Source organism: Schistosoma haematobium, chromosome 6, assembly GCF_000699445.3.
Source record: "Schistosoma haematobium chromosome 6, whole genome shotgun sequence".
NCBI classification, from domain to species: domain Eukaryota; kingdom Metazoa; phylum Platyhelminthes; class Trematoda; order Strigeidida; family Schistosomatidae; genus Schistosoma; species Schistosoma haematobium.
Window position 1 is genome coordinate 24372192 of NC_067201.1, and position 65775 is coordinate 24437966.

At 35.0% G+C, this 65775-nt stretch overlaps 1 protein-coding gene across 3 annotated transcripts; it reads right to left on the minus strand.

Annotated features, from left to right (window-relative positions):
• Positions 1-5247: 5247 nt before the first annotated feature.
• MS3_00008865 (uncharacterized protein) lies at positions 5248-60012 on the minus strand. Of its 3 annotated transcripts, none has more exons than XM_051217208.1 (23): positions 59698-60012; positions 59434-59653; positions 59327-59396; positions 59252-59295; positions 59130-59217; positions 59009-59093; positions 57152-57230; positions 56764-57108; positions 54914-54989; positions 50805-50849; positions 48978-49067; positions 47804-47921; positions 45977-46349; positions 43722-43856; positions 38721-38827; positions 33230-33899; positions 29993-30140; positions 25116-25256; positions 15457-15927; positions 12701-13445; positions 10350-10377; positions 7953-8017; positions 5248-6146 (listed from the first exon to the last, which is right to left on the minus strand). In XM_051217208.1, the coding sequence occupies exons 2-23, from the start codon at positions 59514-59516 to the stop codon at positions 5866-5868; spliced, it is 4287 nt and encodes a 1428-aa protein (XP_051065855.1). In that variant the 5' UTR covers positions 59517-59653; positions 59698-60012; the 3' UTR covers positions 5248-5865. The 3 variants fall into 3 exon arrangements, with proteins under 3 accessions (XP_051065855.1, XP_051065856.1, XP_051065857.1); XM_051217206.1 differs by having other exon boundaries at positions 5327-6146; positions 59434-59523; positions 59551-60012; XM_051217207.1 differs by lacking the exon at positions 5248-6146 and having other exon boundaries at positions 6197-8017; positions 38721-38830; positions 59434-59523; positions 59551-59697; positions 59740-60012.
• Between the last annotated feature and the right edge of the window lie 5763 nt (positions 60013-65775).

Here is a 65775-nt window from a genome sequence, read left to right on the forward strand (position 1 = left end):
GAACGTAATGCAATATAGTTGATTTCTACCAATCATCAGAACTAGAACAAGCGATCCTAATGCAAAATTACTTGTTAATAACAAGTTTTAACGACTGATGCAAAAAGCACTGCTTCGTAAAAATATCAATTACAGTTGTTCAAATATCAGTTGTAACAAAAAATGTCATTCATATTTTAGCTGGCTATTCTCACTAGATCGTAGTTTTATCCAAGAATTGTAAGAACGCAAAACACGATTATATCTACAAACGGAACCAAGAATAAAGAGATTTTGAAGTGATACAATAAGAAGCCATTAAGACCTTGTAGCTCACCAGCCTTACCATCTATGAAATACAGTCAGTTGACCCTTACTATGAAAAAGGATTTATGACATACTAATCATGCCATATAGTTGATATTAGGTGGTCCATCTGTAAATATAACATATCACATGTAACTTTTGAGATGTCCATCATGATAAGTCTTGTTAATTTGAACGCTTTATTCGGTTCCTAGGCTATTCTGGTAATCCGCAAGCTAAAACTACGCAGCGACCTGAACTCGAGAGAAAAGGAGAAAAATAAGCGAAAAACACTTTACTACAAAGGTTCATTTTTGTACAGAAAAACACGGGTATTTATAGATGTTAACATTTGTTAAACCAACATATTTTGGCCAATCCGCTAAAAGACACGTCTTGCTACTGACCAATAGTAGCACGCCACGTTGATATTCTAGAAGCTCCATCATGCTCTGATTGGCTAGGACTCTCCGACTCCTTTAGGGACTCTGAAGGTTCCGTTGCAGTTCTCGGAAAGTCGACTCAACACATCATGCAACAGATTCAGTGTGTCAATATCGGAACTACGTGGTCAATAGCCAATGGAAGACATGAAAAAGTGAAGTTTATTTAAATTCCTTTGTTGAAACTTTATCCGACTTTGCTATTTGAAAAGAACTTCATCGAACGAACTGGTGCCTTTCTTCCTTTATTTGCTGATATGATTCCAAGCATTTAGGAAGTTATAAAAATACTAGAAGAGCTTTTCAACTCAACCGATAATACAGTTGAAGAGTATTTGAATGACATTATAGCAGAAGTAAAGCCATAAAAAGTGTAGAGGAAATTCTGGAAGCAAACTCTTGTTCACTTCCTTAAAATACAAAGTGAACTTTTGCAGAAATAAGTCGGAGATTCTGAATTTGATGTTGGCTGAGAGTTATTTTTGAGTTTGATGTGTTCTTTAATTGCATCACCAGGCTAGTATTAACTTGCAAACTTGAAGGGAAATGGAAAAGAGGAAGATTAAGTGAAGCATTGTGTCAGTAATTAAAGCCTATATCTAAAGAATGGAAGGGATAACCCAGGACAGAGTTAGTTGGAGAATACTGGTGTGCAGCCTATACTCCTCCACGAAGGGTAACAAGTAACATAATGAGTGTGAAGTTAATCATAAAAATGCAATATCTAAAATGTTTCAACCCATTTAATGAGTGCTTTGTGTAAAACTATGATTTTTACCGGATATTTTTATTTCATTTATCAAAAGCTTTTCATATACGCTTTCTATAAAAAAGACAATAGAGAATACCCTAAATTACAGAACTGAAGAATATACTTAAAATGAAATCCTCAGTTTAAAATTATCCCTTAACATGTAGCCTTCATTCATTAAATTAATGGAAAGATATCTGAATTCGCATGATATCGCATGTATATATAATGAACATGGGAAAAATATATGATCTATAAACTGATTCCTAAGCAGAAACCCACTAACAGACATTTTCTCAATTCTGATTATCTCACTCATCCACTAGACTTTTACTAATACTTCAAACATATTATGTAGTACTATTTTACTCCGTTCACATAGCAGGAAAGATTTTTATTAAAACACTGTAGTAAGTAATTCATCAAATATAATGTGCCCCCAAATGCCCTAGTATATTCGACGGTGAATTGAGCTCTCTCTCCCTCTTGAAATGGTCTCACATATACAGCCACTGACTGGGAAGTCCTACTCAATGCCTTCTCTCCGCGGGGGTGTTCTTTACAAAATTGAGGGAACGAAAGACGAATGTCCGGCGCTTTAACTGAGTTGATGGATACGGACAAGCCATCTAGGCGAGTCGGAAACTCTCATCCCAAACCAATGGTGCATATGGGTCCCAGGATCATGAGGGAACAAAGGCGTATGAACCAATTACTGGTGACCAGCTACTATAAGGCTTTAGATCCTTACGTTGGTCCACTGTTTTAAGGATTAGACATCTAGGTCGAAGGCTTCGGGTGTGGCCCCCTAAGAAAACCATATGATTCGGTCTGGGCACCCTGACAGTATCACAGACACAAAAATGACAATAATTACTGGAAATACTGGTCTTGCTCTAACTGAAATTCAGACAACTCATATTGATACGTCTTGTCGATGAAACGCTATATACGATTCCTAAGCTATTCTGGTAACCCGCAGTCTAGAACTACACAGCAACTTGAACACCAGAGAAAAGATACAAATATGAGAGAAAATTACTTTATCCCATGGTTCATTCTTGTACAGAAAATCATAGGTATTTATAGATGTTGGCGTCTGTTAAATCAACACCATATTTCAGCCAATCCGTTAACGAAATATTATGCTACCGACCAATAGTAGCACGCCACGTTGGAATTCTCGAATGTCCCATCATACTCTGATTGGCTAGGACCCTTCGGCTCCTTCTGGGCCTCTGGAGGCTCTGTTGAAGTTCTCCGGAAGCCGACTCAACACATATCCACCTGATAGGATTCGTTTTTTTATCTACTACGTCACTAATCTCTCTCTCATTGGTGTCGCACTAAGCACTAGAGCTGAGGTAGCACTAATCGATTGGATCCCCATTAACAGTCGGTTATGTGCTAATAGATTATAAAGTTCCATCAAAATAAGAAATCGGTGTGAGAAACGATGTCTCTTCGGCATCTCCGCCTATGACCTTACAAGATTGCAGCCCGGATGCAATCAAGAATGAATTTTACCACCAGTCAACTGTTCTTCAGATATTGTAGTGCTAGCCGGAAACTCGAATGCTCAGGTCGGGCGCCTAGGCACAGAAGAGTCATTTAGGTGACCGATAGGGAGTTGTTGGTCGCAGGCTAGATAACTGGGACCGTCTACTGCAACTGTGCGCAGACAACCTGTTTCTCACTAGCATTAACTACGGGCAGTCATCGCCAATGTGTCATCTGGGGTCCTCCCTCTGCATCTCAAGTCTGGACTCAGATTGATCACACAGCGATTAGCTACCACTGGAGTGGTTGTGTACAAGACTACGGCTCCTTTCGGATAACCTATCTGGATTCTAATCATGCCCTTGTTTGCGCTAATCTCACCTTACTTTTCGGTGGCCAACAAATTCATCGTCCTAAACGAGGCGATGTCAGTAAATTGGTTGCAGCTTCTGTTGCAACTAAATATCAAACCGAGCTAGGTTCAGGGCTAGCTACCATTCCACCGAAAAGTATAGATGAGCATTGGTTGCAACTTCATGACGCCATAAAAATGGCGAGTAAAGCCGCTTGAGGCTTCGCGAAACATTCCGTTTAAAAGCACGAGGTTTCTACAAGCTCCTTACAAATCATTGATACCAGTCGGTCTACTCCAAGTGACTATGAGTTTGACCACAAACGACGACTGTTAAGTAATGAAATTGGGCAAGGCTTGCATAAGGACAGAGAAGCCTGGTGGTTAGAGAGTGCCAATAAGTTGAAAGCAGCAACTGTATCTAGTAACTACCAAAAGCTCTTGCAACTCGCCCGAGTCACTGGCAGAAGTCTGATATGGTTTTGAGTGATGAAATCAATTCACATATGGTGAAAGCCAGAGCGGCTTATGCCAATTTGGACCATTGTGGCTGTAAAGGTCGGACCTAAGAAGTGTCGGTGAGATCATTTATGCTCTATGCTTGTGAAAACGGGCCTCTCCGAGTTGAGCATGTTAGACGACTCTCTGTGTTTGATCTCTATTGCCTCCGAAGGATTGATGACATCCAGTGGCAACACCATATTAGTAATGTGGAGGTTCAGCATTATGTGTTCAGGCACGACGATAATAATTCACTATCTTGAAACATTAACTTCGAGGACTTAGACATGTTCTATGAATGTTGTCTCAGAGAATTCAACGTTGTGTATTATTTGCCGACTCTGGGACTGGTAAAAAAATAATCGGAAAGGTGATCAATTTATGACATAGGGTCGTGGTATATAAGAAAATTGTACAGAACTGACTTCTGTCGGTTCTTCACAACTTCCTGATTGGGGTCTTAGCGATGTTGCCCAACACAATAGCTAGAGACGTCATTGGAAATAGATCAGAATGAAAGAAAATGGTGATTCCACCGTAAATTTCTTTCTCTTTCTTCATTAAAAGCGGACGAAACTTCCTTAGCTGGAAGAATTCTTCCTGGTTATACTTTTGCTTATTGAACTGTTTCGCCAATTATTATTATTTCACTAACATACACTAATTTCTGTTCGTTGTTGTTCCCTTTTTTTTTAAAAAAAAATACTCATCTAACATTCTTAATCTCTTTACAGCCTCATTGTTATTGTGTGTGGGTGTATATCTATTTGGTACCCCTATGTATATTTAATTTCATAATCTAAATATAAATAAACAAACAATTAAAAACAAAGAAAGATAAATTGTACATTAAACAACAGTAAATGTATCCATGCCTCCCTCTCTCTCTCTCTCTTTATATATATATATATGTATAAACATCAATGGGAAGATTCAAGTAAAACAATATCAAGTGAATTAAACTTCACCCCATTTCACAAGCAAGTGGCTATCAAGGACTCAGTAGCTAAGTGGATAACGCGATGGCGTTTGAAGCGAACGGTTCGAGTCCCAGAGTGAACATCAACTCTGAGATGCAGGTACATCCAGCTGACGAGTCCCAAAAGGACGAAACGCGCGTCCTGGATTCCACTGCTAGCCACTATCCATCCTTGCCAATGATAATGCTTGTAAATTAAGGCAATATTGAGGCATACGCACAGTATGCATATATGCCAATAAGAGACTGATCAATTTCAGTCCTAAAACATCAATGGGAAGATTCAAGATATATATATATATATATATATATATATATATATATATATATATATATATATATATATATATATATAGAGAGAGAGAGAGAGAGAGAGTATGTATATGTGTACACAAGTAAACAAACCATACATAACATAATGAATATAATAACAAAGTGTTATATCAATGTTTTATTACTAATTCTACATTGAGATTAATTTCAATGAAATTAGATTCATATCAATATACATATCTGTTTATCTTTATATTACATTAAACATGATCTGTAATAATAATAATAATAATAATAATATGATTATGTAAGGGTATAATTGTTTTCCTTTTCTTTCTTTCTTTCTTTCTCTTGTTCTTTTCTTTTTTTATCACAACAACAATGAATGAAACAAGCAACTGATTTATAACAACAGTAGAAGCAACAGCAACAACAACAACAACGAACAAACATTATACAGTAAAGGACAATAAAAATGTAATTCAAATGATAATATAACTATTGCATAATATGACAATTCATATACAGTTGTGTATCTGAGTATATATATATATATATATATATATATATATATATATATAGAGAGAGAGAGAGAGAGAGAGAGAGAGGTACATTGCCGTGTGTACGTGTGTGTGTGTGTGTGACAATTCACATAAAAACAATGACATAATAATAATAATAATCTCAAAGTAAACAAAATGAATTTTACACAAATATAATTTCTGTACAATAATATTTCATATGTGTGTAGTATAAGTGATAATAAACATGAGAAGCTAATTCATACTCTAAGCATCATATCACTATTATCATTAGTAGTATTAGTAGAAGTAGTAGCATTAGTGTTAGTATTATTAGTAGTATGAGTAGTATTAGTATTCATATCATCATTATTATTTGTATTATTTAAATGAAGTTCCGGAAATAATTCTAAAAGGAATTGATCTAATAGAATATAAGTTAATTGTTTATTCCATTTAGAATATTGAAAACAATCAAATATTCGATTTAGTTGATCATGTATAATTTCTAAATCAGTGAAATATGAAAGACCAGTTATATCTAAAATAATAATGGAAGAATAGAAATATAGATAGAGAAGAATTAAACTCATCACATATAATAATAGGGGTTGTTTATTTGAACATTGAATATAATAGTACAACAGAAATCATTTGATGATTTGTGTGAGGGATGGAATGCTGCTCGGGTGCGCAACAGAGGATTCTTTTAAGGGGGTCAAACTCCGAGTTTTCCACCTAGAGGTTTGATCCACAAGGCAGTGGAGCAACGTTAAGAGATGCAGTCCCATGGTAACCACTGACCAATATCAGGCTCATACGCCATTTGCTTCCTTAGGATTCTGGGACCCATGGGTTTTCCAACCACCCTAGGTTGATCCTCTACATCCATCAACCTGGTTTATGCGCCGGACATTTGCTTCTCGTCCTCTCAATAGTAATTAAGACTTACCTAACAGCGGATGTATATGTATAGCCATGTGAAAGTATTTCGAGAAGAACAGCAGATTGTCGGCCGAGATAGGATGTTTGGCGGCAATAATGGCAGTTATAATGGAGGGGATTGTGAGAATTACTGAATTTTCTAATTTCACATTACAAACCGAATTTACTTACAGGAACAATGGAAACCAGGAACAACTAGACAGTTATACAGCTGTAGTATGGAATTCATCAGTCGTGTGTACGTACTACTCAATGACGGACTGAACCCAGTAGCTATTAGGCTTCACAAGGAGCGAGTAATCTTTCAGTATATTGAGCTAGGATCCAACGGTTTACATTTCTAACTTCAATTAATTCCCAAGCCTGAATTAACTACTTCTAGGTTACGGGTACATTCGATAATTGTTTCAACAAATAAACTAGAAAGGCACCATGTTACACTAAGTTGAGAAATGTCATAGAATTTTAATAGTCAATCGGTTATTTAGTTTTAACCAACGGTAAAACATAGGAAGGATAAGTGATATAGCATGTTATATGAGTATAACGAGAATATCACAATAGGAAACGATCAAATCGAAACAACAATAATAGCGGTATGTATAACTAAGAGATAGATAAAATAGTGATTGTACTTAAAAATACGAACGATTTCAATTGATGTGTATTGATAATCTATAGAGTTGAATAGCTTATGGGTTATGACTTACAGAGAATACGACTTCTGGTAGACACATGTTCCCATACTACAAGAAACATCATTTATCTTAAGGTTGTAAATAATGACACCTTGATAATAAGTGTGAAAAAAGCATGAGAACTACATAGGGTCCATATATATCCTAGTCTAACATTTTCAACTATTTAGCATTAAATTAAAATATACAAATTTGTTATTCACTAATCGGTTTGATGCTGTTTTAGTAGCGTGCATGATATCAAGATGGAACATTAGGAGGGAGAGAAAGAGATAAGTAGTAACTTAAAACACAACACATCGCTAATCTTTAATGTCAGTTGATTCAGTCAGCCACATCTAATAACCCTAAACTGAATCTATACGTCAATTTGAACATCAGAGAATGTTTGATCTAATACAATGTCTTAACTCCACCTGCAGCTCTTCTAGAGTTATTGCCGGTCCCAAGCCCGGGTAAAGGAGGAGGGTTGGGCATGGGGTTAGCGACCCCATCCCGTAGAAAACTAACTCGCTAAAAAAAACACTAACCAGAACACAATGTCTTAATAAATCTTTACTTGTGTTGTTATTTCGCGCAACACAGGAATTGTACTGGTTTCTCAATTAAAATGAAAGTAATAAGCCACATGGTCATTACAATTTTCTTAACAAAATTACACAAAGAAAAAAACATGCAATACTCAATATAATGTAAATACTTACTTAGAATAGCTTTTTCAATTGCAATACGTGCTTTTTCTTTACGTTCTGACTTATCCATATCAGTTCTATGAAGATGTAAAGTATTCATAATTAATTAATTTTATAAAAGTAGTGGATTGATGATGATGATGATGGTTAAGAAAAAATCACTAAAAACTAGGAATCATTGGCTAGTTGTTTCGTTCGGTAGTGAGCTTTCGAAACCTTATTGGGAATCAAAGCCAGGATCTTCAGGTCTTTCAATGAGCACTTGATCTATAGAGTCAGTATCTAATCATTTACATATTCGAGATATAATTCGTGGGTTACTGTGTTAAATTTGTCATTGGTGGACTCTAATGATCACGGTTTCTCACTAGAACTACGGGAACTAACTTTCGAAATTAGTAACAAGTGAGTAAATTATTATTATAGGCTTCGTGGAATTCTACAGGGTTAACTTCACAGACTGATCTTAGTTAACAATTTCAAAGAACCTTGTTCAGCTATAAATCTACTTAATACTCTTCATAGCTGTAGAAATTCTTTACAGGATACTTTTCGCTATGGTTGCAGTTGTGAAATGTATAATTCAGAGTAAATAAAACAATTTAATAAAGCTGTAAAACGTGTTTCTATCAGTTTATTTCAATCAATATGTACGTAAAATGTTTTTGTATCAGTGTGTGCGACCCTGTCAGGGGTCGAACCCAGGATCTTTAAACCAAATCTCAAATAGAAATTTCACGAGTTTTAATGAAAAGTCATGATCAGCGGAAACGATTGTCCAAATCATATTAATCGATGAAGATAAACAATCTTATCAACCGATTGACCATCTTTGTCCAATACTATGCGTTTAAATGTCAGTATTATTAGTGTGAGCTACTTATATCCACATAAGTAGTATATAACGACAGTCAGGAATAAAATGTATCTCAGTAGATCGAGAAGGAAAGAATGGGAACGGGAAGTAATTGTTATGAAAATGCAGAAACAATGAAATTCAAGACAATGGACTGATATTTGCAGAAGAAACAGTCAAGTTTAAGATAAGGGATTGATATTTGGTAAATTCCTGGAGAACAACGAAAGCCATCATGCAGAGGATACAAGTGTTTATTAACAGTTGTCTACGCAAAATATTTCGAATTTCTTGGCAAGACACCATCAGCAACAACCAACTGTGGGAGAGAACAAACCAGATCCCAACGGAGGAAGAAATCACGGAGAGGCGCCAGAAGTGGATAGGACACACATTGAGGAAAGCACCGAACTGCATCACAAGGCAAGCCCTCACATGGAATTCTCAAGGCCAAAGGAAAAGAGAAAGACCAAACAACACATTGGGCCGAGAAATGGGGACAGACATGAGAAAAATGAACAAAAATTGGACAGAACTGGAAAGAAAGGCCCAGGACAGAGTGGGTTGGAGAATATTGGTAGGCGGCCAATGCTTCATTGGGAGTAACAGGTGTAAGTAAGCTAAGTAAGTAATCTTGCAGATTAAGTATTTACTATATGTTCACTTGGTATTGTTGTTTACTTGTATCTTCCCATTGTTATTTTAAAACTGAAATTGATCAATCCCTTGTTAGCATATATGCATACTGAGTGGATTGCCTCGATATTGCCTGAAGTCACAAGCTTTATGGTATTGGTTCTTAGATTTTAAAGAGATATTATGTAATTTCATATTCAAATACATTCGATTGTCCCAACTCGTGTTGTTATTCACTACAGTATTACTCATACTATAGTCTTGAAATATGTGTGCAATGTTGAAACAAAAGACGAAACTGTTATATCCCGATGAGAATAATGAATGGTTACTTTCGGAATCCATTTATGGACCAATACTATGTGTATATTTTTATCGTATAATTGTTAAGTAACTAAACCATTCATGTTCGTGTCCCTCCTATTATGAACTTTATTTTGACTTATGAACTATTATTATACCATTTACCACTCTTGAATTATGCCCAGTCTATTAGCCACTGCCTCCCACATTCACAGTCACATTTGGCCAAATCTTGTACAAATATTGTTTTGTGAATTGTCTGGTTGGTATATAAACCCAATATGTTTGAAATACATGATTCATATCTTGGAGGCTGAGATTGGTGTTCTAGACTTCACAGGCATGGCTAGACAGGAAGCAGGACCGATAAGGACTCTAAACTGCTCGTACGAGTTTTATGCATCATTGGTCCGATCGATAATTCACTGTTCTCTAATTGCCGGCATCATTACATTATACGTTACTAGGGCATTCAGACCACAAGTGATAACAGAAATTATTCAATAAAATGTATGAGATGAGGCAATCCAAGAAAAATTAAGTCAATAGGTTACATTTTATTCAAGTTATATTAACACAAATTGACGAAGATGTTATATTATAAACATACTTACTTTTTAGAAGAATGAAAGAATATACTTGCTAAATAATAAAATAGAAAAGGTAAAATGAATGAAGAAGAAAATGTAGTTAACATTTAGTCAAATGTAAAATTATCTCTTAATTAAATATAATTGAAGGCTAGAATTCTTTGATATGAATAACTAACTTAATGTGTGATATATGTGTAGATTCAGCTAGTTGAAAGTAGAGTGATAAGTCAGTGATTAAACTAGTTGACTAGCAACTGTTAGGTAAACATGGTAATGATTAGTGGTTAGTTATCAATCAACTGTAGATATCTAAGTCCTATAGGAAATCAGTCTAATGTCGAGTAGCTAAGTGGTAGCGCGCTTTATATTGTGAAAACAGATAATACTGACGAACACTACGTGATGTTAAAAATTTTTTTTATGAAAGTTTACCATAAGCAACAACGTAGAACTTCGCATGTACGCACGTACATCAGTTCGAGTTCGCACGTAGGGGCAGTCCGTGGTTGGGCAAACGTAACATACGTCCCAGTCATCTCATTAATTGACTCGCCATCCTTACCTAGTACCCGTTTTCTAACAACTGCATTAATTACTCGGTGGTCCCAGGATATACGAGCAATGCTTCAAATACTAGTAACCTACGAATATCCTCTACTCATACTGGCCATGTTTCACTGCCATATAGTGGGATGAAACAAACTGCTGAGCAGTAAACCCGTCCTTTGGTTGATAGACGGATATCTCGCCTACGCCATAAATGACGCAAGTTGGCAAAATCTAGTTGAGCCTTATGTATTCGTGCTGAGATGTCGTCACACACTAGAACACAAGGGCAGATAAGACTCCCAAGGTAAGTGAAGCAGTCGACACACTCAACTAGTTCACTCCCTATCATTAGTTCACGTGCCGATACAAACTAATCCTGAAGCAACATTTTGCATTTCGAGGGGGAGAATCGCATCCCGAACATGCTTGCATTGTTGTTTATGGTGGTCAGAAGACTCCGCATTTTATCAGCGTCTTCACCAAATAAAACTATGTCATCAGTATACTCTAAGTCAACAAGTGAATCTCCCGGTAAAAGTTCAACTCCTGGAACTTAGATGAAGAAAGTGTTATCTCTAAAAGCACGTCAACGACAAAGTTAAACAAGAATGGAGAAAGTGAACAGCCCTGACGAACACCACTTGAGGTAATCAATTCTGATGACAGTTCGCCATAAGCTATCACTCGACCGGGTGTGTTCATGTAGAGAGCCTTTACAAGGTTAATGTACTTCTTTGGTACTCCTTTCAGTGACAAACACTGTCATAGAACCTCACGATCAACATAGTCATCACGATAGGTAAGCCCAACCACCATGTCAAGGTAGCAGCTACGGTCGGGGTCAGAGAAAATAGATAAATATAGCAAGATAAACTACCCAGGATAATTACGTCAAAACCACGAACCGATCTAAGCGAAAACAACTATTAAAAGCTTTGAAGCACTGAAATACTATTTCATCCCAGTATGGAACTCCTCAGCAGTTCACATCTACAACTCTGTATCTGGGAATCAAACTCACGGCCTTCGGTCTTACGTGTGAAATTTTAGCTTTTAAACTACTGAGCTGACAACCAATGGTGTACAAGTCTAACTTCAATCAATCAACGATAAGATAAGCTGAATTCATGTACAAAATATTGAGAGCAATTTTGTATTTTGGAATCTTTAATATAATATTGGATAAACCAACTTGGCCAGTTAATAGGCGATCTTTAATATTAAAGTGGTCTAACATCAGTTGATTCATGATCTCAATCAAAAACTTAATAGTCTCTACAACCCCATACTGATAATTACCATTTGCTTACTAGTGACTATCTTCATGAGAGAATTCTTCGAATTCTAAAGAGAAGCTGTGACCAGTGGAGCTAATCCACATCAAGTAGAGACAGATATCTACTTCAATACAATGGAAGATAGTCGCGTAATTTCGTGGGTCGGCTGAGGTTAGACATGGACACTGTTGGATACCGGCTCAGTGGTCTAGAAGCTAAGTGTTCGAGTCTAAAGATCATGAGTTCAACTCCCGCATGTGCGATCGTAGATGCTTACTGCTGATAAGTCCCATACTGAGACGAAGCGGTTGTTCAGTGCTTACAGGTTTACCATGATAGTCTAACATCAATCAATTCATGATAATAATTACATGGATTGATTAAAGTAAGACATGAACACTAATCAATACGATCTTATCGGTCACACATAAGATTGATATAAATCTTGACCATAGTTACATAACAAAGAGAACAAAAGAAAAACACCACCGCCAGCAACAACAACAAAAAGAAAAAAGAAAAAAAACGGGAAGTTATTCAACTTACTTTTAATATTATTTAATATATGTGCAAAATTCTCATCAGAAAATATTTCATAAATAGATTGTATAAAATAATTCATTAACCAATAATTAATAGATGATTTAAAATAAATAAATAAAATCATAATTATTTTATAAATTAAATAATAGAAATAGAATTGACATTGTTTTATAATAAATAAATAGAATTCATAAATAGCATCATAAATATCATTGAAATTAATAGATATTATTGATATATAATGTGATTGAATAGGATCTAGTCTAGTTTCCGATGATGAGGAGGATGACGACGACGACTGATGACTTCTTGAAGGAATATGATTCGTATTAGTAGTAGTGGTAGTAGTAGTAGTAGTAGTAGTAGAAGATGGAGAAGGAGGAGGAGGAGGAGGGGAAGAAGTAGTCATTACATTTGATAAAGATGGACCATTTAAAAATGCTTCATTCCAATATGGATTAGTAATATCCCAAGGATCAATTGATGATTTTATATTATCTATATTGATTTCTTGTAATGAATTCATTCTTTGAATAGATGAAAATGATGTGGCGGCGGCGGCTGTTGTTGTTGATGATGATGATGATATCATTTCAACATGAGATGATAATTGTGAATGATTTGAATGAAGAGAGAATTTCTTATCATTTGAAAAATATGATGTTGATAATAATGTGATAATTTTGTCCAAAAAATATAAAATGATTTCAGATAAACTTGTTAAATGAACTGTTGATAAGTTAGATGACTAGAAATAAAATAATAAAAAAGGAGATTTATTTTATAATGAAGTATAAAATATTGATTAGTATAGGGTTATGGAGACTGTTGAATTGAAACCGATACACCAAATGCAATGATACGGCCAAGGATGAGAAGAGTTAGCTCTCCCTCTCCAAATACTCTCATACGGCCGCCGAGCATATACTGCCACCACCAGAGGAATCCTACTCACCGCATTCTCGTGGAGGGGTCAATTATTGAAGAAATTGAGAGGACGAAAAGTGAATGTTCAATGCTTTAACCGTATTGGTCGATATGGTGGATCCACCTAGATGAGTTGAAAAACCCTCATTGAAAACCAATGCTGTACATGGGCCGCAGTATCCTGAAGGAACAAAAATGGCATATGAACCAATCGTTGGTCACTGGTTACCATGAAACTGAGTCTCCTCATGTTGTTTTACTGCCTTGTGGATCAGACTTTAAGGTCGAAGGCTCCCGTGGTGGCCTCCTAAGAAAACTACGTGGTTCGGTCTCGGCACCTGGACAGTATCGCACCCTACACATGAATCAAGTGACTTGTGTGGTGCATATGTATTCGGTGCTCGTTTGTACCAATATTTATGTGTTCAAACAAATAAATAAATAAATAAAGATTATGAGCCGATCAATGTTAGACCACCATTGAAAATTTAGGAGCACTGAATGGCCGTTTCAACATAGTATGGGACTCCTTGGTATTCACGATCCCGCACGCAAGACTGTCGGTCTCGCGCTAGAACGCTTAACCTTGAGATTAGTGAGCCGGTATCCAAAGGTGTGAATGTCTAACTTCAACCAATCTTTCATTGTCTTCGGTTGAACTCCATTGGTCACGGACTCTCACTAGAACTCCGAGAATTGCCTCTCGAAGATAGTCACTGATAAGGGTTGTGGAGATTGTTCAGTTTCAATTGACGTCATGAAACCTATCAATGCTAGACCACCATTGAAAATCTCGAGGCACTGGATGGATGTTTCATCCAAGTATGAGACTCTTTAGCAGTGTGCATCCACGTTTTGAATGGTGGTCTAACATTGATCAGTTTCATGATATCAATTATAAAATATTTTTGAGGCACAAAAATAGAGTGGAGTTTGATAAACAAATTCGCTTTCGTAGACTGCATGTATTAGATCATCAGTGTCTTCAGGCCATTGATTGGATATAGTAATGCTGTGGTGTGTGCTACTTATATTGGCATAAGTAGGATATAATGCGAGTCAGAAATATAATATCTGGCAGCAGAAGATTGAGGAGACCAAGAAGGGAAGGACGGGAATACAAAGCAATTGGTATGGAAATGCAGAAACAATGAATTCTGAGACAATTACTGAACATTTTGCAAATTAAGTATTAGAGTATAGTTTTACTATTTTACCAAGTAACTCTGTAATTTTGTTCCAGATATAATTCGGTTGTCCTCACCTATGTTCTCCTTCACTACAATACTACTACTGAGTCAGTTATATCGTTAGAAGATATAAGATAAGTATCGGTATGAGTTTGTAAACTCTTATCGGTACATGTGGTTAAGTATGGTCACGTATTTCCGATCACAGTCACTACTCAGTTATCCCTTGAAGTACGGAAACAAATTAACAGAGATCAAATAGTTTTAATAAGATTAGTTTTCTTACCACCTAAACCACAATTAACTAATTTCACCTTTGAAAGTGAAGTTGTGACTTCAAACTAGTGACTACTCTGTACAAACACAGGTAGAGTATTGAATTATTAATGAAAGCTCCGCTACTAAACCATCTCAGCTCAGAGAACTCAAAAACCACCAAACGTACCCTATCTCCCTCATACACAAAGAACAAACTTCGCTTTCTAGATGAGGGTTCGTAGATGTGCACTGTTTAGGAATTGCATACTAGGATAAAATGTTCGTTCAGTGTTTCCAGGTTTCCAATAGTAGTCTAAGATCAATTCATGATCTGAACTACGAATATTTTTTCATTTTCAGAACAGGAAGAAATATGTGACTTACCTGATTTATTGTATCCTTTTGTTTTTCATACGTTAATCCCGCATTATTCCAATAGATACGTGAACGTAGACGATGATCTAAACTTGTACGACTTTGATGTTTATGTTGCGGTGAATTTAATACATAACGACTATAATAATCAATATGTTTCTCTACAGGATATGTATCCACTTTAAAATTATTATAATTTGATTTATGTATAAGATTTCTATCCTGTAGTACATTAGTTGATGAAGTTGTTGAAAAATGAAAAGTAGTATCATCAATAACGTTATTAGTACTACTTATATGATTATTAGTAGTATTTAATAATGGGTTAAAAGAAGTAGAATAACTACCAGTTTCAGTTGTAGAATGAATGGATGAAGATTTTAATTTAATCATTTCCAAATTATTGAGATCACTTTCTATAGGTTGTGGATGACATGATGAAAAGTAAGCCGATAGGAAATTGTCTAAGAATTGACCCTTCTATTAAAAAAATAATAATAGAAGTATAATGTAAATATTATTGAAAATTATATCCATATATGTACGACCTGATGTTAACTGCAGATCGATTCAAAGTGTCAATGTAAACGAGTCAAGTTTATTACAGTCAGAGTTACATTGTTTGTGTGAAGGCTAGTAATGTAATTCAGTTGACTCAATCCAATGTGTGATTATAACCAAAGACTTAACAGTAAAACTAATAGATACGATTAAAAATTCATTCATGAAATAAATACGTTGAAATTAAGTCAGTCAGTCAGCTACAATGTAGGATCAGGCAGATACATGCATCAGTTCAATTTGCCATACCTCATTAGCATAACAAGATGAACACCAAATTCATAGTAGTTCATTCAATGGTGGTAATCTATGAAAGAAAGATTGTATATAAGAATATAGTACAGAAAGAAATAGTTGGCTTTCTCGTCACTCAGTTCAATTCTAATGGGTCTTCTTAATGTGGTTTTTCTGCGTCCAGTGAGGCGCAAGAAAAAAATGCATGCTCGTATTAGAGCACGATGGGAATCCAAACAGGTACTCCAGAACGAGCGACGGTCTTCTATCGAGCCTCTTCAACGATGACTGATGGTAATAAGGTCTGTTTGAGTCTATCGTTGGTTTGGTGCAAGGGATCGCCAATTTAGATGATGTCTTTCCTTATGCTTAAAATTAGTGTTTGCTAAAAAGAGCAGTTGTAGCAGATGATCACAATTATCTGTTCGCTGATCGGAGATACTAAAATACCCACCTAAATGACTTTCTGTTTGGTTTAAGCTACCTACTTGGGTATTAAAGTCACCTGCTACGAGTACTATGTCTGAGTTTGAAATTAAGATTTTAGGGGGTTGATTTTCTCAAGTCTGTCAAGTTTAACCTGATATAACAATATTTGGAAATGCATTCTTGTTGAAGAAACTGGTTGTTCACTATGATGGATATGTAGTGAACGAGAATACAAGTGAAGACAATGGAATGTATTTGAATATAAAATTACAGAACATCTTAGTAAAATCTCAGAACAATACAGTAAATACTTTATTTGCAAAATGTCAATCAATTGTCTTAACTCAACTATTCCTTCTGCAAATATCAGTCAATTATCTCAGACTACATTGTTCCTGCATTTCCATACCAACTGCTTCCTGTCCCCGTTCTTTCTTACTCGTGTGTATTGAACATTTGGAAGCAAATGAACTACAAGTTTGCTAACACGTATCCTATCTCTTTCGTCGTTGACATTATGGTTTATGAAGAGAGATTTCATGTTACCACCACCACCCGGAACTATTTGATTCAAATACTCCTGGTCAACACAGTGATATGTCTAAACTCCACAAGTTTGCCAATCAATCTATGCATCTTTTAATATTTGAGATCATGAGTCAATTGAAGCTAGACCACCATGGAAAACCTGGGAGCACTGACAATAACTACACACCCGATTAGAGTTCATTCCGAATTCAACTCACTGAGGTGCAATGGTGAGCATCCACCAAGTGTCATAGCATTTCTGATCACCATGAACACAGCTTCAGGTAAGTTTATAATATTATTACCATTACTGTGATTATCATTTTGTAGGTGGTTTTAGATATCTCATAAAAACATTTCTTTATATTCTCATTCAATCTACAATGTTGATAATTTATGCTGATGTTTACATATGCATAACATATACAACAGAATATAAAAGTAAATGATAAATAGAAGAAATATAAGAATGTATAATTAGATTTTATGAATAAATAAACCCATTAAACAATAAATGATTCCGTTTTGTATTGATTATTTGATGAAACTATAATTTATGGACGATCTTTGAGCGACGCTAGACTGACCTTGAGAGTGTCCTACTTAATAACCAGGTTATAAACCTCTGTGAGGAATTAGAATTATGATTGCTAGTTGATAATTAAGGTTAGGAATTAGATTTAGTGTTTTTATCACAAACTGACATCAGCTTTAATGTCAAAACTTTATTTAGACAAATGAATGGATAGTTTATTTATTTGTTTATTTAACCACATAAACATTGGTACAAGAAGGCACCAAATACATATGCGCCACATAAATCATTCGATTTGTGTGAGGGCTGGGATACTGACCGGGTGCCCAAACCGAAGCAGGTGGTTATCCTAGGGGACCACACCCCGAGCATTTGACCTAAAGGCCTAACCCACAAGGCAGTGGAGCAACGTCAGGAGATGCAGTCCCATGGTAGCCAGTCACCAAAAATTGGTTCATACGCCATTTTGTTCCCGCAGGATACTGGAGCCCATGTGCACCATTAGTTTGGAATCCGGTTAAAGCGCCAGACATTCGCTTTTCGTCGTCTCAATTTCGTAAACAACACCCCCGCCACGAGAAGGCAGTGAGTAAGACTTCCCTGGCAGAGGCTGTATACGCGTGGCTGTGTGAGAGCATTTCAAGAGGGAGGGCGGGCCTACCCCACTCTCGGCCATACCAGGGCGTTTTGGGGCAATGGATGGATAGATTTCGCACCAAATCCCGAGAACTGTTATCTTATACACTTGATTGATTCGTTTATATATTATAGTCTCGCCGATTGTTTACATCTTCTTACTGATGTTTAGGACTTTGATTAATCAGAATTTTATTAACAAATATATGCATTCTGTAGGGATTTACTAATGTCACAAGTAACAGAATACAACACACTTATTTTGTCCTATTTGAAACTGAATAGTTACAGTCTTGAACATAAAATGGGAAGATTAAAACAATGAATATGAAAATGAATTAAAATCCAACTCATTTCATAAGCTATTGGTTAATGGAACTTAGTAGTTAAGTTCTTGCTTTAGTTAAAGTTATCGAAAACTTTTTGTTCTTTTAATTTATTTATCCTATTCCCTTTTGAATTAAATGTTCCAGGTTAAAACTTGTGATACTACCTAACTAGTCAAACCGAAATAAGTGAAGGCAAAACTTACTCATTAGAAATAGAAACACAACTGATGCATGCCACTAGTCATGCCGGTCCAAAACATATTTGTGTTCAGTTTTACCTTGTTGTTACCTAGTACGTACAGATTAGTGTAACTAGATGTGAAACACACTCTGTAGGGGAACGAGTAATACTACCCATACATCCAAATAGAAGGAAGGAAAAGTGACTCGAACTCGTGATATAGTGGCTGGTAATCAAATTCCTTAACCACAGACCTACTGATATACAACTTCATCTATGATTGCCGGGATGTATCTAAATAGCTAAAAAAAGAATTAAATCATCATAGGGAAATCTTGAGTAAAACATTTAACATTATTCACCGACTTTGCTTCACGGGCGAGACTATAATTTATGGACGAACCAATCAGATTTACGATAACAGGCCTTGAATTTTGGCGCAAAATTCACTCATCCATATGGTTAAATAGAGGTTTTGGCATTATAACTGATGTCAGTTCGTGATGGAAACCCTATATCTGATTCCTAACCCTAACCATCAACTGTAAATATTAATCTTAATTCCTCATGCTGGTTGATAACCCTTATTTAGCCGTAGAATGTAGGTGGACATTCTCAAGGTCTATTTAGCGTCACTCAGAGGTCGTTCATAAATTATAGTCTCACCGCTTTGCGTTACAACGACAACTTTAGGTAGGCATTACTTAACTACTCATATTCTGATCAGTAGTATTAATCAACGAAGACATCTTTGACATTACCAAACATAAATTATACACACATTTTACAACTAAAAACATTAAAAAAAGTACGAAAGCTTAACATTAGAGAAATGAAACTCCAAATGAATATAATATATAAATGATAAACTAACAACAAAACATAATACTTTTGTAAGCAATGATGGATAGTGGCTAGCAGTGGAATCCAGTTTGACGCGCGTTTCGTCCTATTTGGGACTCGTCAGTTGGATGTACCTGCATCTCAGAGTTGATGTTCACTCTGTGACTCGAACCCAGTACCATTCACTTCAAACGCCATCGCGTTATCCACTATCCATCATTGCTTACAAAAAGCTTGTGAATTAAGGCAATATATCAAGGCATAAGCACAGTATGCACATATGCTAATAACAGACTGATCAATTGCAGTCTTAAACCTCAATGGGAAGATACAAACCAAACAAGTGAAAACACAATATCATTAACATTACTACATACTACTGATTATATGAATCTTATAGTAATATATTCATCATATGTCATTATTGCTATGGCAGCTAAAATCAATAATCAGCAGACGTAAAGAAAGGCGAAAAACAGGGGGAGAGAGAGAGGGAACAACTAAACAAACAAACAGTCATATATAGACATCGATATCCAAATATAAACAAGTAAGTATGATTAGCAATAAGAGCTAAAATTTAGTTAAATATTTCTACACATACAATAAAACGAATAAGTATTAAAAGAAATAAGATTAAAAGGGGATAAAATAAAGGTGGGGGTGTATAAAAGATAGAGAGGAAATGAAAAACAAGTGTTGTTATGTTATTTAGCAAATAAAAATTTTAATTATTGATTTATTATTAAAGAGTATAATTCCAATACCAAAAGAATTAATTAGACAGATAATTTCCGTAGTGAATTGTTTAATTCAAAGGATAACACAATAGCACCTAGCAACTACTTCATTCTAATTCAGGAGGGAGGGGTGATGAAAAAACTGAAGGTTATGTAGTTTTACTAATAATCAATTCAAAGAATTGAAAACACGATATTGATGATACATTTGGCTTTTGCCAAATTACGTCTCCTATGGCGAAGTCGATATATCTGTCTATCAATTAGCGGATGACTATACTGCGCTGCAGTTCGTTCTATTTTACTTTACGGTTGCAAAACGTGGCCTTTAACAACAAATGATATTCATAAGCTACAAGTATTTGACCACAGATGTCTTAGAAATATTGTTCGCATCTGCTGGAATCATCAGGTAAGTAATAGTGAAGCTAGACGCAGGGTATTAGGGAATGATGATGGGAAATCAGTTGATGAACTTGTGAATCTTCATCGATTGAGATGGTTGGGCCACCTGTTACGTATGCCTCAACACCCATTACCACGACACGCAATGCTGACTAGTGTAGGGGATGGTTCGAACGAAGTTAGAGGCGGCCAAACCAAAACGTGGCATCACTCCACAAAGTCAATAACTTCTAGTGTGAGCCATGTTGATAGATGCAGACTACTTGGTTGGAGTCCGCGTGACTATCGTAACCAATGGTTAGAGACTCTGGATGACATGGCTCCAAATCGATCCAAATGGTGTGGGTGTATACACTCTCTATCTTCTATTCAATTATACGATTAAAATCACTTCATATCTTTCTTTCTACACACTAATTCTTTCTTCCTGTACTATAGCCATACATAAAATCTGTCTTTTATATATTACACCATTGAGTTAACTGCTTCTATCAATCCGGTGTTCATCTTGTTGTGCTAATAAGGTATGGCAAGTTGAGCCGCTGCACATATGTGCCTGATCCTACGTTGTACCTGACTGAGTGATATTTGTAAACCTGAGGAGAGATGAACTCGAAGAAACTCATAAATTGATCAGAAATATACTGAACAATATCAAATGTAGAAAAGGGGAAGAATCAGAAAATAAAATGACATAAAATATTCATTCAATCAATCAGTTAGTTGTTCATAAACACATATGGATGAGCAACCATAAGCACAAGCATTGTATAAAATGTGTGAAATTTATCTAATCTTCTTTTTTACAGTGTTCAATAAGAGTGTATCATATATCTAGTAGGTGTGAACAGAGAAACAAAGAAGCCATGATATACAACAGAAGCTATTTTTAAGGGAAGTTATTTCACTTAACATAAGCTTACGTCTGATGTATGATTCACTGCCATATTTTTCTTTGTACTAGAGCTATTGTAAATTAAATGTAACCTTCTGTACTCGATTTTTTTTAACCTGATGCTTAGTCTGTATGCAATTGTACTTTTTTAATTGTTGGTGAGTTGTGGTCATGTTGGTCATCTACTTATACACAAATCTGGAGTAAATCTAGTAGTGTTCCAGTTGACTAGTCTTTTCTCTCTCTTTGGCCTGTCAGTCAGTCAGCTACAACGTAGTATCAGGCATATATATGCAGTGATCCAAGTTGACATACCTCATTAGCACAGCAAGATGAATGCTGGATTCATAGTAGTTAATTCAATTGTGATCATATATAAAGTAAAGATTGCATATAAGGATATAGTGCGGTAGCTTGGCAACCAATTAGGTGATAGAATAGTTTTTATCTCTCTACCTAAGGCAACTAGTTTCAATTCGGACTCACACAGCCATGCCTCAAGGTTAAGCCAGTTAACCTCTCGTGTCAGGAGAGATAAGATAAATTATTTTCTGTATACTAGTAGTAGACAGATCAAGAACATAACACTAGTACTTTAGAGAATTCTTAGTCATTTAATTGGTCAACACTGTAAATAAGTGCATGATATTCACCGAGGAATTTGCTTTGGTTTTCTAGAATTTATGTATTTATGTCTGTAGTGGATTCAAATTTGTTGGATGAAAAAAAAAGCAAATAAACTGAAAGTTGGTGCATACCTAACTGAATTGGTTGAACCATCAAAGGCAAAAAGAAATACAAAAACATGCTAGAAGTTATGCATAACTTTTTAAGAAAATTCCTTGAAAATTTAGAAAAACATACTGTGGTGTATGTTACTTATGTTAACAGATATAAGTAATATATAACATCAGTCGGAAGTAGAACGCCTAGCAGCAGATGGAATAGAAGAGAACGGAAACAAAGAGAGTAATTGTAATAGCAATAAAGGGACGATGAAAATTGAGACAATTGATGGAGGAATTACAAATGAAGTATTTAATGTATGTTTGGGTGGGGAGAGACAGAGATGGAAAAACCTCATTCCAAACCAATGGTGCACATGGACTTCAGGATCCTAAGGAAATAAATAGCATATGAACCTGTTATTGGTCATCGGCTCCTATGGGATTGCATCTACTGACATTGCTCTGTTGCCTTGTGGATAAGACCTTTAGATCGAAGGCTCCGAGTGTAGTCCACTAAGAAAACTACGTGGTTCGATCTGCGCATTCGGGCAGTATCATAACCCACACACACACAAACCAAGTGACGTGTGTGGCACATATGTATTCGGTGCCCTTTTGCACCAATATTTATGTGTTCAAATAAATAAATAACGAAAGAATTCTGTAATTTTGTGTTAAACAATGAACTGATTGTCTCCACCTGAGTGTTTATTCACAACAATATGACATTTTACTCTTAGCGAATTGTATGTTTTTGGAAGATCTTTTGAAAATCCAGTCAATAAAAGTAAAATAATAACGACAAACTTCATGTAATCAATCTGAAATGAAGTAACGCTTGTAATATTTTGTTCAACATTCAAAAAAGTAATGACGGATAACATGTATGTTATTGAAAACCCAAATAAGGCGTGTCTATAATTTTAATTCAATTGGAAATGAATTCAATTAACTCGTTATTGATATTTTAATGAAATACTAATCAGTCTTGTTTGATATATGTGAATTCTATCCGGATTGTCTCGATATAATCGATTAGTTAACGACATCTCTAAGATAGAAATTTATCCAGTTGACAAGTCTCGTATAGAACAAAACGCGCGTCCTGAATTCCACTGTTAGCTACATACCATCTATGCTATAATAAATTGTGTAGTTAAAAATAACTTTTGTGCAACTATACAGTGAAGTAGACATAGTTAATAGATTAAATTACTAGAATTATGTGCAAATTGTATTTGAGTGTGTATGATCTGATTCAGAGCATAATCCAGTACGTCTTTGTAACAGAAAAAATTTTTTTTCCTAAATTAACACACGTAACTCTAACATTCCTAAAAGCAACCCCTAATATTAATAATCTTAACCCTTTAGAACTGATTGATCGTTGAGCAGTAATCGATGTCAACTAAAGAACTCTTAGTGTTTATAGAAAGAGCCAGAAAACATCAGATCTCTTAGAATCGCAGGCACACTTTCCTAAAGAGTGTGAAGTAAGATTTATTGTCGACTATAACCAAATACAATCCTCACCACAATTACTGACTCTAACTCCGAGACTAGCTATCCTAAACCTTGACCATTCTTCGCTTAGTCATCTTGCTGGAACTATTTACTCATTAAGATTTCATTACTTATGATTATCAGTTTTCTTTTGTAATGAGAAGCCATTTTCTAGTTGAGGGATAAACCGGTCAGGATGGTCACTAAAATATGGTTTTATTATTGATTGGTCAACTAGCCATATTATTATGAGTATTAGTTTCTTTTACACAAGAATCTAGAGTTTCAACGTCATGGTTAACCTACATATTTCCTGAATCATGAGAATAAACTACAGTTGGAAGTAAACATTATAGTCATAGATACCTCTCTATGGATTGGATTTTTACGGCCCAAATGTCAATGACTATGGAAATCTAGAAATCGCATGTGAATTGTTATCATACCCGGTTTTGTATGCACATTATTAGATTTCAAAGATGATTTTGGTTAGTGAACTTCGAACTAGCAGTATAGAAAAATCCTTAAAACAAAATGATTTGAGGCATGTTGAGTCACTTTAAAAAGTATTATTTTACCTTAAATGGACACTGACAATGTCTAGAATCATTATCGAAGTTTCTCAGTCAGTCAGTAACAACGTAGAACTTCGTACGTATGTACGTACGTACATACCATACTAGCACAGAGATACAATTGTCGATTCAAATCCCATAGTGGTACAGGTAGTACAAGTATAAGCAGTAATCGGAAAGATTAGGGTTTGAAGATGTTATTCAAAGAGTATAATACAGTGAAATAAATTTGGAAAGAGAAAAAAGAAAGGGACATAGAGAATTCAGAAGATTAGAATTCGGGTGAACACAAAGATTGAATGCACCTGTGTTATTCCATTGCAAACGATTTTGAGCCGTGTCATTCAAGGTCTCTAACCATCGGTTGCTATAGTCTGGCGGATCCCAACCAGATAGTAGGTATAGACCTACCAACATGGTTCAGTTCACCTGTCAGTGGAACTTAATCGAAGCTTCTGGAATGGAACCATCTATTTTATAAAACTCAAAATCACTTGTTGACATATACATGTATAATAAAACGAAATAACACTCCGTTCAACTTACCTCTTTGGTTAATTTTAACGGAACCGATTTCACCAAACGTCCTAAATTCAATTCAAATATATTTGTATTGAATGGCTCATTTGATGTTAAAAAGCTGTATAATAATTTGCTATTACGAAGGAATGGTTGAGCAATCAAATACTAAAAATGCGATATAGATAAAAGAAAAAAACAGTTAGATATTGTACTATGAGAAAAGTTTAATTAATTAATGCGGGGTTCGAACCTATATACAAGCACTTTTAAAATAAGAATCAACTGCGGGACTAGATAATTTTTGGTGAATGACATTAATAAATTATTGAATAACTAATGTACAACAATACAATGGGCAGAAAGGTTGAATGTTTTGTGTGAGAGATTAAAAGGTGTTTACACAATACTTATACATTGTCTTCGGTCTGCCATCGTGCAGTGTGTTCAACAATCTGAACTGTCTTCTAATATGATCTTTAAGTGTACTGCCTACGCCGTGTTTTTAGTCTACTGAAACTATTCCTCCTGTCTGACGACTGTGACAGCTTCTAGCTACGTTCCGCTACATACTATTTACAAGCAATCTTGTGAGGAGCGTCCAGCACATTATTATACAGCATCTAGTTGGATAGTTATTTACAGAATCAATTTTCAAACAGAAATATTTACGAAGGACAGGATGATTGGAATTAAAGGAGGAAATTCGATGCGAATCTTTTAGAGTGAATATTAGCTTTATATAACACTGTAATAGCCAAGAATAGAAAGAAAAATGAGTGTATCACTGTTTATGGGTAATATCAGATAGAAATGTTTAGATCGCTGAAATTCGAAGTGGCATAGTTTGAAGATTATTCCGTTCACCAATTGATATTAACCTGAGTATTCATTGACCAATCATCAAATGTATATATGTATCCTACATAACCTAACTACCTCAGAGATAACATATCAACACTGTATGGTCATGGTTGATACAAGTTGGAATAACACCCACACGCACCCACACACATTTACACAGAGCATCACTTCATTCAAGATTAAATGGAAGGCTTGTTGACCCGTGTTAATTAACATAAAACCTAAATTCAGTAGAAATACCTCTTGACTATTATTAGTCAGATTTAGGTTTTCAATAGTTATTTTTAACAATACTAATTAGTAATAATAACAAAACTATTCAAATTTCATATAGTTTTTCAAACAAATTAATACGATGCATAAAGAGATTGGTTAGGCAGAGGGTAATTTTTATTATTTATTTATTTGAACACATAAATATTGGTACAAACGGGCATCGAATACAGAAGCATCACATTAGTCACTTGATTTGTCTGTGGGTTGTGATACTACCACGGTGCCCAGACCAAACCACGTGATTTCCTTAGGGAGCCACTCGCTGAACCTTTCATCTAGAGGTTTGATCCATAAGGCAATGAAGCAACGTAAGAAGATACAGTCCCATGGTAGCCGGTCACAACGATTCGTTCATACGCCATTTGTTTCCTTAGGATCCTGAATCCATGTGCACTATTGGTTTGCAATGAGGGTTTTCCAACTCACCTAGGTGGATCTTCATTATCCACCAACCCAGTTAAAGCACCGGACATTCATTTTTCATTCGCTTAATTCCGCTAACAACACTCCTGGTACGAGAATGCAGTGCATAGGACTTCCCTGTCAGTGGTTGTATGCACGTGGTCATGTGAGAGCATTTGGAGAGGGAGAGCTGACTCACCCCACTCTCGGTTGTACAAGGGCATTTAGATCAGTGCTGCATACGTATAAGAGCATAGAATACCATTTAAGACTTTGTTTGATTATTAATAGCTATTTAGATGTCTTCTATGAACACATCGCTATAGCGCACCCTAACTTTTTGAATGAAAAAACTTCACCCGCAGCCGTACCGAGGCATTTTTGTGTGTGAGGGTTGGGGTAAGATGAAATTTGAAATACCCAAGAATAAATAATCTCAATTAAAGAGAACACTTCGAAATCCACAAAAAAATTATTATTATCATGTCAATAAACAATAAATATTTATTAAATTGAAAAAGGACAAGGACAATTTTATATCTTAAACAAAGAAGAAATGATCGAATAGAACAATGAGTAGGGAAAGGAAGAGAGAGAGAGAGAGAGAGAGAGAGAGGTAAGGGAGTAAACAATCCATAAATAAATACAGATAAATGTCAAAACAAAAGAACGAATTATCCTCTAAGGTTATACACACATATATACATATATGTGATTCAAGATTCTATTCCATTTCTTTTTTCCTTCACATAAGCTCTTCTCCTCTTAATCACCTCATTGGAAATATTTATGAATCTGTCATAATTAATTAGAACATTTACAACTCAAATAGTAGTCAAATGTAAATGCTCATAATAAGCAGGCAATAAATCCGATGATGATGATGATGATGATGAATGAAGTCTTTAATTAGAAGCTGCACGAATGACCAACGAAGTTGATCTTTTTCAATTACCTCTACAACATTTATTTTATAGGTATTTTTATTGTATATGTAACAATGTTAGTTTGTGAACTCCGTTTGTAGCTCAGTCCCAAGCCCGAATAAAGGAGGGGGGTTGAGCATGGTGTCAACAACCACACCCTTTAGAAAACGTTTCCAAAAAAAAGCGCTAACTACAACAAATAATTTAAGCCAATTAAACTCTGCCCTAGGAGTTGAGGAGATGGGACATAAATTGCAGAGATCATCAAATTGCATCAGGACGAAAGCTTTAACTTGGAATTCAGAAGGGAAACGGAGAAGAGGAATGTTGAGGAACATACTATGTCGGAGATTTGGAAGCACACATCAAAAGGATGAATAGTAACTGGAAAGGATTATCCAGTACAGAGTTGAATGTAGAATGATGGTCGGCGGCTTATGCTCCTCCATGAGAGGTAACAGGTGTAAGTAAGTATGTTAGTCTATTAAATGAACAGTTCATTCTAATAGATAGTTATCTTATCTGTTGATGATCAGTTTGATTGAAGGTTTACGCTGAAAATTCAATCTTTATTTATAAACGAAAGGGGATCCATCTGATAGGTTAAAACGAAAAAAAAGGGGTGGAATAGATTATAGGTCAGTTGCACACCACAACAATTCAAGGTTATCAGGAAAAGACGATGGAAATTGATAGGACACACATTACGCAAATCATCAAACTGCATCATGAGATAGGCGCTAGCTTGGAATCCTGAAGGGAAGTGGAAAAGAGGAAGGCCAAAGAACACATTACGTCGGAAGCAGATATGAAAAGGGTGAATAACAACTAGAAAGAGCTGGGAAGGATTGTCAGGACAGGGTTGGATGGAGAGCACTGATGGGTGGCCTATACTCCTTCACGAGGACTAACAGGCGTAAGTAAGTAACTATATTATTCCCATAACTTCGTTAAATTTCCATCGTGTCGTGCTAATCAGACACATGGTAACTTTAGCCAACGTAAATCCGTGCCAGGTTTTATTATAAAGATGTGTCCATCTGTCAATCTAACTGCATATGATCATAATTAACACGGTAGTTCGTTTTAGCATATTTATCGACGAATTTCTATAGGTATGTGTACTTCTGCGAACATTTCCTAATAACTATTATCTTATGAGGACCGTTAAGAAAGGTTCACACAATGCCGTTTTGCTAACTTGATGGGAGGAAGCTGTTGAAGTCGAGATAAACTTCACTTCATGTTATCTTCAGAAAGATATATCTTTGTCACTCCCCATATAAAGTTATTCAAATCCCAAGATCGAAAACGTAGTATTATTTGGGTTGTTACAAATAAGAAATGTATCATCAACATGTCCAAAGTAAGATTTCATTTCTTCAATCATGTGTTTTAATTTCATTTGTTAAATGTGAAGATAAAGAGTGAGTGTATCTAGGCCACTGCAATCTATCATGTGATACATCATTTAAAGACCGCAACAATTTTGGATATAATAACCCCAAGAAATTACAATATTTTCACACCAAGAAAAGTGATCAACCTGTTTGTGTATCTAAGTTGCTGCGTAAATGATGATGGTGACGTGAGTGATTAAATCATAAATGCAAGACGTTGCTTCAAGACTGCACAGGATAAGTACCTGAATTATTAATACGGAGTGAAACAATTGAGCGCGTCACTCAATTCACTCATCTTGAAAATCTCATCAGCTCTTGTGGCTTTATTTCTGAAAAAATATCGCAACAGATAAGAGCTCGTATGGCCTTCGTCAACTTGCGTCACTCGTAGTCTATGCGAGATAATCTCCTCTCGATCTACAGGAGGAGTATATTAAGCAGCAGTTTTCTCCATACTACTTTACCAGTCTGGAACTTTTTTTTCAAAAATAGAGGATATCCATAGGTTGCTAGTATTCGTAAGTAGGCGTCTTCAACGTATCATTCGTGAATTTTGAGACCAACGAATAAGCAATGCTATGGTTGAGAATACGGTACTAGATAAATATGGCAAGTCGATTGATGAGATGGCAAGTCTTCATCAACTAAAGTGATTGAGACATGCAGCATTACGTATGGAAAATCACCGACTACCTCGATGGACAATGTTGTCTGGTATAGGAATAGACTGACAGAAAGCTAGGGACAGATAAATCAAAACGTAATGCCAGTTCATGAAGTCATTAACAATAGGAATGAGACATATTAAAAGGTGTAGATCACTTGGTTGAGATTTGTGTGACTAACGTTAAAGTCCTAAAATCTTCTTATATCATTTATTCTTCTTTCGATAGTTCATCTATTCTCTTCTTTACTCCTACACTACACTACGTAAGTATGATAAGTTGAATCAATGTATATATGTATCAAATTCTATGTGCTGTATGACTGATAGATTGAAACAGACAAACAACAACAAGATTTAACTATTTACCTGTAAATAACTTTGAAATATATCACATTTACTTTCAAGAAATTCCATTGTACGTGGGGTTAATTGACGTTTTGGTAATTGTTTGATTATTAATGTACCATGAAATTCAATTAATTTTTGTTCAAGTACATAGAATTCAGAATATTTTCTAAAGAAAAAAATAAAAAAAAGGATAAAAATCACGTAGAGATTTACGTGAAATTATTAAGTTTCCGATTGAGATCATGAACTGGTTGATGTTAGACCACCATTAAAAATCTGGAAGCACTGGACAGCCGTTTCGCCTTATCGTGGGACTCCTCAACAGTGCATATCCACGAACCCGCCTCGCGGGATTCGAACCCAGAGCCTTCAGTTTTGTGCACGAACCCTTAACCTCTAGACCACTAAGCCGGCATCCAATGGTGTTAATGTCTAACCTCAACCAATCCACGAAATCGCGCAACCATCTTTCATTTTACTGAAGTAGATACCGGTCTCTACTCGACACGGATTAGCTCCACTGGTCACGGCTTCTCACAAGAACTCCGAGAATTCCCCCACGAAGCTAGTCATTAGCGAGCACGTGCTGAGGAGTCCCACAATAAGACGAAACGACCGTCCAGTGCTTCCAAGTTTTCAATGATGGTTTAACATCAATCAGTTCATGATCTCACGGTTTAAAGGAAAGCGAAGAGCGTATACACCTACGCCATTGTGATCAATTCTGAGCCATGTTATCTAGAGTCTTCACATAGAGAAAGAGAAAGCTTGATTCTATCATGAACTTTGAAAAATCAAATAAACAAATGAACAGTATATACTTCATCATACTTTATGTATATAAAATCGGACAAAATGTTGACATTTCATCTTACAATTAACATAATACCTCGAAACTATGGAAGATTTAAATTGTTTAAGCTGTATAGTTTAATCACAGAAAATTTCATTATGTAATGGGTAACATTCCCATTGGGTGTAGAGGAAAACCCTTAATTGTTATAAACACTAGGACTGTATATTAATTTAATCTATGATACTTAATAAAATTTATAAATTTCAATGAGTAAATATAATTTATCAGTATAGGGGTTTTTGAGTTTTGATCGCGATCATGAACTGCTCAACGTTAAACCACCTTTGAAATCCTGTAAGCCCTGAACGACCGTTTCTTCCTAGTATCGGACTTCTCAGTAGTAGACACCCACGATTCTGCGACCTTCAGTCTCGTGACAACGCTTAATCACCAGTAGAGTTCAACCGTGTGGAATTTGAAGCAGTTACCAACCAAAGACAATGGAAAATGGTCACACAATATCGTGGATTGGTTGAGGTTAGACATTAACACCATTGGATGCTGACTTAGTGGTTTGAATGTTAAGTGTTTGTGTGAGACTAAAGGTCCTTAATTCAAGTCCCGTGTGAGGGATCATGTATGGACACCGATAAAGAGTGCCATACTCGGATGAAACGACTGTTCAGTGCTTCCAGTTTCTCAATGATGGTCCGACACTGATCGATTCATGATCTAAATAGTATAATTTTACTTATTCTTCAAATCAATTCGTCAATGAAATCGATTGAATATTACCTGTAAAAAGTTGGGAGAAAATTTTCAGCTCAAATAGATGTATTTAATGGTGATGAGTACTATGAGTTAAAATGATTTAATTGTGAAGCATTCATTATTTATCCTGAATAACATCCTTATTATTCGCTTCATTTAGAAATGAGATACTTAGTTATTCCACAAGTATTATATCAGGTTATTTCATTTACCTATGTTAATTTTTACTCTGATTGTTAGAATCGGGGCATTAACCTCGTGATTTCCGAAGAATCTCGGCATTCATCATGAGGAGTCATAATTATTATTAATGAGGATCCTTCAACTCACAATGCAGAGTTCAAATGGTTTAAGTGATGTTTCTGGTTAGTGTTTTTTTAGCAAGGATTTTTTTCCACGAGATCGTTCTACTAACTTCATGTCCAACCTACTTCATTTATCCGAGCTTCGGACTGACAGTAATCCTAGAAGGGCTCCGGGTGTACCTGGGCATTATCATCAATAAACAAGGTAGATCTGAAACAGATATGAAGAAACGGATTGACAAAGCAAGACCAATATTCCTAAAATTGAAGAGAATCTGGAACTCAATACGACGGCCAGTCAACATCAAGGACAGAATTTCCAATATGAACGTTAAAATAGTTTTGTTATATGAAGCTAAAATTTGGAGAACCAATACAATCATCATCAAAAAACTGCAGGTACTTGAATATTACGTATTTTTTACTACATAAGCTGAGTTGGATTATATCAAATTGTTCAGCTTTGAATATCAAATTTTTATGCAAAGATGGAGTGAAGTTTAAATTCACTTGGTATTGTTTACTTGAATTTTCCCATTGCACAAGCAAGTGGCTATCAGGACTCAGTAGCTAAATGGATAACGCGATGGCGTTTGAAGCGAACGGTACTGGGTTCGGGTCCCCGAGTCAACATCGACTCGGAGATGCAGATACATCCAGATGAAGAGTCCTAAGTAGGACGAAACGCGCGTCCTGGATTCCACTACTAGACACTATCCATCTTTGTATATAAAGCTCGTGAATTAAGGCTATATCAAGGCAATAACGCACATATGGCAATAAGAGACTGATCAATTGTAGTTCTAAATAACAATGAGAAGACTCAAATAAACAATACCAAGTGAATAAAATGTTGACTTATAATTGGTCTTCTATAGTTTGTGGTTTATTATTGTGAAATAATGTGTGTCAGTTTCCGTTATCCAGTTCGAAATAGGACTGTTCGTATTAGAGTAGTTCAATCATCCCCTTAATACATAAGTGTTGTAGGCTATCAACTAGTAAATGTTAGAGCTAGAACCCTCCCAAGTCGCAAATGAGAAGACAGAAGAAGACTGGAGAAGTGCTTGATGAGTAAGAATCAAAATGTACAGAAAATCATGGGTATCTATAGATACTAGCGTTGTTTAAATCAACATTATAATTCAACCAATCCGCAAAGTGGTATGTCATACTACTGACCAATAGTAGCATGCCATGTTGATATTCTAGAAAGCTCCGTTGCGTTCTGATTGGATGAAACTCTGTGACTCCTCTAGAGCCTCTGGAGGCTCTGTCGTAGTTTACGACACCCGTCCCAACAGAAACTTCAATAGGAAAATGTTTTCGTTTTATCAAGACATAACAAAAACAACAACAATCCGACGTATAAAATTTACTCACCTTGTTACTTTAGCCACTTGTCTACGTACTCCATTGATAACAATTTCAGTAATAACATTGAACATAAACTGTGTTGAAAGTTGTGGTAATGATGATGAAACGAATGAATTATTATATATAGATGGATTAATTAAATTATTTAATTCATTTGATATTTTATTTCGATAGCTTATATCACGTACAGCTGTTGTAGATGATGAAATTGGAGTTGTCATATTATTATTATTAATATTATTCGATAAAATATTCCTATTCATTGATGCTGGTAAGTGATTAGTTTGATTAGAATGTAAATTCGTTATTCCAAGTGTTGTTGTTGATGATAATACAAGTGGGTTAATGGTGGATGTAGTGATTAAACCTAATGGATGACGATTATTCGATTGAGATACAACTTCAGGACGTGATAAACCACGTATATATACATTACATTGAGATAAATCTAATTGTTGTGTTGTTTCCGGTAAATGTTTTATACCGATGACATGTTGATTTGTAAGTAATTCGTCGTTGACAGCAGTAGTAGTAGTAGTGCCAGTATTAGTATAATATCGATTAGATCGATTAGTTTGATCATTGAGAATATTACCAAACCGATCTTTTTGATTACGACGCATTGATGAAACTGAGAGTTTGGATGAGTCCAGATTTCCGAAAAATTGTCCATCAGCTGGGAAAAAACCCGATATAAAACATCTTGAAATAGATGTACTTTAACAGAATATAATTCACATATAAATTCCAAATATCCAGTGAATAATTCAATATACTGAGTGAAATGTAGTATCGAGTGCCATGGGACGCCAATATAACTTATTCTAACTTTTCGACAGACCAATTCATACATTCTTCTTCATTAGTAGCATTTTCACCTTGTTAATTATTATTATATCAATCTTGGAAGCTTTAAGTAAGAGTATATGTGCGCCTTTATTATCTTACTCATCACATGCCTATAACTGATTTCAAACTAGGCTACACCACAGATTTTGTAACCAAAAATATACAGTTTCTCGTTGATCTTAGGTACTCCATGTGCCTTTACCTGTTATCTTTGGACATCCTAAACTATTATTTCAGTATTCTGTCATTCATTTACCATCGTTTACGTGGTCCCACCTCTACCTTTTGTAACCTATAATGAGAAGAAATTTCTTAAGCTATTTTGTATTACACTGCAATGTTGCATTTTTCGACTACTGTTATTGACGCTTTTACAATAAGATTATTATTCCTTCATCCGTTTCACATGCTTCATTTGTGGCTACTTTCGTCCACGTTCTTGTCTATTTATTCCATGTTCCTCACTTGTTATATGTACAATATTCAATCATCATGTCAGTTTAGGGATTGCACTTCTCTTGTTGATGTACTTGACATAGATCAAGTGCTCTTCTATCACAGACATCATTGATATACATCGCCTCGTTTCTGCTCTCATGGTCAAATGTTGTCCTGTTTTTCGGTATGATCATAAATCTATTCTTTCGTCACATTGTGCTTCCTCGATTCCTTGTCTCTTTATAATTAGTCACGGAGAGGGCCTATGAACGGTCTGTGGTGCGAAATTTATTCTTTAAATTCGTCCTCATCTGCTAGTGGCTCCCGAATTACGGACCCTCTTGCCTGTCAGTTGTGTCAGCATACGCTAACAAAGTTGCCGCTTTGAATCAGTGCAACCAATACTGAAATAATAATTTAGGACGTCCAAAGATAACAGGTAAAAGCGCACGGAGTTTCTAAGATCAACGTAAAACTGTGTTTTTCGGGTTGCAAAATCTGAGGTGTAGCCTAGTTTGAAATTAGATAAGAGGTTTCTAAGTAGTAGGCGCAGCAACGATATATACAAAGAAAGATATAGAAAGGATGATAGAATACTGGAGTCATACTTATTCGCGCTCAGTGAAAAAAACTCCACTTATATATGATATGCGCAATATTCATAATTTTCATAGTTGTACTGAGAAATGTTAACTACCCGAGTTCAATCATATCGGGAGCAAGACATACAACGCCGACTGTAATGGATACTGGTTGAGCAATATAACTAGTTGACTATAGAATAGGGAGGTTTTGAGGAATTGTAGACTTTTCATAGTTTAAATTACAATGTGAAGTTAACAAGGTTACCTACTTGAAAACAGGACATTGGTTTGAAAGTTAAGCGTTTGAGAGTGAAATCAAACGTGTTGGTTATTATACCTAGTGGGGAATACGGATACAAACTTCTGAGTCCCATAACAAAAAGAAACAGCTATTTATTGTTTCCCGGTTTTATATATATATATTCATCTTGATAAGATTGATGACTTAAACGACTAAAATTCTACAATCTCAACAAGCACTCTTATATTCATATTAATCATTTCCTCCAACATCGGATTTCTGAAGTTCTAAAGGAGAAGCCGTGGCTAATCAAGTTCAACTATGCTGAGTATAAGACAATCATTCATCACAGGCAATAGAAGATAGTTTTGGAATATTGTGAACCAATTGTGTAATGTTAAAAATGTTAACACTTCAAAGGCTGATTGCCCACCGTGCCACCTGAAGGTCCAGGCTTCCATCCATCGGATAGATTATGGGTGAGTGTTGCTGAAGAACCTTATGCCAGGATGAAACAACCATTCAATCCTTCCTAGTTGTCAATGTTCACCTAACTGAACTACATCCGTAATGCAAAGTTACAAACATTTAACAAACTCCCTGCATTAACAAATCATCTATCTTACCAGTTGTTACGAATCGCTCTCTCCCGTTCTCTCTCTCTCTATGAATCACACTCCATACATACTTGAATAGTAACATACTATATTTATAACAAATAATTGATTTGTAAGTTAAACTACATTGTTTCTTACCTTTTTCGTAAATAATTAAACAAAGTTTCAAACATACACACACACACATAAAAAAAGTGCATTAATCCAAGGTTACATACACATATATAAGCACACAATTCAAAATAGTAAACACTATCAGACATAACATATTTTCTTCTAAACCAAAGATTACCAAAACAGATCTTTCTTATGTTGATTAAATACAAGCTTTATAGTGGAAACAAGAATAGGTAAAGGTATTTATTCGCAATTATTATTTTTTTTACTTTATAACTGTCTAATTACTGAGTAGTGACCAATCTCATGTATATGAAGTACTTCATATCGTTGATTAAATTCTATCGATCAAGCTGAAATGTGACCAATACTAGTCTAAACGACTCGAGATCGTCTGCACTGTGTCAAAATGTATGGTGGTAATCTCGAGATAGTCGATAGACAACATTATAAGATTCAGGTTTCGTTTTATTTGTTGACTGTCAGCAACACAACCGGCGGCCTGCTTGAATATCTGGGCTACCTGTTCCTCCGATCTAGATATTTCATCAAGTTATCTGTTTTGTTGTTTGTTTTAGCACATCACTATGTCTATTGTGCGCACAACCTATTCAGGCGCGTTTATGAAAAGTTTACAACCTTTCGCTATACGGGATACAAAAAGGTACAATCAGCGACATCATGGTTGCTGGCAATATGCATTGAAACAAATGAACAGTAATCAAATGTGGATTACCGAACTTCTAACATCTAACTGGTCATCATTCAAAATTTATCGTCACAATCGATCAAGGTATAAGAACAGGAAACTTGTTGAAATACTTTATGCTGAGAATTCTATGTTGTACCAAAAATATAATGTTGAATAAAGCTAATAATAATAATAATAATAATAATAATAATAATAATAATAATAATAATAATAATAATAATAATAATAATAATAATAATAATAATAATAATAATAATAATAATAATAATAATAATAATAATAATAATAATAATAATAATAATAATAATAATAATAATAATAATAATAATAATAATAATAATAATAATAATAATAATAATAATAATAATAATAATAATAATAATAATAATAATAATAATAATAATAATAATAATAATAATAATAATAATAATAATAATAATAATAATAATAATAATAATAATAATAATAATAATAATAATAATAATAATAATAATAATAATAATAATAATAATAATAATAATAATAATAATAATAATAATAATAATAATAATAATAATAATAATAATAATAATAATAATAATAATAATAATAATAATAATAATAATAATAATAATAATAATAATAATAATAATAATAATAATAATAATAATAATAATAATAATAATAATAATAATAATAATAATAATAATAATAATAATAATAATAATAATAATAATAATAATAATAATAATAATAATAATAATAATAATAATAATAATAATAATAATAATAATAATAATAATAATAATAATAATAATAATAATAATAATAATAATAATAATAATAATAATAATAATAATAATAATAATAATAATAATAATAATAATAATAATAATAATAATAATAATAATAATAATAATAATAATAATAATAATAATAATAATAATAATAATAATAATAATAATAATAATAATAATAATAATAATAATAATAATAATAATAATAATAATAATAATAATAATAATAATAATAATAATAATAATAATAATAATAATAATAATAATAATAATAATAATAATAATAATAATAATAATAATAATAATAATAATAATAATAATAATAATAATAATAATAATAATAATAATAATAATAATAATAATAATAATAATAATAATAATAATAATAATAATAATAATAATAATAATAATAATAATAATAATAATAATAATAATAATAATAATAATAATAATAATAATAATAATAATAATAATAATAATAATAATAATAATAATAATAATAATAATGATAATAATAATGATAATAATAATAATAATAATGATAATAATAATAATAATAATAATAATAATAATAATAATAATAACGTGTACTTGTAATATTAGAATTTGATTGATAGAATTACATCAACATTAGGAAAGACTTGATGTACATGACACTAGTCACTATTCATTTAAGGATCAGTCAAGGTTCAAATAGATCCATTGTCACGAATCTGATTAACGCGTGATCGGTTCCTATACTAGGACGAAACCGGTGTCTAGTTCATTCACGTTTTTAATGGTAGTTCAAATTAGATTGGTTCATGATTTAAATGAAATTCAACAAATCTCCACAACAACATATTGAGAATAGTTGAGATTGTTTGTTACTAGACGAACAGATTAAAAGCCATTAGAACGTGAAAATTACTAGTACAAAATATTGCGCCTTGAGATCCACGATCACATGTTACTTGGTCAATGAGACCACGGATACTAGTCTTGGTTTCTTTCTCAGTCTGTTCTTCCAACATGAGGTATTTTTTACTGTGCAAGTTAGTTTAAGTAAACTGTCAATTAATCGTGCACATCACTGAAAACACTCGAATTCATCTGATTTTTTAAATGGATACAGTAATATTTGTTAATCAAATATTTTCTCATAAGAAATATAGTTCACTTACTATATTGACTACTAAATACATTCATTAAAGCATTTCCAAATAGACCAGTTTGTGGTTGACTTGTTCCTACATTTTGTGATAAACGTCGAATATCGCGTTTTGGAGACCTGCTTTATATTAATAAAAAAAAAACGGGAACAGACGAAATAAAAACAATTCTTAAACAAGGTCGTTTCTCATTTATTTTCCTACACTTTACTATGATAAATCGTTCTGCTGTACTTTACAGCTGCAAAACGTGGCTTTTAACAACAAATGATATTCATAAGCTACAAGTATTTGACCACAGATGTCTTAGAAATATTGCTCGCATCTGCTGGGATCATCAAGTAAGTAATAGTGAAGCTAGACGCAGGGTATTAGGGAATGATGATGGGAAATCAGTTGATGAACTTGTGAATCTTCATCGATTGAGATGGTTGGGCCACCTGTTACGTATGCCTCAACACCCTTTACCACGACACGCAATGCTGACTAGTGTAGGGGATGGTTCGAACGAAGTTAGAGGCGGCCAAACCAAAACGTGGCATCACTCCACAAAGTCAATAACTCCTGGTCTGAGCCATGTTGATAGATGGAAACTACTTGATTGGAGTCCGCGTGACTATCTCAACCAATAGTTGGAGACTATGAGTGACATGGCTCAGAATCTATCACAATGGCGTAGGTGTATACACTCTCTTTCTTCCCTTAAACTACAAGATTAAAATCACTTCATATCTTTCTTTCTACACACTAATTCTTTCTTCCTGTACTATATCCATACATAAAATCTGTCTTTTATATATTACACCATTGAGCTGACTGCTTCTATCAATCCGGTGTTCATCTTGTTGTGCCAATGAGGTATGGCAAGTTGAGCCGCTGCACATATGTGCCTGATCCTACGTTGTAGCTAACTGACTGACGATAAGTCGACACTGGTATTTATCTTGTTGTGAATTTCGTCGGTTACCATATACAATTTCATAAAATATTTACAAACTACTATGAATTTAATTATCGATAAACTCAAAAAGTAACATCGTATTAGCAGCTTTCATAGTTCCTTCCTACTCTGACCTTTTAATACACAGTAAACGACTATTTCACAAATCATACATTAGATTATTTTATATTGATTTATTTGAACATATAAATATTGGTACAAAGGGGCACCGAACACAAATGCGCCACACAAGTCAATTGGTTTGTGTGTAGGCCGTGAGATTACTCGGGTGCCCAGACCAAACTACGTGGTTTTCTTAGGGGGCTAAACCCGGAGCCCTCGACCTAAAAATCTAATCCACAAGGCAGTGAAGCAACTTCATGAGATGCATTCCCATGGTAACCGCTGACCAATAAATAGTTCATACGCCATTTGTCCCTTCATGATCCTGGAGCCCATGTGCACTATTGGTTTGGAATTAGGGTTTTTCAACTCCTCTAGGTAGATCTACCATATCTATCAATCCGGTTGAAGCGCCGGACATTTGCTTTTCATCCACTCAATTTCCTAGACAACAACGCCGTGAGATACATATTCAAAGATTAACAGAATGATGTTACAAGAGTAAGACTAGTCTGAAACAATCACTGTTGAATATTGATGACAGATTCTATCATTATTTAAAAAAAACCTTTTATATATTTCTTTAGTATATTCACAAGTTAAAATGCTTGTGAAATGAGAATTCGATAGTCTCTCTATTTTGATAAGAATTCTTCCCTTTAATCAAATATATAGTACTTAACAAAGAGAGTACATAAATACAAAAATAATATATGTATGTACATGGCAAGTTGGACCGATGCATATATGTGCCTGATCCCACGTTGTAGCTGACTGTCTGATTGACTCTGAACATTAGAACTGAGATGCAAATATATCTAGCTGACGAGCTCTGAATAGGACAAAAATGTCCAGAATTCTAATGCTAACAATAATTCATTTATTTAGATGGAAATCGTGACAAAATGATCATAACAAGAAAAGCTGTAGAGCATCCACATAGGTTAACGAAGACTGATCAGAAGTCAGTCCTAAATATCAACAACGGCGTAATCCAGCTGAGATTATTTATCTATTTTTCAATGTTCGTTAAGCATGCTATATCTTTCACTTTTGTGTTTTAAGTGAAGAATAATGGGTTCGAGTAATAATCTGAGCACCAATAACATTGAAATGCAGGTACATCCAGCTGATGAGTTCCGAATAGGACGAAATGAGAGTTCTAGATCCTAGTGTTAGTCGCAAACGTCTACTCTTTTATTCGCCCCCCAAATGCCCTTGTACGACCGAGGGTGGAGAGTTAGATCACCTTGCGGAACAACATATGTGAACATTATAATAATGCTTGTACATTATTACGGATATGAATATGAATAAGTTGTAAGTCTAGATCGAGGGAACTTTAAACAAACTGGTTATTCAGTTATTAAGGAGTGCCTTTCAGGTCAATCTGAAATCAATAAATCTATCCACATAAACTGAATTGATTAACCGATGAAGATCGGGTCAATGAATCATATAGTTTGAGGTCAATTTTTATGAACACAATAACAGTCTATCATAATGGAAACTAAGACTTTGAAGTAAATCAATCACTAATTGTGTCATTAAAGTAAAATTATTGCGGATATGTTCACTGTTATTCAAAAACCGAGTAATGATGATTTTGTATTGAATGACAATGAAAACATTCTACTTAAACTACACAGTTCAAACAATTTAATGCTAACAAACAATTGTGACTGTTAAGCCAAAATATAAAAAACGCCAGTCTTCTACACAAAACTATCTTGAAAATCATTAGCATCCAATTGAACATATTCCCTGTAGTTTCATTTTTGACATGCAATAGCATGTAAGGTTGTGATGTGTGCATTACTGAGGAGTCACAAGCTCACAGTATTTAACCGTTTTTACTACATGCCCGGCTTGATTTCATCTCTCAAGGTAGATATCACCCGAGAAAACAAAACTAAAAACCGTCAATGGACAAATTTCAAATGTCTCAAGAAATGTAAAACACTGCAATAGTAAAGATTGTATAAAGAAATAGGAGGGTAAGTATACACTGAAACAATTTTCTCGCTTTGATTCAAATTGAAAAGGTTCAGATTATCTCGTTGTTGATATTTTTGAGTGAAATTTGATAAAACTTGGTTGGTGAATGTGGATCATGTGTGGATTCCCTCTATATAGCCATTTACCACAAGTTGATATAGAATGGATGGAATGTGGCTAGTAATGGAATCCAAGATGTACAATTCGTCCTATTTGGCACTCATCAGCTGGATTTACATGCATCCCAAAGTTGGTGTTCATACAGAGAATGAATTATATCTCATACCTGTTACAAAAGTGAGTGCCAATCTAGACTCAGTAGCCAAATGGACAACATGATAGCGTGTGAAGTAAGCGGCACTGGTGTTTTAAACGAGAACTCAGGTTGGAAAAGCCAATTTATTGTTTCATGCAAAATTACGCAGTGCCTTCGCAAAATATGAAAATCATACATTAAATATATTATTTGCATGTCTTTCTTCAATATCTCATGATCCTTCAATCCCGTCGTTATCACAGTTTCCCTCTGTTTTCTTTCTTATTCTTTTCAAATCAATCTTCTGCTGGCAGGCATTTCACTTCTGATTGATGCTACATACTACTTATATTCGAAGACATAAGTAGCGAACATCACATTGGGTTTGAGTACTGGATTGCACATCAACTCTGTGATGCAGGTACATCGGACTTAAAAGTTCAAAACACAACGAAATATGAGTTCTGGATTCCACTGATAACTACATTCTATCTACTCTATGCTGAGTTCTAACAATGCGTTAGCAGAGAAAAAAAGGTAGTCAATGAATTACCAAAGAATGTGTGAGCTTCAATGAATAACACGAGATTGAATTGATTACTTTAAGATTTAAACATAAAAGCATATAGTTAAGCAAACCATCTGACTGAATAACAATTCACATTGTGTTTCAACAAAACACTACATGAAAATTAAGAGAATCTTTCAAAATAAGAATTCGTTAAATGACAAAATACAGTAATGATATAAGTTACATGAATCATTTGTTGTTCAATTGGAAATTGTTGGTGAATATGACAACATGACAGAAATTTCAATCATATGGTAAGTGGATAAATAGGTCACTGATCGACAACATCACATTAAATCGTATCAATCAAACAGTCAGTCAGTTACAACGTAGGATCAGGCACATATATGCATCGGTCCAAGTTGCCATACCGCATTAGCACAAGAAGATAAACACCGGATTCATAGAAATAGTTAACTCAATGGTGTAATATATAAAAGACAGATTTTATGTATGGATATAGTACAGGAAGAAAGAATTAGTGTGTAGAAAGAAAGATATGAAGCGATTTTAATCTTGTAGTTTAAGGGAAGAAAGAGAGTGTATACACCTACGCCATTGTGATAGATTCTGAGCCATGTCACCCTGAGTCTGCAACTATTGGTTACGAGAATACAATCAAAAGTAAAATAGGAGGTCTCAGCCAATAAACACACATAAACAGATACAATTTTTAATGTTCAGGGTTTGGGTTTAATTACTACCAATAGTAATCAACACTGTTATACAAAGTACTTGAAAAGTCAGTCATTCAGTCATAAAGAACATAAGACCTGAACTATATTCGCATTATTTCAAGTTGCCGTTACACTTTATCAATAAGACAAATGTCAGAGTAGCAGAATTTGTAATGACATTAGTTGTAGTGGAAAACATTACGCCTAGACAATACCTAAACTCCTGGTTTCGATATTATATGGAAAAAATAACAGAAGAGTTTCAACTCTTGTAACCTATAATGATTGTTGTTAAATCATACACCAGGTCACTTGGGTATGGTCCAAACTACAAGTGTGGAGGCTAATGATACCACCTGAGTTGCTTAAACCCAAGACGGATGAGCTGGGCTTTAACCAAAGACTTAGTGTACATACATTGAACAAGGAATAAACGCGATTAACTTACACTCCAATCTTATTTAATGATGATACTGAAGTTGAAAAATGTGAAAAACCAAATGAATATTTTATGTACTCCGGGCTTTCCAAATACATTGGTATAAATCGTAATTCAACTGCCTTACAAACTGACTGATAGGTTCTGCAGACAAAAAATAGAGAAAAAGAGAAACACATGTAGATAAATACAGAAATGAGTAAACCATATAAGTGTAAAACAATCAAAGCATTGATCGAAGAAGAGTTAGTTCAGCCACACAAATATGTGTTAATTCAACAGATAGGCTGTGATCGAAAGTGAAGTCCAATGAAGACGAGGTTTGTATTATGAACGATGTGATCTCACATGATGTTGTTGGATATGTAGGGGGAGTTATTACTTCCCAGTTGTCCACACTGTGAAAGGATATTTATTCTTGCACAATCTGAAAAAGAAGCTCGATAAATGGTGAACTTAGCGAACTAAGAACATAACCGCAGAATCCAATGGACAACTACTTGAGGCCGGTTACATACAACCTATTTATGCAAAGTTTAAGATGTGTTAGCTCCGTACTTTAAAAGGCTTTACCGCCTAAGACAATGATACACAAGGTAGAGTGAGGTGTGATATATGTAGGAAGTAATTTTTTACAGATTCAATTCTAAACTATTCACTAGACTGTCGAGAACAGAGTTTTAGCTTAGCCAAATTCAGAACAAGCAAACTAATTGGCTTGATAAACTCCAACTGTTTTTTCTTAAGCGTAAATTAACACTTTTAGTATATAAAATAGACAATTAATACAGCCTATCAAACAGGCGAAAAAGAGTGACATAAATAACATTCCGAATTAAAGAACAGGAAAACTAAGTCAACAAACTTAATATCAGAGGAGTTTTGTGGAGACTGTGGTAATTTAATAATTGAATTCAATTGAAGCTAGACAATAATGGAAAACCTGAAAGCACTGGATGGCCTTTTTATCCTAGTATAGGACACCTCAGCAGTGCGAATCCACGATCCTGCTCCGCGAGATTCATTTATGATAAACATAAAGATTATGATTTCGATAGAACAATGAGAAGACAGAGTTGATCTGAAAAAAGTGATGTATTTACTTTGTACATTTCAAACAATCTGTTCACACTTTTTATATGAAAATTAATAAAGTTCATCGGACAGTGTCTCATTATTCTAGGTCATAAAATGACTCAAGGATTACTAGATTACATTCAAGATTATGACAAATTCTTTTTGTACACATAATGAGGGTTTAAATTAGGATTGGTGACTGGGTTTGTTTATTCGACTACACTTTACAAATATATTAAGACTGACCTTTTCTAATTCCTTTATTATGTTTATGAGAACGCTTATTGATGCAAATTTTGGTTATCTGGGGAGAAAATGCATTATTGCTGTTATACCGTTGTGCAGTCAGCAGTACAGCTTTGTACTCGGACCATGAGTATGGCACTTTTAGTTGTGTACGGTACGATGTCTATTTTTATTTATTTAAACACATAAACATTGGTACAGGTAGGCACCAAACAGATATGCGCCACATAAATCATTCCATTTCTGTGAAGGCTGGGACACTGCCCGGGTGCCCAAAATGAACTATGTGATTTTCTTTGGGGGAGCACACCCGGAGACTTTGACCTAAAAGTCTGACCTACAAGGCAGTGGAGCAACGTTAGGAGATGCAGTCCCATGGTAGCCAGTCACCAACATTAGGTTCACATGCAATTTGTTCCTTCAGGATACTGGAAACAGCCCACGTGCATCATTGGTTTGGAATCATGGTTTTCCGACTCCCCTAGGTGGACTCTCCGTGTCCACTAACCCGGTTAAAGCGCCTGACATTCGCTTTTCATCTTCTCAATTTCGTAAACAACAGTAATGCCACGAGAAGGCAGTGAGTACGACTTTCTCAACAGTGGTTGTATGCACGTGGCCATGTGAGAGCATTTGGAGAGGGAGAGCTGACTCTCCTCACTCTCAGCCGTACCAGGGCATTTGAGGGACCTAAAGAGACAAGTGCAGCAGTCAAAACAGCTCAGTTAAATCATTATGATATCCATTCACGATCAACACATCAAGGTATTAGCTATAGTACGTTAGTGGAATCTAGTGTCTAGAGTTCATTCTGTTTAAAACCTTTTCACTGTATGTACCTGGAAACCTGTGTAGTTGTGCCAACACTAACACGTTTCACTACATTCCACTATCGTAAAAACTTAATCAACACTTTAAAAAAAACACAACTAAAAACTCACTCTTTCCATTGTGGTGTATTAACAAGTTGATTAATTGTCTCCGGTGAACAATACTTTAAACAAACTTTTAATAATTCTTCAAATTCATTAGATACATTGAAAAATTGTAAACGTCTACCATTTATTGTAGGTAAGGTTTTAGTGGATTGATTATGTGTAATCATTTTAGATATTTGATAAATAGAATGATGATCATCATCATCATCATCATGATGCTGCTGATGCTGATGATCAATGTCAACATCATCCCCATTGTTATTATCATTAAACATTTGACCATTTAATATACTTAAAATATGATGTAATTGTGCACTAATTTCATGACAAGCATCTGATGATGGCATAGATTTTAAGACACGTGAATTAATTTGATCTATTTTGAATAGAAATAAAAGTTCAAATAAAGAAAATTAGAATAAACTTAATTCATCTACAAAATCTATGAAGATTAGTTGCATAAGTCAGTCTGGGACAGTGTTTTGAGCACTAGAATCGTTGGGTATGGTGATATTTGAGGAGGAAGCCAAAAGAGGAAGTTTAGAGTTGAAATTCCATGTAGGAGGAATAATAGGAATTGAAGAGGGAAGTTGATTATGAATACAGTGGTCTTGAGTGCTGTTAGAGATATGAGGGCGGTTATCACTTCCCGGTTGCCCACACTGTGAAAGGGTTTTTCTAGAAGTATCTGAAAGAGAAATTGGTTTAGGGGTAGTCTTAGTGACCTGAGAGCATGACCGCAGTGCCCAAGGGACAACTACTTGAGGTCGGTCACACACGACCTTTTTATGAGTAATTTTCGTGTTATATCCGAACGATTAATAAATGAATGGTGACTTCCGGGAATTATTTATGACCTATTATTACATATATTCTTACTGGATAATTATTAAGTAGCGATATTATGTATATATATACCTCTCATTTGACTTATTGGCTATGTAGATACGATTTACCATTCTTAACTTCCAATTTATTAGGTACAGTTTCCCACACTCACAGCCACTTTCGGCTTGACCTCGTATAACTATTATTTTTCATCTTATGATGTGATGCGATTTGATTTGCTTATATATCTGAAATATACGATTCATACAGTGGATGCTCAGATTGCGTTCTAAACTCAACGAGCAGGGCTAGGTGAGGACCAATAAGGAATCAAAGTTGACCCAAGGTTCTTAGTCCTGATTGACGTGTCATTGGTTTAGCACGATAACAAGGTCATATAAGTCGGTATTCTGATTGTCAAATTTGTTTCGTAATGATGACAGGAGCAAAAGCCATATCAACAACCGCCAATACACTACCATTATCTCTAATACACTCTACCGCGTTTTTAGTAGTTCCTTAATAAAACATAACGACAATTACCTTCCAGGAAAATTCCTCAAAGTGATTTAAACAATAAATAGCTTATAAGCAGAGATGGATAGTGGATAGCAGTGGAATTCAGGACACGCGTTTCGTCCCACTCGGGGCTGGGTGTACCTGCATCTCACAGTTGATGTTCACTCAAAGACTCGATCCCAGTACCATTCGCTTCAAACACCATCACATTATCCACTAAGTTACTGAGTCCTGATAACCACCTGCTTGTGCAATGAGGTGAAGTTTTAAATTCACTTGGTGTTGTTTTACTTGTATCTTCCCATTGTTGTTTAGGATTACAATTGATCAGTCTCTTAATGGCATATATTCATCCTGTGCATAATGAAGCGAACCATACGGAGTTCGAGTCCCAGATATTACCTTAGTTCACAAGCTTTATAAACAAAGATGGATAATGGTTACAATAATTTGATAAAGAAAAAATAAAGTATAATTACTTACACATTAACAATAAAATTGTTAAAGGTTCAATAGATTTAACTGATTTCATGTATTGCATAAATGGATAAAGTTCATCTTGTTGGTTTAATAACTTCTCAATATGTATAACTGTTGATTGCTAAAAATGAAAAAGCAAATTACATCACTGTTCGTTCCATCCAAAAAACAATGTAGCTTGATGTAATTAATACAATGCTTCGAACTATGCTGTTTGTATAAGGGCTAAAAACCTCAGTGTAAAGGATAGGCGTAAAGCTGTGACTAGCTTACATTGAATTGAATGGAAATAGATTAGAGTATCAAACACGTTGTACTTAATTCAATCTGGACAACATCGATACAATATTATGTAATATTTACAAATGTAATTATTAATAGAATCAAGAATATATCTCTCTATATGAAACTCTTCAGTTGGATATACCTAGATCAAACTATGAGTGATCATACCAAAACTCGAAATCAGTACACTTTAAATTCACTTGTTGTTGCTTTACATGTATCTTCCCATCCTTATTTAGGACTGTGATTGATCAGTCTCATGTTGGCGTATGTGCATCCTGTGCGGATTGCCTCGATATAGTTTTGAGTCACTAGCTTTTTAAGCAAAGATGGATAGTGGCTAGCAGTGGAATCTAGGATGCACATTTCGTTTTATTTGCGACTCTTCAGCTGGATGTACCTGCATCCCAGAGTTGATGTTCACTCCGGCACTCAGTAGCTAAGTGGATAACACAATGGCGTTTGAAGCGAACGATACTGGGATCGAGTCCCGGAGTGAACATTAACTCTAAGATGCGGGTACATCCAGTTGATGAGTCCCAAATAGGACGGATTGCGCGTCCTGGATTCCACTGCTAGTAATTATTCATCTTTTTCAGTACACTTTGCTTCAAAAGATAACATGTCACCAACTGAGCTACTAATTTCAGATAAACACTAATTAGTTCAACGAATTTAAAGGTGTTTGTATCTACATATCAAATATTACTAAAAAGTTTGTGATGAAATGATATCATGAAAGCAATCCTCTAAGAATGCACATATAACAACAGGAATTGATCAATTATTATTGTTTTGAATATCAATAACGCATTACTACAATAACTCCTCCTCTCACTGACGAAAAAAAAGAAAATATACACTTTGACAATAACCATAATAATATGCATACCTTTTTAGATAGCCATCTCTCCCAGTCGTGAATATATGTTTCCAGTAATGGGACATGTTGACAATCATGTTTTATTAATGGTTCAACAGGCTAAAATGGATTAAACATGCATAGTCTCATGCTTATTAGTCACATATATATGTATATTTGAAATAGAATTAAAAGCCAAAATGAAACTACACGGTAACTAAATGATGAGTTATGAATAAATTAATATATTTATAAGCAAAGATGAATAGTGGTTAGCAGTGGAATCCAGGACGCGCGTTTTGTCCTATTTCGAACTCGTCAGCTGCATGTATCTTCATCTCCGATTTCATGTTCATGCAATGGCGATTGAATGTCCGGTATACGCCTGACTATGTGAGAGCATTCCGAGAGGGGATCTGACTATCCCCAGCCTCGGCCATACCACGGCATTTGCGGTTATACAGCTATTTCCCAGTGTCAAATGTTTGTAAAGAATGAAATTTTCAACAGAAAAAACACCTATAACACTTCTGGGACCTTGAACCGAACACAAAACATTGTGACATAATTAAGGCTTTACTTGAAGATTACGATTGCAAGAACTTTTGAATGTCTATAAACTTCTAGTAAGAGGATTTTCAAATTTTGTCAGTGTCGTTATTCAGATCGGCTTTGTAAGAGTCTTCATAGGTTAATTGTTAAGAGTTGTCGATAATTCCTTGAAAAAGGAAATACTTCTACCGATCAACAATTGTGTAAACTTCGAGAATGCTTGTCGATTATGCTTTCATTATCCTGACTGAACATTTAACGAATTTGTCAAACTTTTTTAGCATATTCTCCAGAAGTTTATAGAATATCAAGACAATAGATAATCACAAAGATATCTTTGTTCTCCAAGCATAAATGAACCTTTTAAGTAAAGCTTCTTCTATAATTCCTACCCTCATATCTTAAGGTTAAAAGAGTAGTAAACTTCAGCGAACTAGAAACCAGATTAAGAAGTCGATGTCCATGAACATATTCAGGAAATACAAATGTTGAAAACTAAAGTGTTGCCATTCTAAAGAGTTGCAGATAGAAATTATTTGTATTAGAATAATCTCGATCGCCACGTTATTGCCTAACTACCGTCGGCCAGTCAGAAAGGGTGTGTATTCGAATTTCACTTCCATCACAACATTTACCCCCAAATGCCCTGGTGCAGCCGAGAGTGGGGAGAGTCAGCTCTCTCTCTCTCTCGAAATGTTCTCAAGTGGCCACGTGCATACAACCACTGTTGAGGAAGTCGTACTCACTGCCTTCTCGTGGCATTACTGTTGTTTACGAAATTGGGAGGACGAAAAGCGAATGTCCGGCGTTTTAACCAGGTTGGTGGACACAGAGAATCCACCTAGGGGAGTTGAGAAACCCTGATCCCAAACCAATGGTGTATATGGGATCCAGGCCCCTAAGGAAAAAAATGGCGTGTGGACCGATTGTTGGTCACCGGCTACCATGGGAAGTTGTTCCATTGCCTTGTGGATTAGACCTTGGGTCAAAGGCTAGGGGTGTGGTCCCGTAGGAAAACCACTTGCTTCGGTGTGTGTGTGCCGCATATTTGTTTGGTGCCTACCTGTACCAATGTTTATGCGTTTAAATAAATAAAATAAGATAGAACTTATTCGTATTAGAACAATCTCGATAGTTACGTCACGTAATAGCCTAACTACCATCGACCTGTACAGAATTGAACATGAATATACAATTACTTACTTACTTACGCTTGTTACTCCTAATGGAGCATAGGCCACCGACCAGATCAATATACAATAAATTCATGTTATTATTTACTAAAATAGACCATGATAAACTTACTGTACATTCAGGAAAACATAGTAGAATCAAATGATTGACAAAATCCTTCAAATATTCATCCGATAATTTGGAAGTGTGCAACAAGAAGGAGGAGGAGAGAAAGAATATGGGATGGGGAAAAAATCAATAACGTAAATTTTTTGTTAACTACAGAATGAGAGTTTAAACAATAAAAATGAAATGACCTTAGAAACTATCAACAAGATCCATTGATTGATAAGATTATGCATAATTCAAGATGACAATCAAGATTATTTATCCATACATATAGAACATGGATTTTATTTTCATTCTGTCAAATTTATTCTACTATCATTACATATTATTATAATTCATACTAATCTAACATACTCACTGTGTTGATAGGATGTGACAATATGAATTAGATTCTAAGTTGTTTAATGACTAACTGACTAATGTTTATTCTGTGTATACATTTCAACTCTAAACTCATCCAATAGCTCACCTCTATTGAAACTTTAAAAATAAGGGATAGGAATTTCAACTGAGATAAGCTGTTGTGTGAGTTGGAGAATAAAATTAAACCAAGAATGAAAACAAATCAGAATAAAAAGTTAAAATAGAGTAAAATAATTTAAAGCAATTAGTCTCTTTGATAAATTTCGATAGTGCAATATAAGAAAATGAAGATTATCAGAACTATTTGATGGTATATTAGTGTAATACATTTCGAACAATCTGATCACAGTGGACCAAGTTACAAGGGGGTACCAGATACATATGCACCACACAAATCTTAATAGGCCCCCAAATGCCCTAGTACGGCCGAGAGTGGGGAAAGTTAGCTCTCTTTCTCTCCAAACACTCTGAAGTGGCCATGCGTATATAGCTTCTATCAGGGAAGTCCTACTCATTGCCTTCTCACGGCGACGGCGTTGTTTACGAAATTGAGAGGACAAAAACGAATGTCCTGAGATTTAACCGGGTTGGTGGATATGCAGGATACATCTAGGGGAGTTAGGAAACCTTCATTTCAAACCAACAGTGCACACGGGCTCCAGTATCCTGAAGGAACAAATGGCGTGGGAACCAATCGTTGGTCACCGGCTACCATGGGACTGCATCTCCTCATGATGCTCCACTGCCTTGTGGATCAGACCTTTAGGTCGAAGGTCCCGACTGTGGAACCCCAAGAAACCACATAGTTCGGTTTGGGCACCCGGTCAGTATCACAGCCCTTACAAAAATCAAATGAGATTTGTGTGGTGCATATGTATCTGATGCCACCTTGTACCAATATCTATGTGTTCAAATGGAAAAATAAATAAATAAGGACCAGTGGAGTTCAACCAGGTCTTTTGTGAGATAATAACTCATTGAAGACAATGGTGGATGTGTCGCTCAATTTCGTGGATTAATTGGAGTTAGACATTAACACCGAGCTCAGTGGTTTAGAGGTTAAGCGTTCGTGCGCGAGACCGATAAGCCCTGGGTTCGAATCTCGCGAGGCGGGATCGTAGATACACAATACTGAGGAGTCCCACAATAAGACGAAGCGGTCGTCTAGTACTTCCAGGTTCTCCATGCTGATCTAGCTTCAATTGACTCATGATCTCAACTATTAAAAAATATATATACTTTTAAGAACATTTATATATAAAAACTAAAAAGTCAACTAGACTAGAAATGGAGGATAAGAGAAGGCAAGGATAATAACGAAAATGACAATGTGAAAACAATTTGAAACCTCATCGCTTCTGGATAATAAACTGATATTACCAGGGGGGCGTTGAATTTTCGTATGGCTAAGTCTTCAATAAACCTTAGTATACGCCCTTTTACATTTTTATACAATACCACAAAAGCCGAGTAGTTAAGATCAATCTTATGACCTATTTCAATTGTGTTTGCTAATAGAGGATAATGGATATTTATCCTCTACTGTGATTGGGGTATTTGATAAAAAACCGAATTGATACAACTACTTTTTAGCTTTACTCTGACAAAAAAAAACAACATAATTGGTTATCCTTTTTAACCGTGTTTTTTTTATCTTGGTCAATATAACCAAGTATGTGGGACATTCGGTGTGTATAGGAAAAATTGGATCATTACTATGGGTACATTTTAATAGACTAGACAAAATTGAATATGATATCATACTTTCATTCTATAAAAAAAAACGAATACATATACATATGATAAATGCTGAGAAAACTCCCAAAAGATAAATGAGGATACCTAGTGTACCAATATAAAATTTTAGAGCAAAAACTAAAATTATTTCGATTCTCATGACATGATCGATAAACCAGGCAAATGTTTGCATTAGATTTATGAGTCAAACATACACTAAGCATTAACTGATGAGACTAATCAGACAGTTATGATGAACGTGGAAACTGGAACAATGGTGTGTGTTAGCCTACGTTATCATCCTTATATCATCATGGTAAAATGAAATTTACAGGATTAAAAAAACGAGTCAAAATTATAATAGTATTAATGGTAGTGAAGTAAGATTAAGTATTGGATAATGTAGTGACAGAGTAGTATGAGAACGAGCTCAAAGTATTCACGACAACTTTACAGTTAGTTTCGAGCCAATCAGAAAAGAGCTTTCATAAATGTATAGCTTATTAAAAAGAGCCAAGCAATAATATTACACAGTGTAAACAGATGAATCGGTGGTCTCTAAATAGATTACCCTATCGAAAAAACAACGATACATAGAATCCCATAAATAGATATAGATTGCCCGTACTTTCGAACCTTTAGAAGGAGCCAAACAGATTTTTAAGTCCTCACACTGTTCCTGGTTAATGTTATGGTTTTCCTCACGAACTGATATCAGTCATGATATAAAAGTACTCTACGCCTATATGGATGAATGAGTTTCACTCACCCATCAGGTTAATGGTTCATTCCAGAATTAAGGTTTCAAGGTTATGATTTAGGGATAGTGTCGACTTATCTTGTTATATACGATCTAAATGATACACTTTACACCATTTTTACTCTATGGTTTCCAAAAATAATTTTTAGCTATCACTTTCAACAGTTTAAGCAGTATACAAAGGTATTTCTGCTACCCGTGATGCATGATATTCGAATTTCGTTCAAAAACCAGTCTTGTTTTCTATTCTGATTTAGTTGTTCTTAAAGTATATTTTTACCGAATATAGTTCGAAAAAAGGGATGAATTACAGAAGAATAAAAAGTATCAACCCAAGTTGAGGCTCAGAAATTAGAATGTGTGAATGAATTTTTGAAATCATGACCGAGTCTGAGCCACGCTACCAGAACAAAATGAGTGAAATATATACTTTAACTTACAATTTGGTTGGGGTGAATGTAAAGTTTTGTAAATTTTCTTTGAAGGAATGAATGTACAATAACAAGGCACTTGGATTAATGTTTTCTTACATTCTTTTAATTGTAAGCTTTCGTTTGGCGCATAAACTATTGTTGCAAATCTTACTTAAATTATTGTTAGTTAATTACGGACCTATTGCTTCTTTTTCAGTTTTAGCGTAGTTATGTCCAGATTTTAATTTACGATTTCGATTGATGTGTAGGTCGGGAATTCACTGTATATTAATGCATAGGTTGAGGCACATCGGAAAAACTGCACGACAGAGATCTAATTTGTTTGCCATGCTCTCTTATTAGACTAAATACTGAGGTCAAAGAAGAAACTCTGTCCTGATAAATAAGCATTTAGATTACCTTGCTCAAGACTCAACGTCAATCGTTGTTATCAGTCAAAATGTATGACTTTTCAAAGTACAGGACATTAAGACAGATTGAAATAAGTATACTTGAGGTAGATAATTAGAGTCTGAATTCTGATTGGTAAATCTCATCGAGTAATATCAATTAAACCCTAACATAGCAATACTAAGTTCGAGTCTTATAGTGAACATCAACGACTGAATGTAAATATATCCAATTAACAAGTTCTACGTAAGAAGAAACACCAGTGTTAAAAACAAATAGTACTGAAAACATTATTTACAGTTCAGTAGTCCTCGACAGAATGTATGAATGACTGAGATATTTCTTACTTTACCATGTAATCTTTTACTTCGTAAATACTATTAGAAAGAAGTCACATGAATATACATATGACAAAACATTTAACTTACAGAATTAGCTAAAATGTCCATAGCAGGCAATAAAACACAAGTAGATAGTATTTCTATTAAAAAACTAGACAACGATCTGAAAATTAAAAGCATTACATTAATATTTCGAAATAACAACAGAGCTGTTAAATTTGTAGTAAAAAAACATCAACATATTAACTACATTAATAGAACGCACCGTTACTGGTTGGTTGATGAGTTGTCTGTGTATTTTCGTGTGTTACATGTTCTCATTCCCAACTTATTACAAGATGCACTGATTACTGATGTAAGAATAAGTTATAAGAAAGTTAGAGGTGGTCAAACCATGGGATATGGGATAAGTCTACAATGTTTCTGTCACGTGAAATGAACCATGTCCTAGAATACAAACATTTTCTCCATGGTCAACATGCAATAATTGTTATCGATGGTTAGAGACTTTAGATGATATACTTTAACACTAAGCAGCAATGACGGAAATAAATTCACTCTTTTAATATCACTTCATTGATTTCTTCTGAATTATTTGCTACACATACCTAAGTCATTTCGAATTCGACTCTTATTAATGTCACCGTGCTGTGTGAATATTAAATGAATAACTATGACTAGTTCCTACTTTATGACTAATATCTAAAAAGTTTTGATATGGTTGAAGGTGGGAAGAGTTCGTTCTGTCTCTTGAAATAGTCGCGCATTATGACCTGTTTAAGGAAATTTCTGTTCGTTGCCCTCATGTGGTGAGAGTTTTACAAAAGTGAGGATGGAGAGCGGATGTGCGGCACTTAAACCAGGTTGGCATACACAAGGGCTGATGCCATATGAATTGTCCCAAGGATTTCTACATCGTGAATCATTTATCGACATTGGAACTGAGTGAAAAAAAAGTGGATAGGTGACCAGTTTATCAAGTGGTGGCGCATTATGAATGACAGTTATGTACGGCTGACATTCTTCGGTTCATAAAAACTCCCCGGTTGGCGTCCTAGAGATTGTATACCTCAGTGGTTGGAGACTTCATTAGACATGCCTTGGAGTGGCAGTGTTGCTGTAGTTTTCCACTACTATCATTATGCAAGTGAGAAAACTCCCATAACCGAATGTAGATTTTATCTGTATTTTAAACTGAACCGTGTCTCATAACATACAATATAATTGGTCATTTACCAACTGATTGTACTACCCTACTCTTCTTGTTCTTTTCACAATGTCATCACTTTTCATTGTGCGGATTTTTTGTGCCCTATCGTACTATAATTTGTCCATAAAATAAACACTTGAAATCCTATTACCACTGATACTGTTGCTACCTCTACTATTCTGGGATTTGACTTGGCAACTTTATCTTTCTGTGCTAATGGGGTATGGGAACTTGAATCGATGTACATTTGTACAGGTTCTACATTGTGACCTACTGACTGAATGTAAATTAGCTGTTCATGTCAGCTAGTCACATGCATTCGAGAAATTGGTATAAATGTGCATCAGTTCTAACTCCCTTCATCTCATGCCAACATAAAAAGAAAGAAGAAAGTTAACTCAAGCTGTTCTTGAACGATTACAAATTTATTTTTGTCAGTGATTTACATGAACATAAATGAAGTATGTGGATATTTTAAGCGAACTCTTAGAAAAAATTGGTTAATAATCACCGTTTACTTTGTAACGAAAGCTTTATGGGGAATGGCCAGTGTTAAATACCTCTACTAGGTTCATTTTTACTTAACGTTAACTTATCATCGAGGAAGAGAAATAAACAACTATCTCAATTCTTTCATTAGGATTTTGCGTGAAATTTAAATTATCAAGAAAAATTTTCTAAATTAATAGTATGCAAATGAATGGACAATATACATCCTGTTACTTACGGATTACAACCCAGTTCCATAAACTTCTGGAAAAATAACGCACTAGTTGAAGCACTCCGTGAAACAACAGGTGATTTACGACTACGCTCTGAACTACCATACGCATGTCCGGGAGAGTTGTGCATAACACGATTACGTCGAAAGCGATGACCGTGATCAACAGAAGGCTCTTTTGATTTATGAATTTCTGATGATGAAAGACTGGGGGGCATGCCGAGAACTGGTAATAACCGGCTGACCACTGCACGTAAATACATTACTTCAGCTTGTCTTGAATACAGAGCTGCATGTAATCGGTCTCCAAAAGCACACAAAACAGCTTCTTCGGAACAAGATTTCAACGGGCTTAAAAAGTATGAACATTAATAAACATCTAAAGGTCCGATACCTTTTACGGGAATGATTCTCCTTCAACATGGTCCGAGTTTCCTCGTGTGTGTCACCAACACCGGTAGTATATAACTTATCTATGGATGAAATAAATAAAGGATGAACAAAAATTTAACGATACGCGCCGTCATAACGTGGAGATATCGAATATAATGGATCATTTCGCAGCAGAACATATATACACTTTTTGCAACATACTAGAACAAATCTAATTTAACAAGTAGTGAAGTGGTCAATTGGGAGCTGAACTATTCGATTTTTAAGTTTATAATGCTTCTGACTTACTACTTAGACACAGGTAGGTGACCTCACAGGTCATAGTTTCATGAATCAATATTTGATTACTATTTCCTAGATGCATCAAAGCCTGAATACAAATTTCGGCAAGATCTGTCGTATTTTAGTCTTCGAGATCGATTGCCCGAGTATATCTCTACCATGACTTCCCCACCAAACTACAACACCAAAAACATTGGCCTATATAATCTACAAAGCCGAAAAACAATAAAGACAACTTTGGATGCATAATTAGTGTGCATCAGAAATAGATTCATTGTATTATCTAACGGTACTATAAATGATCGTTGAGGCAGATGATAAATATTTTTATTAAACCATTTGCCTAAATAGCCAATAGAATTTCTACTGTTTGGAAAATATTGCTAGTTGTTTAAAAAGGACTGATACATTTATCTGAATAATAGAAGTGACAATAATCATTGTTCCTATTACGTTATATCCTAGGTTTTCATTATGTAGATTTCTCATCGTTTACAATGGCGGAAATTCAAAGATCATTAGTATTCGGTATTCCATGGGAAAAAATTCACTTGTGTGGAAATTTCTTGGTTTAAATGACAGTAACCTAAATTGAGTATATTAAGTATATTACGACCTACTCATGCTTGAAGTAACAAGTCTGACATAAATATAAAGCGATTTCATTTTATCATTTCATACCGATTATTTAGTTGGTCTAGTTAATCCATAAGTACGACTTTATAGATAGGCACCAACACTTACTCTCAAGAAAGGAAAATGGCAACATAATGGTTACGAGTTAAACAAAGTAAAGTAATTAATGGAAGAGGACCTAATCGGCAAGAAATATTTAATTCAAATGAAAAGCCTCATACTTAATTACTGGAACTACTGACAAATAATTTTGTGAATGAGACTGAAAACTTGACGGCAAAGAAGTATTTGAAATGTTCATTAAAACCTTAGGTTTAGTTCTAATCAATAGTCTTAGGATACGGAATATGTCTCTAATAACCCCATGAAATTGAGTGGCTAACAAAACCAGCTTGCTATTTAATTGAATGACGCTAGTAACTTGACGATTGCCAACAATGTCAGAAAATTAAAGCACACTCGAAATGATGTAAACAAAATGCCCTTACATTGTGGAAAAGTTTTGGCAAATCAGATTCCATCAAAACACTTATCAGTATTCAATCACCTTTTACTTACTTTGAATACAACAAAAGTGTTAAATATAAATAAACGTTGTACCGGAAAAGTCATCATTCTTTATTGTAAACACATTATGGTAGATATCTATGCGGCAATATATTTTTGTCTAAGTAAATGCATTTTATTAATATATGGAGGTTAAATTTTTACTGGTCAATCTATAAAGCGCTTTAAACTTAGTTTACGAAAATCTATACTGGATGTAAACAGACAATATTGGACTAGATAGTCAAATAAGCTTGACTTCAAGAAAAGTCTGAAATAAGCTAGACACACAAGATGTTCGTGTAAGTGTGCACACTCAATATTTGTATCATTTTGAAGTGCAAGCACAAGTTAAACACTAAAACTGAACGAGTATGAAAGGAACATAGCTTACCAGAACAAGTAAGTGATAAAATATGTACAATATGGTCGAAGAAATGTGGGATAAACCGGTTAACAATGAACTCCGAAAGATCGATCTGTAGAGTAAAAAAATTTTTACTAAAAAAACATACATCTTTAACTCTTTGGACAATTACAGCACAAGCATATTGTAAAAACATTTTCAACTGCACCATAAAATCTGGGTTTGAAGTGAACGGCCTGAAGATATATAGTATCGGACGATCATACATACCTGTACCAAAATTCGATGTACTCTTTAAGTAGTAAGTCAAATATCTAAACAATCATATGATTTAATTGAGATTACCGATTGCAGAGCTTCGTTAGATCTACTTCCAATTGTAACCTTTGTGTGATCGAAGTAAGCATCTGTTGGCCTATGGGGAAAAATTAAAGAAATCACAAGTAACCCACTCATGCACACGTTTTTTCGGCCTTAAATACTCTTTGCTGAAGATGAGCATTTTTACAGTAGGCTGAGTTCTTTCAATCACCATACACTTGCTACAGATGTGAATTAAATCGTCTTACCTCAAAAACACGCAGAAGATGTAGCCCATGAGCGTGAATGACAAAGTTATCCAGATAAACACTATCATAACTTAGGATACTCCCATGACACTGTAGAATATATCTAAATCAAACAATGTATTCCACCGTAATTTTAGGTCTATTCACCTTCATGTGCTTATGTAAGTGAGAGATAGACCTTTAAAGTACCTGGGTACCGAATCTTTTGGTTCACTGATACTCCAGTTAATCCTGAAGAATACGCGAAGCACAACGAAAAGTGTTGTGACAATTATGAAGAATCCAAAGTACTATTAATATTGATAACACTTGTAGCCATTGCACGAAACTATATTTTTACAGTCAACATTAAATGGAAAGTATGTTCTGTTGTTGCGTCAGACTGTTAGCTTAACACATGTAGCGATGGACAGTCATACACATTACTATGCAACGCAATGATTCCAATTTCCCGCAAGATACAACAACTCATAACACAGAACTGAAAATTACCATGTACTGACTGGTGGCTAACTTAGAGAGGGAATTCTCAAAGTTCTGGTGGGAAACCGTAGCTGATCGAGCTCAACCGCGTTGAGTCTGAGGCAGTCACTCACCTAAGACAAGTTACCATATCACATTAGCACAGCAAGATGAACTCAATGGTGTAATATATAAAAGATTTTATGTGAGAATACAGTACAAAAAGAACGAATTAGTTGGTAGAAAGAAAGACATGAAGCAATTTAAATCCCATGGACTAAGGGAAGCTAACATGGCTCAAACTAGAAGTTAGCGACTTCAGGTACTGATGCCATCGTTGAACACCAGCTCAGTGATCTAGAGTTTAAGCTTTCTCCTAAGACCGGAGGTCCTGGGTCCGAATACCACGTGCTAGACCGTGAATACACACTGGTGAGGAGTTCCATACTAGGACGAAACGGCCGTCCGGTTCATCCAAATTTTCAATGGTGGTCTTACAATGGTCGATCATGAGTTCAATGAAATTATAAATCTCCACAATCACAAACTGTAAATGAATATGTTGTTGAGTTGGCAGTGCAAACAATATGAAGATGACGAAGTGTAAGAATTGAATGGGAAGAAGAGTTTATAATGAGGAAAATAGAGAGAAGTTACCAATATGTGATTATGATGACAGTCATAATTAATGGGACATGTATCAGGTACACCGGCTTCAAGCTTGCAGTGGCAGTCCTTAGGTGAGTAGGTGTTTATCGAGTCTCCCCTTGAAGTTATGTACTAAGGAGGCTGTGGTCACCTCCGCTCGTGCCTATGTATTTTGAGCCGGTATCCAAACTCTTTGTGGTTACACTATTTTTAGGTCATGATTTGGGGATACTATCGGGGAAACGTTTCCATAAACAGAGTGGATTCTTCGTGTTAATTGAAGCAGAATGTTCGACAGGTCAAGTTCCAACCTATTGTGTACTGCCCATTCCTCTGGCGTTGTGAGGTCATTTTTAAACTCCAGTGAACACATTTCGCTATTTATGTCGTTTGTATGCACCAGAGCCACCAAGCTCACTTTATCCTTTAAGTCATCAACGAAGATCAAAGGGAGGCATTGACTTAAAATAGTCCCCTATGAAACGCCTGTTGCTGTGACTGTAATTCGCACACCCCTTATGTACTCTAATTCTTTGGGTGGTTGCAGAGCCAAAGTAGATGGTCAATGAAACCTATGTACACTAACTTACCTTTGAGGAGTTCGTGCGTCATTTTATGGATGGGCTTCCGAGAAGCCAAGAAATAATGCATGAACTGGTAACGTTTGATCTCAGCAGGTTGTCCAGCTGTTCCACTCTGTGGGAAAATTGGACCCACAAAACCTATCGTTCCTAAATCTGTGCTAAAGTTCATGGAGGATGTTGTGTTTTGTCCACACGTTCCCTTGTTTGTTCATTTACCAACCTTTTCATTACCTCAACAGTACTGGCAGTAATGCGACTAATCTGCAATGTCTTCTTTTAAAGACTGGGGAGTGAGAAGCCTGAGTTCATTCTCTTGAAAGTCCCTGTGACCCTACTAAGTGCATGAACAGATCACGTCCAGTGTACAGGTGGTTTACGCACATTTTTTAAGATTATTGAACAGATTTTGTCACATTCTGGTGACTTTACATGGCGTGGAAATACTAGGTTTTTGATACGAACAAAGCAATCAACTTTTGTTCAACTTTACTTCTGTTTTAATTCTGTGTGGTGATTACTCAATGTAGTATTTGCCTTTTTCCTGTATGATATTTTGTTCTGTATAACATACGATATTCTTATATTAAATTAACCTGAACTATGGCCAGCATGACATGCAGCATGTGATTTGTTACTACTATAAGTATTCTTCATAAATTGAATTCCATCCTAATTATTAAGAAAAATCGGTACACGGATCAGTATATAAATGAGTGTATTTTCGACTAGGGTTATCGTCGTCGTGTTTTGGGGTTACTGGCAGAGCGTATGAGCCAAATCTGGAATTCATTCGAGAAGATATATCAATCGGTTGCTAATTTTGCTACACCTACATAAATTATTTTCTTTTCAGTATGATTACAAGTTGTTAAGACATCAATTCTACTCCACGTCACGGCTCTCCTGCACATAAATACATATCGATCTTATTTGTTTGATGCATAGAATTTGTGTCCTGTTCTTCGTCTCATGACTTTGATTAAGTATCGAACATCTATCGAGACGTCTATAACTAAGATTCGCTAAAAAGTTACTTATAATATTTCTCCCTGTAAATTAGGCTTTTTCCATCCGACAAAGGGATAAGAAGTAAATGGATTATTATTCTGCAAAACCTGTTGTTGCTAATAATAAATACATCATTTCGATGTGTAGGAAATTATATCTCTGACATATCATGATCTAATGATGGTCACTTATCTGAGGAAAACAAATGATTTCAGTTAACACAAGTTCAAGTAGTACAAAGGAAATAATGCAGAATATTCTTAGTACAGTCAAAATCATAACAGATATGAGTATGTAATTATCATGTTATTTTAGCTAAAGTGATTCTGTATGAAATATCGCTACATTGATCTTTTTGTCAGAAGGCAGGTATGAAAAGTATAAAATGTCTGTATACGTAATATCATGTATTAGAATCAAAATCGGATGCGTGTGTGTGCAGGTTGTGTGGAAAGTGAATAAGGTCAAATGCAGTTGTCTGGAAAAACATTCCAGATTGGATAAACATCCAGACGTTATTTCTTATTGAAGACAAGGAGGACTTAGCATTATTTGAAAATCTTCGGCTAAGCACAGCCTTTAAATAGTGGTAAAATCCTCTCGAATTATTAGGATGTTTTTGACATTAATTTAATGATTGCTGAAAACAGTATTGGTATTGCCGATTTTCCAGTTCTATATAGATATTGGTTCTTTTTTGTAACCAACCTGTTTCTTTGCACCGGTCGAGATCTCATGAGAAGACTTTCAGATGTAGAACGCATCGCAATCGATACAACGTAATCTGTACCTAGTTCCGTTTGAAAATGAATTGGGTCATATCTTTTATTCGAACTAAAGCGTTTCTTAATTTTGGTTGTCCTTTGGAAGGATTTGATTTTGTAAATTATCAAGATCCATTGCAATTTTCTTGTCGTACGTCAGCGGTAAAGTAAATCTATAGTGGCAATCAAAGACCATTCATTGGGATCGTTAGTTACAGGAGGACAGAATTATTCAATCATGGGATGTGTATTACGTTATTGTTTTCTTTTAGCTTGTCTTCTGGAGTTATAATCTTGGTTGTTCCTCTAAAAAAATCCAGGGTTAGGAAAACGTTTGGAACGAATGAACGAAAATGCAGAGTTAAAACTGATATACCGATTTGAATGTAACAGTTTAAGGTATATGGTTAGGTTTAAACTCCCATTAGAATCCCCTTCACCTAAATGGTCTAACAGTGATAGTTTAAAATGCTCATTTCGCTTTTCAAAGATGAATTTAATGTTTTCTGAGAACGTGTTTATCTGTTTCGGGAAATTCCTAAGAACAGTCTTCAACAATGACAAATGTGTCATCCACATAACTGAACCGGATGTATAATCTGGTGGTAATTGCAGAATTAATTGACTCAAAGTGGCATTTAAATAAACTAGCAAAAATCTGATATAGTGAAGACCTATGTCTACCTTATTTGTTTGCTTTTATGAAGTCCCTTTGAAGGTGAATAGTGTTGAATTCAAGTATAGAAACTTCGTGAATAATCAGACGTTTAATGGACATCTGCTAGACAGAGTATTATTATTCTCCAGTAAACCATCAATAAACCGTACATATCTATCGATTTGAACTACAGTGCATAAAGATATAATACCCCGGCTTACAATTTTTCGTTTTTTTGATAGGTGATCCTGAAATCTCTGGTTAGAAATGATTACTTTACGACGTTCATTAAGTTTTGTTGAAGTGACCTCAGTATGCTGCTTAGATATGTAGATGAAGAATACTTTGAAGTGTTTTAACTCAGATGCCGAACGTTCATTCGTAAATTATGGGTAATCAAAGTGAATACATTATTCTCTTAGTGATTATAACAAGTCTCAAAGAAATCCTTCAATTCCAAGTTTTATAGGGAGGAAGTTTTAAAAACACCGAACAAAATTAATATAAAATCAAAAATGTTCAGGGTCGAAATCTCAAACAAATAGGTGCATAGTTTGAATGAAATAAATATGACAGTCTGTCAAACACTCTGCGTTCCTCTTGTAATGCTTACGACAACAATAAATTTCTTTTCACAGACGAATAACTGGCAGAACGTATCCAGGAACATCGATCGAAAACAAACGTAAGTCAAAGGTTGTCGCACTACGAATGGAGACACTGAACTAAGTGATCCCTCTGACTTACGTAAGTATTTCATGCCTTCTATTTTAGAAATCAAGAGATATCCCAATGATGGCACTTTACTTTATACTTCTATCTGAGTCTACTTGTATCTACGTTGTAACAAAGAAACATATTCCTTGGATCCCTGCCTCCAGAATACTTGTGCTATATGGTCTGCTTGTATCCACCTTTTAGGATAACTGTCGCTAGACAGAGCAACACTTAATCCTGTTATGTTCTACGATGAATGTCACTTCCTTGATCTGTATACTCACTAGTATACAGAAGATAACTCGTCTCAATCCTGATTAAGGCCTTGAAACGATAGGCTGACATGCCTAATCTTGAGTCTATAAACGCGTGAGTTCGAAGTGAAGCTAACTATTCGTTTCCTGACTGGTCAATAGGCGATAGAGAAGGCGAGTCAACTTGAAAACTTTCTTGCCTTAAGGGAACCCTCGTGCTATTGATAGAAGAAACCAGAGAAGTAGTGAATAGGTCTTTATTTCGATTCTCGCGCAGTCACAGTGGAGTGTGGGATTATCTGTTCAGACAAACAAAGCCTCTCAACATTCAATATAAGATCATAGGGAATACAACGCCTATAGAAAATAAGGAAGTGAATGAATACTTGAACAATACTGTTTTGGCATACGCTTGGTTGTTTGGGGTCAACTCTTAACCAACCAACCTGAGCTGTTACATTAGCTTCCCTCTAGAATCGACTTCCGTAGGAACGTCGGTTCGATTAACCTATCTATAGAAAACACCTTAGTTCTATTTCTCATCCCAAGGGAAAATTATCAACTCGCTCACTATTTGACTTACAATCAGTTACGACTAACGCTGTCAACGATAGTCCATGGATGTCTCTTCATTTACTAGCTTGTCATCTTATTTTGTGGCATGTGATCTCTTCTACAACTATCTCTGACGGTTTGCTGCGTGCTTTCGAGAGAGTGTGAGAATGTGGAATAAGAATATCTGAGGAAGTGCCGCGAGCGGGCTACCCAACACCATGTTGGTGAGGTACGATTTTTCCATGCTCAGACCGGCTATCAGGTGTTTACTCACCTGCCTCTTGAGTCGCCCTCAAGTAAAAAGTAAAGAAGAATCTACTTCAAAGGTAATGGTGAAAACCAATCAAACCTGAAGAACTGCTCCACTGCCCGCATAAAAATAATAAGATACAAAATGGAAATACATAAATATAATTTATAATTGTTCGGTTCCACGTAAGTGATTGGCCTCCAGAAAGGATTGGTATTCTGGAAGGAAACAGACATAGTGTAGCCATCTTGTGTACGAAAAGGTATGAAAACAAAAAAACTTTTTTATAATGCATATATGTAAAAGTGTAAACTTGCTAGAATTT

Coding starts and splice junctions, on each gene's coding strand:
- MS3_00008865 (XM_051217206.1), bottom strand. CDS start 59,618: ATGATAGTGTTTATCTGGATAACTTTGTCATTCACGCTCATGGGCTAC. Junction 54,990..56,763: donor ATGGAACTGGGTTGTAATCC/GTAAGTAACAGG, acceptor TTTAATTTTCAG/ATCGTTGTCTAGTTTTTTAA. Junction 38,828..43,721: donor TCATTAAATAAGATTGGAGT/GTAAGTTAATCG, acceptor AATATAAAGCAG/GTCTCCAAAACGCGATATTC.